The 72,089-nt window shown below is 42.8% G+C and overlaps 2 protein-coding genes and 1 pseudogene across 2 annotated transcripts; 2 read left to right on the top strand and 1 right to left on the bottom strand.

The window, feature by feature from the left end:
* Window positions 1–2,369: 2,369 nt before the first annotated feature.
* LOC100426874 (uncharacterized) lies at window positions 2,370–6,025 on the top strand (annotated as a pseudogene).
* A 5,767-nt stretch (window positions 6,026–11,792) lies between these two features.
* On the bottom strand, window positions 11,793–31,875 carry MPHOSPH10 (M-phase phosphoprotein 10). The gene is given in 11 exon segments (NM_001266435.1): window positions 11,793–12,027; window positions 12,446–12,676; window positions 13,772–13,879; window positions 17,053–17,163; window positions 20,256–20,393; window positions 21,759–21,826; window positions 22,990–23,131; window positions 27,095–27,266; window positions 28,054–28,211; window positions 28,565–29,246; window positions 31,659–31,875. Coding segments are annotated over 11 exon segments (2,049 nt in total). The 5' UTR covers window positions 31,748–31,875; the 3' UTR covers window positions 11,793–11,877.
* A 264-nt stretch (window positions 31,876–32,139) lies between these two features.
* Window positions 32,140–49,413, top strand: MCEE (methylmalonyl-CoA epimerase). The gene is made up of 3 exons (XM_001102303.5): window positions 32,140–32,239; window positions 37,740–38,077; window positions 48,220–49,413. The coding sequence occupies exons 1-3, from the start codon at window positions 32,200–32,202 to the stop codon at window positions 48,370–48,372; spliced, it is 531 nt and encodes a 176-aa protein (XP_001102303.1). The 5' UTR covers window positions 32,140–32,199; the 3' UTR covers window positions 48,373–49,413.
* Window positions 49,414–72,089: the final 22,676 nt, after the last annotated feature.

Genomic DNA, 72,089 nt, shown 5'->3' on the forward strand with positions numbered 1-72,089 from the left:
TTCCTATATGTATGTTATATCTCAATAAAAAGGTTTTTTTTATAAATCTGTTCACCAGGCCTTAGATGAGTGCTATAGTTACAAACCATCTAGGGATGATCTGGACTCCGGAATCTGCCTGTCTGGATTCTGCATTGCTTATTTTTCACAGCATGTGTCAGGAAGATACTCTTGATCTCCCTATTTAACAGATTAAAAACATGAGGCACAGAGAGGTTAAAGAACTTGTCCAGGGTCACACAGCTAGTAAGCTACGGATTGCAAGCCCAGGACCCCTGACGCTATGACTCACCTCTGCAGTCTCTCCTAATCCAGGCTTTACCTGATGCACTCAGCATAGTGCCCAGTAGATGGAAAAGCACTGACTACATGTTCTTTGCTGTCGTTGTTATTAAGGTGTCTCCATTGAAAAGGCTTCTGTCAAAGGAAACAAAAGGAAATCAGGCCCCACCGGGGCAGACTTAAAAATCATCATCTGCCCTTAAGTGGAGCATCCAGCAATGTTACCCCAACTCCCTTTGAGTATTCGGCTTTCCCAGCAAGATGCCCAGACCCTGGTACAGAGTGTGAGGCTGCTTCTCTCTCCCCTACAAGGTCATCCAGAGCAGGGATCTTGACTTCATCCATCCCTGAAGCACAAGGCCTGGCCCAGATCTGGGTCTCCGTGCTATGTGAACAAGTGAAAGGGGGAATTGGAACAGACTGGTTCTCAGGTCCCTTTCTGGCCCCTGAGGGTCTGGAGTCCTTGAAGCCCTGAGCTTCCTCTGCATGGCCTTTCATCTTGGAGCCCATTGCAGCCCATCACTTCCGCGGTGCTGTGCTGGTGCTGGAGATGGTGGGCGCTCTGGACAGCAGATGCTGAGGTATAGTCAGGCGTAGAAGAGGGTTTGGTAGGGAGGGGTAATTACTGTGAAAGATAAGAGGGGGAAGCAGCTGGATTGGCCAGGGGAAGACTTCAGACTGCTGTGCAGATCTAACAAAGTCTCAGCCAACCCAACAGGAAGCCTTGGAGTCCTGGGCTGGGCCGGCAGGCCCTAGGACTCTTGTTGTGCTCAGTAGTTGGTCTGGGGGCTGCCCAGGAGTAGTGTGGCCTCAACTCAAAAGCTGGGGTGAAGCCTGAAGATGCTAGCCACTGGAGGCAGGCCGCTAACTGCATGCTTTAGCTGGGAGATTTGAACATCTCCGCAGTGGTCACATCACTGAAGGGAAGAAAAACACCCAGCAGGTTTCCCACCAGCACCGCCAGCCTTTGCCTGGCCGCCAATAGACAGCCGGGGAGCCAGGTAAGGGAGCTATGGGGAATCAAATGCAGAGTAAGGAGGTCCTTCAGTGAGGAGACCATAAAGATTGGGAGGAATCAGGGCGGGCTTTTTGGAGATAAGTCCTGAAAGCACAGATGCTTCTGATCAGCAGGAAGGATGGAGGAGGTGATTCAGGACAAGGCAGAGTGGACACTTTAGACTTAAAGCCTGCATTTGAAACAGCTTAATGTCCTGTTTCCCTCAGAACTTTCAGATGGAAGTACACACCATTTGTTATGACTAATGCTTGAAGAAGCAACAGTCAGGGTTACACTGTAAAAGGATCTTGCAACTATTAAACACCTACTGAATTCCCATCTGTGGTTAATTTAAAGGAGACAGGAGAAAGGAGAAGGAAGGGGCAGTGTGCTGTCTGCAGAGGCTTTCATGTTCATTATCCTGTTTAAACCTCAGACTAACCCTACGGGAGGGAGAGTTACAATTATCACCCTCTTTTTATAGATGGAAAAATCAAGGCCCAGAAAGGTGAGGTGCCCACCACAGCTGCTAAGTGGCCAAACTGGGATTTGAACCCAAGTCAATCTGACCATAAGTTCTTGTGATTTCTCCCACCACAGCCAGCTAGTTTTTGTATTTTTGTTTTTAGCAGAGATGGGATTTCACCACGTTGGCCAGGCTGGTCTTGAACTCCTGACTTCAAGTGATCCTCCTGCCTCGGCCTCCCAAAGTGCTGGGATTACAGGTGTGAGCCACCGCGCCTGACCTTTATTTACTTTATATATCTCACCTATTACTGCTGCAGTTTGCAGAAGAGAGGAAGCCCTCAAACCTAACTTCTCCAAACCATCCCAAAGGGGACGTCTGCTCCACCTCAGCAATGTTACTGTTTTTAACCACCACATGCCAACATGTTAGATTATAGCAAAATGATGTGGAAGGGGCAATATGAAAGCAAGACTGAGAGTCCTGGAGAGAAGGCGGCAGAGCTGCAGTTTTAAGACGGTCACCCCCTCAGACCCTACCCTTCCTGCCTTGTTCCTCCCGTTGTCAGATTTGCCTGCTGGGACCTACACGGGGAATGAGATAGGGAGTTAGACTGAGAGGGAGATGGAGAAGCTGCCAGAGGCCCTTTTGGATCCAGAATTGAGGCAGCAGTTCCAGCCAGGTCCCGAGTTAGGGGCTGCCCCCCAACCCCCAAGGGAATGGCACTGATTCCAAAACGTGGCAAGAGCTCTCTGGCTGGGAGAGGGATGTGCTTGCTCCCTTGAATCACCTGAGCCCAGGCTGGAAGGCCCAAGGGAGAGCACACGGCCAGCCCACTCCAGCCCCATCCTCTCCCTTTAACCCTGAGCTATTCACTCTCCCAGACTCCACTCCCTTTTCCTAAGTGACCTCCCTGCAAAGTCGGTAGAGAGCAGCACTCCCTTGCGCCAGCTCACCCCACACTGTCCTTTCTTTCAGCAACGCCCATGGGTATGAACTTGAGATGATTCATTTTCCTAAAAGTCTCTTTGGGGTGCGGGAAGGCCTGGATGGCTCTGCAAGGTTTGGAGTGGGGGCTGCCTCTTCTCAGAGCCACTGCGAGAGCCGGTGTCACTCTCCATGGTGGGCGTCTGCAGGCTGGGGAGCAGCCATGGATGGCACCATCTTTGTAGGCAGCCCAGGTCATCCCCAGTGGTCTGGGAGGCTGGGGGGTGCACCAACTCCCACTCCTGACAGGGCCAAGGCTCCTTCCTCACCTAAGAGGTGACTTTCTTGAAGAATGGGGGCAGAGGAGCCGACAACCTGGGTGGTGTAGGCACCCGGGAGCAAATCTGCAGCTCAGTCTCAGAGAGAAGTCTCCTCTGACACAGCTGTTGCAGAAATGGGGAAACTGGGCCAAGAGGGAAGGGGGCTTGCCCAAATCACCAGCCCTGGAATGTTTTGCTCTTTCCGGGTGGATCTCCCAGGAAACACATTTTATGGCACCGCCGCCTCTGGTCACCCACCTTGAGGTGTGGTGGGCCTGGACAGTTACCTTGACTGAGGGCCAAGCTAGTGAAGCCGAACCTACCACTCAGGAAGCAGACCCAGCCCTTCTCCAGGCAGAGTTCAAATGTGAGGACTGCCTTCTTTGGGCTGCAGTTTCCCCGCCTGAATTCCAAGGGCCCTTCTAGCTCCTACACTCTGGGCCAGGCTTTTCCTCTGATACCCAGTCAGCCTAGAGGACCAGGGCTACATCTTCCTTGGACAGAGACCCACCACAGGGGTGGCGGGAGGTAGGGGTAGGGGTAGGCAAGGTTCCTGTAGGGAGATGAAGCTGTCATCAGAGATGGTGTCCACAGGCAGTGGGTGTATCATGGCTCTGCTACTAGTTGCTCGGTGGCCCTGTACCATTTCTTTCCCCATTCTGGACCTCAGTTTCCCCATCTGTTTTATGGAGATAATATGCCTGCCTACATATCCGGGGACTTGGGTGTGTGTAGGGGCCAGTTGCAGTGTTTCTTAGGTGCGGTCTTGGGGCAGCCTGTACCACCCTGTATAGATTTCTGGGCCCCACCCTAGGCTCACAGGATCAGAATCTCTGGGAATGAAGCCTGGGAATTTGCATTTACACAGGCATCTGGGTGATTCAGACACATGATTGAAGAAGCACTAGTATATTGTAAGCTCTTTATAAAAGGTAAATTCATAGCTGCTTTTTAATAAACATAAATCTCATCTTCCCTTCCTCAGTTAAGGACACACAACCCAGCTGAAAATCACTCTGCCTTTCCAGATGCAGAATCTTATCTTTCCAGTAAGATTCTGTTAACTGTTACTTTCTATAGTTTGTATTCCAAAACAGTGGGTATATCTTTCCATTTTTCAATATAAATGTTTAGGGTGGATATGCTTTTTCAAACGGGACACACACACCGTTTAGAATTCCAGCTCTGGCTTCCTCTCGAATTATTAGCCCTTTTCTGCCAGGGAGCAGTTTTTCCCAAGGAGGCTTGGAAGACAAGACCCTGGACAGAGGCAGGTGGGACACTCTGCTCACCAGAATCGCTGGATCATGACTGACCCCTAGTGGCGGCTTCTCTGCTTAACTGTCAGCCCATGGGCTGGGGTGTGACCCCCAACGGTGCTGCAGAAGCTTTCACCCATCCTGGGCCACCCCTGCCATCTGTGGGGGAAAGGCCTGTCCCTTGTCTTCTGAGCCCAGACGGCCTCACAGGCATTCTGAAGATTGGAAAGTCTAAGCATGTACTGGGGTGGGCTGGGCTTCCCCGCGCCCCTTTTTGGAGTGAGGCAGAGTGCATTCCAGCCCCTAGCATCCCTGCTGTTTATTCACACCCCTCACCCCCGCCCCCACATACACTCATGGGTACAAACACTGGCGCAGTCACGGGTACACACCGCCCCGGACAGCACCATTTCCAGTCTCCTTATGGGAAAGTTAACCAGGCAGTAAAGGCTCACAGGTCAGGGAAGACCTCTGTTGGGAAGAGGCTCCTAGACCCAGTTCTGCCTCTGACTTGCTGGGGGTCCTTGAGAAAGTTGCTTCCCCTCTTTGGTCTCAGTTTCCCCAGCTGAGAAATGGAGGGTTGGGCCAAAAGTTCTAAGGTTCTGGGAACCTTTAACTTAGAGCCTGTAACTGGTGGTCAAGTTGAGGGAGAGTCCCTCGGGGTCAGCTGAATGCCAGAGAGGCAGGACAGGCCCAAAGTTGGGCAACTTGAGCACACCAGGTGGGCTCGGAGCTGGAGCATGAGCCTCACAGCCCACAGAGCAGCCCTGGACTCGGGAGCCACCTCGCACCAGTCCGGTGGGACTTCAGAGATGTGGGATCCAGCCTCGCCTAGTATTGCAGGACTGGGGAATGGGAGCTGCAGATTCTGACGCCACAGCTGCCTTAGATACGCCACAAGGACTGGGGCAAGACACACCCCTCTCTATGAACTGAGCAGTCCGTCCAAATAGATACGCTAAAGAAGGGTTGTGGGAGGGATCCATCTCTAGCCTGAGGCTACAGACTGGCTTCCAGGGTACTCAAGCAGCTGCCTTGGGGGGAGGAGTCCCAGTTACGAGAAGCAGGGCTCAGAATCTAGGCCAAGCCTCCACAGGACCCCGCTCTGGAGAGCTCGGGGCCGTCTGGGGGAGGGTCAGCAGGCAGCAGGTGCACCAGGAGCATCTTTCAGAAGGCACCCATATTGCATCTGCTCCAATAGGCAGTGAGTTGGAAAGTGGATGGAATAGGCAGGGTGGCAGCTGCTCCCCAGGGCCAGGAGTCCAGTCCAGCACCCACCCGAGTCCACCTCAGGCCTGCTCAATTGGGTTGATCCGTGCTCTGGGCCCTCTGGCCCCACCCTCAGAGGGAGGGGTTTGGGGTGACCAGGTGAACTGGCCCTGGTGGAAGGCAGGCGGCCCCTCGCCAGCATCCCCACCCCCACCTCTCCAGCCCCCCTCACTCCCTGATCCTTCCACCTGCTCCCCTGCCCCAGCAGTTTCCTCTGCTCACTCTTATCCCTTTTCCTGCTCCCAGGCTCGCCTGCTCAGATGTCCTTGACTCTCCTCTGAGTCTCCCTCTTTCCAAGCCGCCTCCCCTCTACCTAATACATTCTCCCTGAAGACACCAGAGTACACAAGTCCCTGCAAATCCCTGCACCTCACCTTTACTCCCAGACATGGGAGGGAGATGACATGAAGACCCAAACGCCACTTGGCAAGAGATCTGGAGTATGCAGGGGGCAGATCTGAGGCTGTGGAAGCTCTGCGGGTTCCCGGCAGGAGGCTGCATTTAAGCTGGCTCTTGAATATGGCTCTGAGCTGAGACCTCTCCTTGAAGCTCCAGACCAGGAGCCAGCTGCCAGCCGGACCCCTTCACTTGGTGTCTCAGAGAAACCTTGCACTCCATAGGTCTAACTCTGAACCCGGAAAATCCCCCGATCTCAGCCCTGTTTCTTCTTAGGGAAAGCACCGTCTCAGACCCAGTTCTGCACCAAACCCACACTATGAGCACTCTGGATAAGCTAGGGCCAAGGGGGAAAGAGCTCTGAATGCCAAGCCAAAACATGTGAGTTTTAACTCCACCTTCAGCTCCGGGAGTTGTGGGTAGGGTAGGGGCTTAGTCCAGTTTGCTGCAGAAAGAGCTGTCTGGCACTGTATGGTGCATGGATGACAGGGGAAGAGTGCGGGTGGAGAGACCAGAAGGAGAGCAGGACTGGGGAGGTAGGGACATGGCTGTAGTGGTGGAGATGGGCAAATAGACAGGACTTGGTGGCTACTTGGATGAACCAAGGGATAGGTCAGGAAGAGATACCCAGTTTTGTACCAGATGTGTAGAGTGTGGGATGCCATTTATTGCTCAAGGGAAGAGGAGGAGGAAGAGGTATGGCGTGGGAGGAGAAAGCTGAGCTCTGTCTTGAATGTCATTTGAAGCTCCCAAGGAGAGACAGGCCTGCCAGGACCTTCATGAACTGCCTCAGCTGGCCCTCGGGGCACCTGTGGTCCCTGGCCCTTTCGACTCTCCCCTTTGTGGCTGTCAGCTGCAGTGGGGGCAGTTGCACAAGGGCACAGCAGGTCTGTGTGTTATCCCAGGGGACTACCACATGGCCAATGCTGAGGAGAAGCTGATGGATGACCTTCTGAACAAAACCTGTTATAGCTACCTGATCCACCCAGCCACCAGCAGAGGCCCTCACAGCTCATCTCCATCAAGATGGAGCTCTCCCTGGCCCAGTGTGTCTGCACGGTAAGTGCAGAGGGCAGCTGTGGTTCAGGCTGAGGTGAAGAGGCAGCTCATGCCCACACCCCAAGCAATCATTGGCCAGAGGAATGAAATTACTAGGGTTGACTTAGACTTACCATTACATGGCAGGGAGGCTGCAGAAGGGTCCATGAAGTTCATAGGTGTCCAGTATTTAATGAAGTCAAGGTTTTGTTCACAAAGAAGAAATGAGGGTGGGAGCGGGATGACCACTGGGTAGGCAGCCAATGGGCCTGTCAGCTGAGTGTCCAGCACAACCATAAGCTTCTCCTCATCCTCACAGGCCCACCTTATTCCCTCCCCCAACCCAACAGATGACCTTACATGCTCCCTACTTGTTGGGGGAAACAAGAACCAGACTGGGGGAACTGATGGGTACAGAGGCCCAGGTGTAGGGGCAGGACCAGAGGCAGTGCAGCGCCTACTGAGTCAGGCGGGTGAGGGTCTGGACGGTGGGCATAGCTGCTGCAGGCATGGAAAGGAGAAGATGGCGGCACTCCCAGGGACCATTGTTAGGCTCTCCATATGTGGACGTGTGCAGAGGTGGGGGTGCTGAGGAGGGAGGAGGTGCAGGGAATTTCTCTTCTCTCTACTGCCTCTGAGTTGGAGATGTCAGAGGAAACCGTGGCCCATTGTAAACTAACACAATGTCCCCACTCACAGGGTTAGAACTGTGCCCTTGGAAGCAGCTCTGAGTGGAGCATTCACGTGGGGAGAGGGCAGGACACTGTGTCCAGCCAGGGGAAGGAGGTCACCAAGGGGGCTGACCCTCTTCTGGCCAGGTGGCTGCCTTCTGACACACCAGCCTGTCTGTCTAGCATGGCTGGCCCACACACACCCAGCCTGTCAAACTTACAGCCCTCAGGAAGGCTTTGGCCAATTAACGAGTGGCGCTGTCTCCCAGGAGGAAGGGCGGCTAAAGGATGGGGAGGGCAGTAGAACCCTGTACGCTCTGCCCCCTCCCTCCACAGCTGGACTGGAAGAAATGGGGCTTTCAGACACGCTTGCCCAGGCTGGGGTCTGAGTGTCACTTTCCAGACAATGGCTTCTTGCTTAATGGGTGAGCCCAGTTGCTGCTGTGCAGCTGCCACCCTAGTGAGGGTGATTGAGCAGGAGGCTCCGCCGCACTTCCAGGCTCAGGCTGCCTGGCTAGATCTGCTCTGCGGAAACTGTAGGCTGATAGGGGCTACCAGGAGGAGGAGGGGATGCAGCCGCCAGCCCCCACCCATGCGAATCGTATTTCTAAAAGCTTAGGTATACAGTAAATATTAGGTCCTGGGCTGCTGGGCCAGGAAGGGGTATTGTCCTCTTATTTTTCAGGGTTTATTTATTTAATGAAGGAGGGTTATAGGTACAACCAGTTTAAAGATGGATGGAAATTTTTAGAGTGCAGGCTGGGATTTAGGGTAAGCCAAGCAGACTTGTCCAAGCAGCTCTTTTGGGGAGGCCAGAGTCCTGTACCAATGTCCTCAGGCACGTTCAGCAGCTGCTGGGGGAGTGCTGGACAGGATTAAAGCACAGGAGAACTTTCTGGATGATAGAAATGCTCTGTATCTTGAAAGGAGGTAGGTTACATGGGTAATGCATTTGTTAAAACTTATCAAAATGTACACTTCAAATCTGTGCATTTCACTGAATATAAATTATACCTCCAACTAAAAACATTTTTTGAAAGACAGATGGGCCAGGCGCGGTGGCACATGCCTGTAATCCCAGCACCTTGGGAGGCCGAGGTGGGCGGATCACAAGGTCAAGAGATTGAGACCATTCTGGCAAACATGGTGAAACCCCATCTCCACTAAAAATACAAAAAATTAGCTGGGTGTGGTGGCACGCGCCTGTAGTCCCAGCTACTCAGGAGGCTGAGGCAAGAGAATCGCTTGAACCCAGGAGGTGGAAGTCGCAGTGAGCCAAGATCACGCCACTGCACTCTAGCCTGGCCTGGCGACAGAGTGAGGCTCTGTCTCAAAAAAAAAAAAAAAAAAAAAAAAAAAAAAAGCCCTGAGGTGGAAGATTGCCTAGCGGGCTCTAAGAACAACAAGGAGACCCCAGAAGACTGGAGCAGAAACAAAGCGAGGGAGGCAGCAGAGCCAGATCACAGAGGGCAAGCGTTAGCAAATTTGTTCTGTGAAGGGCCAGATAGTAAATATTTGAGGTTTTGGGGGTCACGTGGCCTCCATCATAACTAGGGAACACTGCTATTGTAGTGTGAAAGCAGCCATAGACAATACGTAACATATGAGTGTGGTTGTGTTCCAATGAAACTTTATTTACAAAAACAGCTGGCTAACTTGCCATCCAGCTACTGTTTGCCAGCACCTGATGTAGGACCCTGCAGGTCATTGTACAGATTTGAGCATCGACTTTGAGTGAGATGGGAGGAGGGGAGAAAAAGATTTTGAGCATAAGCTCTGAAAGGACCCCTTTCCCTGTTGCATTAAGAGTAGATCACGGGGTCACTAGGGTGGAAGCAAGAGAGGGAGCGAGGAAAACAGAAGGCTGAGGCAGTAATCCAACGGGAGATGATGATGACATTTTGGGTCGGGGTGTTGGCATTGCCATTGATAAGAAATCGTTATATTCTGAATACATTTAGAAGACTGAGCCAGCAGGATTCACTCATGGTAAAGGTGGTAAGGTACAAGAGAAGAAGAGTCAAGGGAAACTCTGAGGCCTTTAGCCTAGCAACTGGCAGGATGGAGGGGAAAGAGTAAGAGTTCAGTTTTGGACATGTAAATGTGAGATACCACGTAGACATTCTTGTGGATGAAAACCCTTGAACTGATGTAATCAAGTCAGGTCAGACTGGAAATATAAATTTGGGAGTTGTTGGGGTTTAAATGGTATTAATACATGGGACCAAGGATTGACTGTAGATAGATAACTAAGAGGTCAAAAGACTAAGCATTTCATTAACAAAAGGCAGGGCAGTAAGAAGGAGCCTGCAAGGGAGACTGAGCTAGCGGAGTAGGAGGAAAAGAGACTTGGCAGCCAGAAAACCAAGTGAGTGATGTATGTCAAGGACTGAGGGGCATCAGATGCAGGCAGAGAAATGCCATGGGGCAGGGTCACCACAGAGAACACATTCCCAGGCAATGCCCAGCACAGCCATTGGGGCAGGGCTGCCCCTGAGACCCTGGACCTATAGAGCCACCAGTGTGCAATGCCAGGCCGGGAGAGCTGCATGCACAGGACTCCAACCAGTGAGAGTCAGGGCATGGGCTTCACCCAGTAAAGCTATGGGGGTGGAGCCACCTGGAGCCTTGGGGACCCAACCCTCACCCCAGTGTGGCTGGAAGGTGAGACATAAAGTCAAAGACTATCCTCAAGCCTCAAGATTAAATGTTGTTTCCCCTGGTGGGTTTTGGACTTACTTGGGACGAAGCTACTTCTTCTTTCCTATTTGTCCCTTTTAAATGGGAGTATCTATCCTATGCCCATTCCACCGTTGTATTCTGGAAGCATGTAATTTGTTTGACAGCTGGAGGGAAATTTGGCTCAGGATGAATCACACCTTGAGTTGGTCTTACCCACGTTTACAGGAGACTTTGGACTTAAAAGGAATGAACGTGTTAAGAACATGAATTTGAGAAACCAGGGGTGGAATGCTATGCTATGATCTGAATGTGTCCTTCAAAATTCACGTGCCGAAACTTAATGGCCAATGAGATATTAAAAAGTAGGACCTTTAGATGATTAAGTCTTGAAGGCGGAGCCCTCACGGATGGGATCAGCATCCTTATAAAAAGACTGATGGAGTGGTGGCTTTTTGTCCTTCCACCTTCTGCCAAGTGAGAACATAACAAGGTACCACCTTGAAGCAGAGCAGCTTTTACCACTCAATTTGCCAGCACCTTCATCTCAGATCTCCCAGCCTCCAGAACCGCAGGAAATGTTTCTGTTGTTTATAAATGACCCAGTCTCAGGTATTCTGTTACAGCAGCACAAATGGACAAAAGCCAGTGCTTAATTTAGCCCCATACAGCTTAGCTCTACCCTGCTGTAGCCATCTTCTGCAGTAACAGGAATGCAGACTGCAAACTTCCACGGGCTCTTCTTGACCACTGATTGACCCCTTGTAGATAAAAAATCAGAAGGGCTTTACCTGTTGCTTTGGTGGAATCTTAGTCCACATTCTCTACCCATCTGGACTAAGGCTTACTGCATTTCCATCAAATCAATATGAGAGCCTATTAGACAAAAGGCATTTTTCCCTGGATGGGGAGGTTGAAACAATGAGCACCTGGTGGTCACAGAACACTCTACAGACTACAGTTTACATTCCTGGCTGTATTGAGCTTCTATTGCTTCTAGATTCACTTCTCCATCATACCTGTCCTCTGCAGCTGACTGTGGATAGGGCTCTACAGCCTACATTAAACCTTTGTTCAGATGACATGAGATCATTTCCCAAAGGGGAAGGAAGTAAGGCACAGGCATGAAAATGCTACTGTTTTATGAAATGACAGGGCAATGGGAGAAGGAAATTAAGAGCCCAAAGAGTGAGGACTTCTGCTGTAGACAGCTGCTTGTGAGGGGGTTGGCTGGCTCTGTCCTCTTCTCAGCCTGCAGGCCAGTGCTTGCACACCAGCCCATATGGACAAGCTGGCCTGGCCCTCACACAGGCCTGGGCCATGGCAAGAGCACAGCAGGATCAGCTCAGGCAGTGCCTGAATAGGAAGGGCCTAGGGAGGAGCCAGGTGCTGCTTCACACCAATGGAAACCGGAAGGGCTTTGCAAATAGTCAGGAGTTTGTCTTTTCACACTATGGAACTCTCAAATATCTGTCACCAATGCAAAGAAAGGTTCTCAAGAATTGTATTATAAAACAGAACAATGACACAACATAAGCTTACACATTCATATTTACATTATATTCAAAATATATTACAGTTTTAATTTATGAACAGAAATATCCTGTCTTTTCTTCTTTTTCTTTTCTGCTTTCTTTGCATCATTGATTTGCATTTTTACTTGATCTTGTAATTTAGAAAAGAATGCTTGAGAGGACTTTAAGGCTTTGTCTTTACCTTCATCCTGCAATTAAAAACAACACATGCTTATGCTGTAAAATGTACTTATAAGTGAAAAAAGCCAAAAATAGTACATCACCATTACAACAACGTATACAACCATAAATATGAAAAAAAAGGACTAGAATTACAGAAAACTAAATCAGTTAGCATAGAGGTATTCCATACTGCTACAACAACGTTCTTATAATCTAAGAGAGAAAGGAGTGAAAGACAAACTGCTGCCAGTACCCAGGTTATTGTGAGGACCCTACATGAAAAACCCCAGAACATTAAAGGTTGCGATTCCAGCCGGTCAGCATCACGCGCCTCCATCCCGCAGGTGGGCTGTCGGCTGGCTCAGACATTCCAGTCACCCAGTGCTTGCTATCCACTTCCCCCACAAAGGTCCCCTTGAGCAATTTTCTTTCCCTTGTCCTTACCTTTATGAAGGAGGCTTTGCCAGTTTTGGTCAGCTGTTTTAACTTCTCCGAAGCTACTGCTTTGCTGTATTTCCCTGCTTGATCTACACTGCTCTTTTCAAGCAGTTTTCTCCGCTTCTCCTTTTCTTTTATTTTCATACGCTTTTGATATTTCTTTTTCCTTCGCTCTCGTTTCTTGTCTGTAGCTGTTTTTTCAGCAGCTGTTTTTATATCTCCAGCTTTATTTTTCTCCTATTAAAAAAATAACCACCAACATATTTGTTAATCAAGTTTAACAACTAGGAAACTGGAATGGAAGAAACTGCAGGGTAGCTAGGGAGCAGGCTGTGCGTCTGTGGCCAAGTGCACGAAGATGCAGAGCAATCCCCACCTACATTCCAGTGAGCACTGGTAACTCAGTTCTTTAAAACCTGAAATGCATTCTTTGACAGCACAGACTCTTATAGTGACGGTTCAGTTCCCAAACTAATTCACAAGAAGGCAACATGGAGAGTTGGGTTTTCAACCTATCAGCACAAGAGGAGCCAGCCCTCCACAGCATTTAGATTCCAATGGGCTTCAGGGACATGCCAGAGGCAGCCTCAGCTCTGAGCTGCTAATGACAGCAACTGGACTGAGAACAGAGGGCAGAGACCAAGGGACTGAGGAAGGGAAGGGAAACATCTCTCTAGTGAGGATCAATTTTATCTCTTTTCTCCTCAGCTGCCAGCCTATCCTGCCAGGGCTGTCACCAGCACTGAAGTGGCAGAGGCTCAGACAGAAGGGGTGAGTGTAGGTGTAGCAAATCAAGCGAGGAGGGACAAGGAAGGCCCTGCTGCTAAGCCAGCCAGGAAGATGAGCACCTGGCAGAAACCATTATTACTATGTGAGGCATGAGCTTCAGTGTTCACATGGCAGCGATCGTTGCATTTGATAACCAAATGCTCAATTCTAGATTCAGATTCCATTACTAATTAGCATTACACGAATAAAATAAGGGGGAAATGCTGATACTAAACTATTGCTAGTATATACGCAATGCAAGCAATTTGTTTTAAACTTAGTAGCACTGCTAGTATTTGGATTGGATTATAACAAGATATTGATACTAGCTATTTTAAAACTGCTCTTATGGTAACTCTCAAACTGTACCTCATAATAAAGCCACAATATAGGAGACTGGTATTTGAATATTGTAACATTACTAGTTTGCTTATACTTAGAAACTGCTGAGATACACTGGAATAAGAACTACAAATGCAAGACAAATGACATTAAATAAATGGAGTCCGGCTAAAATCAACTAACTTGTAACAGACATTTAAGGTTTCAATACTGGCTTCTTACCTTGATCTCCTCTGGGGCCAGGAGAGCTGCATCGCTAACACTCACTGGGGCTACTTCCTCCATAGTTATGGCTGGCAGATTTGACACAACTTTAATCTCTGGTACAGGCTAGAAAAGAGAGAATATATTCAATGGGAAGCCAGAAGGGACTCTCGCACAAAATGTGTGAACTGTGAACCTATTAACTTAAAGTATAATATATAAAATACTTTATGGAGATTATCTTTTTTTTCACTTGCTTGAAAGTCAGCAAACCTAATGGAGACTATTTAAAACGTTAGATATGGTAACAGCCAAAGTCCTAAGTGGACTGGCATGACGGCAGTGCTGAGGGGCGGCACTGCTTCAGGATCCCAGAGACCTGGGTATTTTAGGGTTTTCCGTCTCAAAACCATTCCAACAGCACATATTTCTACATTTTTCCATAACATTTCTGCCATCTTCAAACATCAGTTCTTCCATCTCTTCCTCTACTATTCCTATCTACCATGCATGTGGACATTCTCAAACAACCATTAATGCTGTTTGGTAAGATTTGCTGATTTCTATTATCTTGACTTTGCTTACAGAAAAAAACGCTAGCTCTAAGAAGTATATGGAAAAAGATGCAAGGAAAGACGTTTATGGGAACAAGAGTCAAAACCAGACGACTGATAAATTTCCTCATCTTTCAACTACTGAAAACATCTCCATAAACATAAATATGAAATAATACTGAACTATTTTGAAAAACTAAAACAGTATCAAAATAAATCAAAGCTATCAATTACAAAAAGGGGGAAAGGATGCAATGTTAATTGAAGGACCATCTGCTTCAGATTTTTGCCTTTTTTTGAAAGAACTACCCAAGAAATCCAGTAATTAAAACAGGTTTCATAATGATCCTGTGATTAAAATGGTGACTATGTACTGCAATGACATTAGTATTCTTTCTTCCTCATCACCATCCTGTCCATGGAGCTATTTGCTCAAGGAAACTTCACAAAGAACAAAAGCCATAAACATAATAGGATCCTGGATTCTAAGTGAGAGAAAAATGAGAGTGTGAAAGAAATCATTTCTTCTACTGGACCACCATTCAACTGTTACTAAAAACACTGTATTCCATTCTAGCATTTAAAGAGAAATACGGAGAAAAAGAAGACAGTCCAAAAAGCCACAAAAGGCTGGGCACAGTGGCTCACACCTGTAATCCCAGCACTTTGGGAGGCCGAGGCGGGCGGATCATTTGAGGTTAGGAGTTTGAGACCAGTCTGGCCAACATGGTGAAACCCCGCCTCTACTAAAAATACTAAGAAATTAGCTGGGCATGGTGGTGCATGCCTGTAGCCCCGGCTACTCGAGAGGCTGAGGCAGGAGAATTGCTTAAACTCAGGAGATAGAGGTTGCAGTGAGCCAAGATTGTGCACTCCAGCCTGGGCAATAGAGTGAGATTGTCTCAAAAAAAAAAAGAAAAAAAAGGAAAAAAAAAAAGCCACAAAAAATGATAGCTGTGATTGGTAAATGGAGTCTACAGAGATGGTGTGTGAAATACCAACCAGAACATGAAAAAAGTAGTATCAAAGAGAACCTACACTAGCAATTCTACATTTCTTATGGGAAAAAAGAAAGGCTTTTCATTTGGGGCACATAGACACAAATACATTCACTTCTCCTTCACTTCCCAATATTCCAAGGAATGTCTAACTGCTTCCCTGCATTAGATCCTAGCTAGTGCAAGGAACAGAGTGGAACAGTAGATGCATTTTGTGCTGCCTGAAGACAAGTAGAGAGCAATGAACAACTAGCGAATGCCTGCAAATGTGCAATGCAACTATGAGGAAAAGGAGCTGAGTGGTGAGACATGCAGCAAGGCGGGAAGGGCAGTCTACCCTAGGTAGGGAGCCAAGGAACATCTGCAAGGAGGGGAAGGCGTCTAGCCTGGGCAATAAGGAGCCAGCCTTGCCAAAAAGGAAGTGCAGCCTACTGGGCCAGGGGGAAGAGCACAGCGAGAAAGCGCAAGGGACTTGGCCTGCTGAAGGAATCAGAAGATCAGTGCGGGTGGGGGTAGCGAGCCAAGGGAGACCAAAGGGGTGGGAAGAGCCAGATTACACAGGTAAGGCCCAGAAAGGGCCCACATCCTTCACCTCAGTAAGACCTGCTGGACAAGAGGAGTTGAGAAATTCCACTCATCTCTTCACCTGTTTATTTCACACAACCCAGAGTAGGGACTTTGGGAATCTAAAGATGGCTCCTGCCATCAAAAACTTACTAGCATGTAATTACAACTGGATTAAAAGCATACATATACACCAAAAAAACAAACAAAACAGGTAAAAAGCTTATTGTCTGAGAAGACAAAATATCTGCACGGGGAAAAATCACCTAGCCATCAACTAATAAGAAAGGATCTTGGAGATTAGCTCTTCTGTACAGATGAAACGTGAAGTGATTGCCTGTATCATAAAGCCAGTTAGGAGCAGAACTCAACTCAGGTTCTGACTTCTAGACTAGTCCTTAATTCATGACATTCCATTTCAGACAACAACACAGGCACCAAAGGGCAACATGTGAACAAGTACCAAAGGATGGTACAAGCATGTTTTATGGGTTCACAGAAGCTGGTGAGTAGATGAGGCTCCAAGGAGTAGACAGGTAGAGCCAAGTCTGGGTGACAGACAGACAGGGGAGGAGCATTTGAGAGGGTTGGGCCTGGTGAGGGAACATCATGCAGCGGAGACAGCATGGGCCCAGAGTTAGTTCTCACCCTCCCACCTCCTAAACCTTGGTTTTCTCCCCTGAGAAATGGAAACTATAGTACCTGCCTCAGTGTTGTGTGCATTAAGTGTTAATGTATGTAAAGACACATACATATTATTAATGTATGTAATATGACACATAGCAGATACTCCATAAATGCTGGGTATAGATATCCATACGTCTCCAAACCCATTATACAATGAAAATGCAGTAAGACTGAGAGGGTAGAGAAGGGAGGAGCCCCTGTGGCTATGGCTGAGGGTCTTTTAAAGTGTGAGGTAAGTTAAAATAGTAAGAGGCAGTAGTAGTGGGATGCCTGACCATGCCAGCCCCAGCTGGCAGGGGCTCACTGAAGATCTGGGTAGAGCCAGAACTGTCATGGAACCAGAACTGAGCCTTCCTCATGGAGATCCTGCCTGGAATTTACAGGAAATTACTACAAGTTTGTATCCTGAAACAAAATAAAGAGCTAGTCTCACAAAGGATCAAAGCTATGAAGGTCACCCTGCTCTAGCTACACACTGAACTGTTAACACACTTACCGGTTTAGGGATAAAGTGGAAGTTTGAGAGGGCATCCAATTTTAAGAAGAGGGAATCCATCATCTTCTGAATTTCTACATGCTCTGGATTTTCTTCTTCTGCTGTTTTTTGCTTAGGAAATAAGTTCAACAATGTCAAACTAAGAGACTTGATATATATCACAGGACAAAACACTAAAGGTCAATGAGGGTATTCCCAACTTCTCATCACCAAAGCTTCAGCTACAAGGAAACATTCCAAAAGCAAAATTAAAAGCAGCAGTACCATGAGGGTTCCAGCACCTTCCAGAGATGTGATGTGCATTTTAGGAGCTACAGTAACCATTACCTCTAATATTCAGAACTTAAAAATTTAACAACCTTGGTATTTACTTCTGTCAAAAATTAAGCTATTCCTCCTAAGATAGCTACAGTTTTGTTTTGTTTTGTTTTTTTAAGGAAAATAGCAAGTGATAACAAGTGTTGGCAAGGATGAAGAAACTGGAACCTTTGTGCATTATTGATAGGTAGGAATGTAAAATCATGCGGTCACAGTGGCAACAAGCTTGGCAGGTCTTCAAAAAGCTACACAGAGAATTACCATCTGACCCAGCAATGCCACTCCTGGGTGTACAACCAAGAGAATTAAAAACAGATACTCAAACAAATACATGTACACGGCACTATTAACAGTCAACAGATGGAAACAGCCTGAATGTCCATCAGTGGATGAGCAGGTAAACTGTGGTACACACACATAATGGAATACTGTGCAACCATAAAAAAGAAATGAAGCACTGACAAATGCCAGTCTTGAAAACATGACACTCAATGAGTTGTCAGAAATGGAAGGCCACATATGGTATGGTTCCAAAATAGGCAAATCCACAGAGATAGAATGCAGACTGGGGTTTGTTGTGGCTGGGACAAGTGAGGAAAGGGTAGCAACTGCTTAATGCATATGGGGCTTTATTGTGGGCTGATAAAAATGTTTTAGAACGAGATACAGTTAGTAGTTACATAACACTGTCCTAAATGCTCCAAATTTGTTCACTTAAGTGGTTAATTTTATGTTATATAAATCTCACATCAATTAAAAAGAAAAAAAAAGGCCCAGCACGGTGGCTGGCTGGGCACAGTGGCTCATGTCTGTAATCTCAGCACTTTGGGAGGCTGAGGCGGGCAGATCATGAGGTCAGGAGATCGAGACCATCCTGGCCAACATAATGAAACCCCGTCTCTACTAAAATACAAAAAAATAGCCAGGCTTGGTGGTGTGCACCTGTAATCCCAGTTACTCAGGAGGCTGAGGCAGGGGAATCGCTTGGACCTGAGCGGCAGAGGTTGCAGTGAGCCTAGATCACGCCACTGTACTCCAGCCTGGTGACAGAGCAAGATTCTGTCTCGAAAAAAAAAAAAGAAAAAAGAAAAAAAAGAAGTGTTAATATAAACTTCATAAAATTATCCAAATATCCATTTGGATGATAGGGACTTTTTTTTCTTTTATTTACATGTAATGTGTTAAAGATTTATTCTGACAAATCACATTGAAAAAACTGACAGCAATGTTAATTTTATTGAAGAGAAAAAGTAAATTTCATGCTTCTCTCTCTGTCCCCTTTGGCCCCAAATGCTTATTCTAAATGCCTAAGAGGGCTTTTTGTTTTTTGTTATTAAGACCCCCCCCAAAAAAAAAAAAAAAACAACCAGCAGAACTAGGAAAAGACAGGCTCTTTGCCTCCTGATCCTGATGACAAAGACGCATCCAGGTCTGGTTCCAATGTCCATCATCAGCACCCACCTTCCAGCCATGGTCAGGCATCACGCTACTATCGCTTCTTACTATTGTAACTTACCTCACACTTTAAAAAATCCTAAACATGTCCTTTCACCTCATTCTAGGTAACAATAGCTGTAAAATCAAATATGTAGCTGTATATTTGCTATATAGCATTTTTCTGAGCCACTTTATATACACAACTGTAAGTAAAAGCTCCTACATGTGCTGTTTACCATCATTTCACTTCCAGAATTAGCCTAGCTACTAGAACTCCAAGTCCATCCTCAAAAACTTCTGAACTGGCTGTTGACTCCTAAGAGAGAAACGAAACTAACATTTAGAGCTAGCATAAACTATTGCATTACATATATAATTTTTAACTCTCGTGGTCACCAAATACTTTCTGTATCTACTGAATCTCCTCAAAGATTCAAATGAAACTGTACACATCCTCCTTCAGCTACCACCTTGGATTGCAAAGCAGCCAGGAAGAATTTTAATTCAAATCTTCTCAGTTCTTCAATTTCACAGTGGCATCAGGGCAATTTGCTGTTGCTAACTGAAGGGCATTCATTAACAAAAATCTGTTGGGAATCATAAATGGCTTTTGCAGGAAAAAAATGCCATCTGATCCCTAAGTACATATTAACCACATTCCCACTAAATCAAATGTGAAGGAATAATTCGATCATTATATCAGCATACAATATTCCTAGGAATATGACCTTGTCCTATTATTTAACCAGAGATTTCTTTTCTTTCTTTTTTTTTTTTTTTTGAGATGGAGTCTCGCTCTGTCGCCCAGGCTGGAGAGCAATGATGTGATCTCGGCTCACTGCAACCTCCACTTCCCTAGTTCAAGCAATTCTCCTGCCTCAGCTTCCCAAGTAACTGGGATTACAGGCACACGCCACCACACCTGTCTAATTTTTTCATATTTTTAGCAGAGACGGGGTTTCACCATGTTGGCCAGACAGGTCTCAAACTCCTGACCTCAAGCAATCCGCCCGCCTCAGCCTCCCAAAGTGCTGGGATTATAGGTATGTGTCGCTACACCCAGCCCAGAGATTTTAGTTAAGTGAAAGAAAAAATAGACCTAAAAATCAGAATGAATTTATAATCATGTAAAATATGTTAGTTACTTCAAAATATCAATGAGAAATGGTTTTAAAGTTGTAGCACCACCATAATAATTGCTGGAAAGCTAATAATTAGTTGTAAAAGTATCAGGTGACCAAAGCCTAATTGCAAAGCAACCCCCGCAACCCCTCACATAAAGCGGGAATATTAGAACCCTTCTATTCCTAGCATGCTCTGTCTTATACTTAAATGATGTAGCTGAAGAGCTCAAGATTTCCATTTCATGTTTTCAACAGTCACAAAAAGCCTAGATCTCTACTTCTATTTCTTTAATAATAACGGTTTTGCCTTACAGGCTTCCTCACCTGGTTGAGTTTGATGTACTCCTGTTCATAAATTTCAGCAAGGCTCAATTTACTCTTCTCATGGTCTAAGGTTAAACGCTTTTTATATTCATATGCATCCTCTTTAGGTTTTTCTTTACGTACTACATCATCCCAAGCCTGAAACATAAAGGGCAGGTAGAACATAACAAAACCTACAATTTATTTCTAGGTTCACTTAAGAATCTTCCTCTGGAATATTGTTATAATAAATATTATCAATATATTAATAAATTATCATTAATATATTAATAAATTATTATAAATATATCAGTTATATTTATTATTACTCATTATTCCAGAGTAAGCAAATTATAGCAAAAAGAAAATTTTCAACTTCTGAAATAACTATTCAAGTCACAAAGAATAAACATTTGGAAAGCAAAGGCGGCAGTACTCAAATATCTTTTTCTGTTTTTTGTTTTAAATGAGTCTTCCTTCCTCGTTACCAACTTTAATTCCACATTTCCCCAACACAGTTTGTTTAAAAGTCAAGCCTTGAGTTAGTTTATCACATTTCATTTCAAATTTTAAGATGTTCTGCACATGATACTCACCCTTCAAACTCTATTTTAGACCTACAAGTGTAGGCAAACATTATACACATGTTATAAAGCCATTTCTTACTATACATGCTATATATCTAAGATTTATTCTAAGTTTACAAAATCATATCAATTCTTTAACAAAAACCACTAGGTTTTTAACATTTGAAAAAAATACACCATTGAGAAGTGGTTTTAAATTGTAGTACTACCACAAATGTTAGGGTTTGAACGTCCCCTCCAAAATTCATTTTGAAACTTAATCCCTGATGTGGCAAAACTGAGATGTGGGGCCTTCTAGGACATGACTGGATCACCAGGGTTCTGCCCTCATGAATGGCAGTTGCATTTATGGATTAATGGGTTATCATTGGTGGGGGAATGGTGGCTCTTAAGAAGAGCAAGAGACACCTGAGCCAGCATCTTAGCATGCTCAGCCCTTTCACCATGTGATGCCCTGCACCACCTTGGGACTCTGCAGAATCCCCTCTGATAAGAAGGCTCCTCCAACTTGGACTCCTCGGCCTCCACAACTGTATTCTTTTTCTTTATAAGTCACCCAGTTTCAGATATTCTGTTATAAGCAACAGGAAAAAGACTAAGACATATATACTGAGTAATGTGCCACACCAGATACTGTGCCTAAGCCAAGGGTTCTGGGTGCAACCACCACAGGTCAGCCACCAGCTTCATTAAGCACCGCCCAAAAGGTCAGCAAGACTAATGGCTTCTGGCTCCTCTCAGGCACAATACTCGTCTTTCCTAGGTACTACTAAAGAGCAGCACCTCACACAACAAAAGCTGACTAGGTAGCCTAGATTTAAGGTTTGTGAACATTAAGTGAAAATAAAAAGCAATAGTCCCACTCTCAAAGTACTCTCACATTATTCCTAAAAATTTCAGTGACATTTCAATTAAGTTAAATTTAATTCTTACTGACCTGATCTCTTATCCTCTGTTTAATGATATCTTCCAGTTGAAGGGTGGTTTCCTCTGTAATCACAGGTGCTAAAGGAAATACAACATTTATTCATTAGGTAGATATCCACTAGACCACTGATTCTCACATTGCAGTCCTTGGACCCACAGCGTCAGCAACACGTGGGAACTTGTTAGAAATGCAAATTCCTGGGCCACCCCCATACCTCCTGAATCAGAAAGTGGGGAAGAGGGACAGCTATCTGTGCTTTAATAAGCCTTGTGATACTCCCTGAAGTTTGAAAACCACAAAACTAGGATACATATGGTAGTAAGTGCTAATACTTTATCCAAGGTACCCAAGGACTCTTCCCCTCTTTTCCATTCTCTCTTCCATTGAAATAAAATGAAAACTCATTTTGACTTAATGGGTACAAGAAAGAAGGCAATGAGATGACCACGGTTTCAGGTTGGAGTTCAAAATTTAATCAGTGGACCATGACAGGATGCAAGCCTTTGCAACAGATTACTGCAAAAAACTTGATTAAAAACTATATATTAGGTATCATCAGTGTACTGATGTTAAATTTTTGGGGTGGATTAATGGTATTGTGATTATATAGGACAATGTCCTAGTTCTTAGAAGATACCTGCAAAAGCACTTAAAAGTGAAGTGCCATGAGACTGGCAACTTACTTAAAAAAGGGGCACATATACATTCTTACATATGCTGAGGAGAGAAAGTAGATACGACAAAATGGTAACTGGTGAATCCAGTTGAATAGCATATAGATGTTCACTGTAATATTTTTTCAACTTTTCTGTGTTTATAAGTTGTTTTTTTCTTTTTTGACGGAGTGTTGCTCTATCGTCCAGGCTGGAGTACATCGGCGTGACCTTGACTCACTGCAACCTCCCCTTTCCAGGTTCAAGGGATTCTCCTGCCTCTGCCTCCCGAGTAGATGGATTACAGGCACCTGCCACCATACCCAGCTGATTTTTGTATTTGTAGTAGAGATGGGGTTTCACCATGTTGGCCACGCTGGTCTCAAACTCCTGACCTCAGGTGAGCTGTCTGCCTCAGTTTCCCAAAGTGCTGGGATTACAGGCGAGAGCTGCCGTGCCAAGCCATGTGTTTACAAATTTTTAAAATAAAAAGTTGAGGGAAAAGAAACATCACCCCAAATCTTTGTATGAAATGGAACCATGGAAAAAGCACAGACATGACCACTTTACAGAAGAGGGCACCATACCCATCCGGACAGCATGGTCAAAGTGCAGGGTCTCCTCCAAGAGGCTGTTCTCTGGCCTCTTCTGTGCTGTCACTTCCCCCTGAAGCTGCCACGGCTTTTTTTCTAACAACTCTTTTTCTAAAGATGCAATTTTTTCATTCATCTAAGACATAAAATAATTAGTATACATTTAGAAAATAAAATTACACTTATATTTGTGTAAAAGTAAAAAATACTTTAAAAAGTGGGAAAGCAAGAAATGTACTGTTCTACAATTCTGTTCTTGCCATCTTTTTATTTTGTCAATGACTTCCTATTTCTGCTGCCTATGGTGGGGTGAGCTGCAAACAATTTCTTTTCCTCACTGATTTAAAATGCCATGTTTATTTTATAATATACTAAACTCCCCAGAAGCATTTGGGTTTGTTTCTGGGCTCTATTTTATTCAAGTGATCTATCTATTCGCAAGTGAAGTAATTCTTTGATTAGAATATTAGTATCTGATGGAGTCTGACTCTTTTGACTCCAAACTCAAATTCTTATTCTAACTCCTTTTTTTATATTTTTTTGAGGCAGAGTCTCACTCTGTCGCCTAGGCTGGAGTGCAGTGGTGTTATCTCAGCTCACTGCAACCTCCGTCTCCTGAGCAATTCTCCTGCCTCAGCCTCCCGAGTAGCTGGGATTACAGGCGTGTGCCACCATGCCCAGCTAATTTTTGTATTTTTTAGTAGAGACGGAGTTTCACCAAGCGCTGGGATTATAGGCGTGAGCCACCACGCCGGGTCATTATCTCTAACTTCTAAAAGACAACAATGATGACCTCAGTGTATAAAATGCCAGCCTTGGCCGGGCGTGGTGGCTCAAGCCTGTAATCCCAGCACTTTGGGAGGCCGAGACGGGCGGATCACGAGGTCAGGAGATCAAGACCATCCTGGCTAACACGGTGAAACCCCGTCTCTACTAAAAAATACAAAAAACTAGCCGGGCGAGGTGGCGGGCGCCTGTAGTCCCAGCTACTCGGGAGGCTGAGGCAGGAGAATGGTGTAAACTCGGGCGGCAGAGCTTGCAGTGAGCTGAGATCCGGCCACTGCACTCCAGCTTGGGCGACAGAGCGAGACTCCGTCTTAAAAAAAAAAAAAAAAAAAAAAAAAAATGCCAGCCTTTTCAGCTATCTTACAGAATTCTCTTACTTTCCTAATATCAATTCAGTTTATCCATTCGGTTTCCTCTCCAAATACTAACGCATTCATTTTTCACTTCTAGTGGAATATAATTACATCTGCAGCATTCCTAATCTTTTTTTTTTTTTTTTGAGACAGTCTCACTTGGTTGCCTAGGCTGGAGAGCAGTTGCGTGATCTCAGCTCACTGCAACCTCCACCTCCCAGGCTCAAGCAATCCTCTCTCCTCAGACTCCCAAATAACTGGGACCACAGGCACGTGCAACCACGCCTGACTAATTTTCGTATTTTTGGTAGAGACGAGGTCTTACCATGTTGCCCAGGCTGGTCTCAAACTCCTGAGCTCAAGCAATCCTCCTACCTTGGTCTCCCAAAGTGCTGGGATTATAGGCATGAGCCACCACCCCTGGCAGTTTTCCTAATCTCTTATCCTTATCTTTTGTAGTTACGCTGGCTTATGAGTCTAAAAGAATGTTAATCAACAGTGGTAACTGTAATACTGGACATCTTGTCTCATTCCTAATCTTAAAGGGATGCTTCTAGAATTTCACCCATCATGCATGATGGCAGCTTTTGGCTTAGATATATTTGTATTCCACTAGGAGTGAAAAAAAAATTAGAAATGAATATTGAATTTTATCAAATGTTTTTCTGACATATGGAGGTGACCATGTTTTTTTCTCCTTAATGTCTTGCAGTCAGGAATCATACTAGATTTTCTAATACTGATTCAAGAGAACAAGGTTCATGCAGTTGTGTGGCATAATTCTTCCACCGTGCTGCAGGATTTTTGCAACCCCGTTCGTGAATGTGTGTGTGTGTGTGTGTGTGTGTGTGTGTGCGCGCGCGTGTGTGTTTTAATGCTACCTTTGTCAGGTTTGGGTTTTCATGTTCTAACAGTTTCAAAAAAAAAAAGTTTGAAAGTTCTACTTTATTCTTTATATGTGGAAACTGAAATAAATTATTTGTGATTTACTGAAACTTAACTTGAAGGTCTGATGTAATTTCACAATAAAACCAAACCTTTCTTTCTTTATGTGTTGGGGGAGGGCGGGAGGAGTAGGGTGGAAGGACACTAACTCATTGATATTTTATAATGGTGCTTTTTTTACCTTAGAATTTCTCTATCTTCTGGGGACAATCTGACAACCATGGATTTAATTCAGATTCTCAAATTTTAAAAACAATTCTTTTGATATTCTTGGTATCTTTTATTATCTGCCTATTCTCATTTTTTTTTTTTTTTTTACACAGTCTCTAGCTCTGTTGCCCAGGCTGGAGTGCTGTGGTGCAATCATATCTCGACTGCAGCCTTGAACTGCTGGACTCCAGAGATCCTCCCCCATCCGCCTCTCGAGTAGCAAATACCATAGGCGCACACTACCATGCCCAGCTGATTTTTTTAACTTTTAGTGGAGATGGGCTTTTGCCCCGTTGCCTAGGTTGGCCTCGAATTCCTGGGCTCTAAACAATCCTCCCTCCTCAGCCTCCCAAAGTGCAGGTGTGAGCCACTGTGCCTGGCCCTATTCTCATTTTTATTGTGATAAAAATTTTAAGATAAATAAATGATAGAGCCAAATTATTAGACCCAGACTACATCTACAAAAATTAAATGAAATTTCACTTGTCTGAAATCATGACACAAAGAAACAATTTTTACCAACTTTGAAGATATGTTTGCAATGGTATAAATTAAAATTCTGGCTATTCGGCACTCACAAAAATCTGTGGAGTACCTTAAAGACACAGGTGATGTCGGCCGGGCGCAGTGACTCACACCTGTAATCCCAGCACTTTGGGAGGCTGAGGCGGGTGGATCACCCGAGGTCAGGAGTTTCAGTCCAGCCTGGCCAACATGGTGAAACCCTGTCTCTACTAAAAATACAAAAAAATTAGCTGGGCGTGGTGTAATCCCAACTACTCAGGAAGCTGAGGCAGGAGAATTGTTTGAACCTGAAAGGTAGAGGTTGCAGTGAGCTAAGATCACGCCACTGCACTCCAGCCTGGGTGACAAGAGTGAAACTCCATCTCAAAAAAAAAGAAAAAAAAAAAAAAAAAAAAAAAAGGACATACACGGTATCCTCCAAAGCAGTCAAAACAGTTAAGAGGCTCACAGGACAGCTTTATCAGGAGAGACATGCTATATATATAAAGACATTAGGGACAAAGGAAAAAACAACTATCTTTAAAAATTTTTTTTATTTTTGAGTCAGAGTCGTACTCTGCCACCAAGGCTGGAATCCAGTGGCACCATCTCGGCTCACTGCAACCTCTGCCTCCTGGGTTCCTGCCTCAGCCTCCCGAGTAGCTGGGATTACAGGTGCCCGCCACCATGCCTATTTTTTTTTTTCTTAAGTAGAGATGAGGTTTTACCATGTTAGCTAGGCTGGTCTCGAACTCCTGAACTGAAGTGATCCACCTGCCTCAGCCTCCCAAAGTGCTGGGATTACAGGTGTGAGCCACTGCGCCCAGCAGAAGCAACTATTTTACTCACAGGCCCCAAACTGAAATGCAGGCACTGACTTTTGCTCATCAGATGCTTTCCATATGGGAAGATTTTTGGGTTTTTGTTTGTTTTAAGACAAGGTCTTGCTCTGCCACCCAGTCTAGAGAGCAGTGATGCAATCATAGCTCACCACAGCATCAACCTCCTAGGCTCAAGTGATCCTCCCGCCTCAGCCACCAGAGTAGTTGGACTACAGGTACACATCACCATGCCCAGATAATTTTTGTATTTTTGGTAGAGACAAGGTCTCACTATGTTGCCTAGGCTGGTTCTGAACTCCTGAGCTCAAGCGATCCTCTTGCTTCGGACTGCCAAAGTGCTAGGATTACAGGCGTGAGCCACTGCACCTGGCCAAGATATCTGTTTTCAAAGGATGGTTAATAGTTTTCAAAGGATGGTTAATGTCAAGTATATTAAAAATTCCATAAATTACTAATTACCTTTTCCTGCCTTTTTTCAAAAGAGGATTTAACTTCATCAGAATTTTTCTTTACATTTAAAACACCTGTATCTTCAGTTTCCTCGTCATCTGGTAAAGCAAAGGTCACTCTTTTCAAGCTTTCTTTATGTTGTTTATCGTCTTCATTTTCTTCAAGGTCATCATCTTCATCCCTACAATACCAAAACTCTTACAAAAAAAATATGCTACTTTCCATTAGAAAAACAAAAGGAAACAAATTTTCCCTTAATAAAGTTCTTCTTTTATATACCTAATGCAACCAAATACTCAGAACTTCCAAAATCATTCAGTTATTAAGGAACAAAAGGTATTATTTAGGTAAAATGCTATGTAAGAAACAGAACAGGGAGGCCGAGACGGGCAGATCACGAGGTCAGGAGATCGAGACCATCCTGGCCAACACAGTGAAACCCCGTCTCTACTAAAACTACAAAAAAATAAAAATTAGCCAGGCGTGATGGCGGGCATCTGTAGTCCCAAAGGGAGGCTGAGGCAGGAGAATGGCGTGAACCCGGGAGGCGGAGCTTGCAGTGAGTGGAGATTGCGCCACTGCACTCCAGCCTGGGTGACAGAGCAAGACTCCGTCTCAAAAAAAAAAAAAAGAAACAGAACAAAAAGTGTCCAACATATATAAAATAAATTATTCATCAATCTACAATACAAATCTCTTATCTCACAAAAATAACAGGATTTTATTGACACAAAACTAAATCAAAGTTCCTGGTAAGGAAGGTTTGATTGCTACTACCAGTGATATTTTTCTTCATTAAGTGATATCTAATGTCCCTTTACATTCAGAGACTTTCCTCTGGCTATCTTGAGAATATCTGATATTAGAGAATCCAACTTCTTAAGACAGACACATTTGATAACTACGAGTACACATACATGATTGGGCAATTCCAGCCTACAATATAAAGGATGGTTCAAAATACTCACGTTTCCGAAATATTTAGTTCTTCTGCTTCCTCTTCAGCAATTTCATCATCATCTTTGTTTGAATCCAGCTCATCATCATGAACACTTGTTGTGTCTTCATCACTTTCAACTGGATCAAAAAAATCTTTGTATTTCAGATTTCTGGAACTTTTACCTGACTAAAAAGATTTTTAAAACTATTAATTAGGAATAGAAAAATACATTAACACATGCACATAGATTTGTATGTATATATTACTTTCTGACTTAATAACACTATGAGCTAATAACTAATAACTAAACTAATAACTAAATAGTGATTAGATGAAAATGGCAACTAATAACACTACCACAAAACTGTAAGACCAACTGGAACATAAATTGAACGGAAGAAGATTCATTTGTAACTGATAAGATAGAGCACAATATTTCTTATCACTAAAACTTCTAACTACAATTAAATCTCCCCTAGAAAAAGAGAACGAAAGCTAATTTGAGGAGGAAAGTGTTCTCTCCTCTCTCAAAACTTTACCTTAAGTTTTTTACTTCCAAACAGTCCCCCTTCATCTTCATCAGAATCAATATCTTCAAAAAAATCAATATCTTCCTCCTCATCATCATTATCATCTTTTCCTTCCTCTTCTTTTTCTATGTTTTCTAAATAGGCCTCCATTTCGGAGAGTTTGAAGAATTTATCATCTACTACAGACTTTTCTCTAGGTTTTCCATGTCCTTTGTGTTGCACCTTGCTCTGCTGTTCCAATTTGCTGATATCAAAGTCAAGGTCAGAATCCTCATCACTGAAAACTGGGCTTTTCCTCAGACCAGATTTGCTCGAGTTTTTAGTTCTCTCACCCACTTCAGGATCATCATCACCCATGTCTGACACTTCTTCCTCCTCTTCTAAATCTTCTAGGTCCTCCTGGTCATCAGCCTCTATCTCTGAACCATCCTCTTCACGTTCCTGTTCTTCACTCTCTGGGAGAAGACTGATGTCTTCATCATTAATTGTTTCACTAACTGCATTCTGAAAGTATTGTAAAATTGGTTCATTTTGCAATTCCAGTTGTTGCCAAATCTGCTCATCATCAAAATTTTCTATCACAAGTTTTTGCAAGCGGCTTCCATGGATCCTACCATTCTCTAATATTTTATTAAAGTCATAAAGCACTTTTGTTAAAGAAGTGAACTTTGATGCCAATCCATCTTGAATCCTATTGGGAGGAATTGAGATTTAGAATCATAGGTAATAATTTCACAGCACTCTTAATAAAATTTAAAAACCCAACTCTTTTGTAAAATCAAATTTGAATGAAGTGTAAGTATAGATTCTGGCCCCCAACAACATATAAGCTGATGACCTACATTGATATATAAAACCTGTCAACCAAGTATCTGTGAATCAGCTGTATAGATTTTAGGCAGGAAAACCACTACAAATTTATTTGCTTGGAGATATGTAGTAAATTAGCCTTAAATCATCAATTCTGCTACATTATATACAACTCCATTCATTCACTTATTCATTCAATGATCAACATTTGCTTTGGCTACAGTGGTCAAGGAAAACCTCTCTTAGATGCCACATTTGAGGGGAAAGCTGTAGATAAGGAGATGGTCTTATAAAGATTGGGAAACATGTATTCCAGGCAGAAGAAATCCTCTAAGATGCAAATCCTCTAGAGGTGAGCTTGAGGAACAAAAAGGTAAGCACGGCTAAAGTGTGAAGGAGGCAGAAGGTGAAGCTGGAGAGACTGATGGGAGCCAAATTACGCGTGGCTCAGGAGTAAGAGTTTGTCATTTAAAGTGTAAAGAGAAAACATTTTAGGCCGGGCGCGGTGGCTCAAGCCTGTAATCCCAGCACTTTGGGAGGCCGAGACGGGTGGATCACAAGGTCAGAAGATCGAGACCATCCTGGCTAACCCAGTGAAACCCCGTCTCTACTAAAAAATACAAAAAACTAGCCCGGCGAGGTGGCGGGCGCCTGTAGTCCCAGCTACTCGGGAGGCTGAGGCAGGAGAATGGCGTGAACCCGGGAGGCGGAGCTTGCAGTGAGCTGAGATCCGGCCACTGCACTCCAGCCTGGGCGGCAGAGCGAGACTGTCTCAAAAAAAAAAAAAAAAAAAAAAGAGAAAACATTTTAAGTAGAGGGATGAAATGATGATTTACACGAAGGAAGAAGAAAGGGAGGAGGGAGGAGGAGGAAAAGTACGGTGATTAGAAGGTTGATTGATGCAGCATTCCAGGCAAAGGATAATGGTGATGTAAACTGGAGTTAGAGCAGTGAATATGCTTAGTTTGGAGGTAGAACTGACAGGACTGCTAAGGAATTAGATATAGAATAGAGAAAAACGAAGACAATAAAGTAGCAGCCTACTTTCATGTTTGAGAAACTGGAAAGACAGAAGTGCCATTTACTGAGATAGGGAAGGCTTGCGTGGTGGTGTCAGGCCTCTGAGCCCAAGCTCAGCCATTGTAACCCCTGCGACCTGCACATATACGTCCAGGTGGCCCGCAGGAGCCAAGAAGTCTGGGGCACCGGAAAAACCACCAAAGAAGTAAAACAGTCAGTTCCTGCCTTAACTGATTAACCAAGATTACAACATTCCTCCATTGTGACTTGTCCCTGCCCTACCTTAACTGATCAATGGACCTTGTGATATTCTTCTTCTAGAGAGTAAGTCTTATGATCTCCCCACCATGTACCTTGTGACCTCCTCCTCTGCTAACAACAGATAACCACCTTTTACTGTAATTTTCCATTACCTACCCAGCTCCTATAAAGCAACCTCTTCCCCATCACCGTTCGCTCTCTCTTCGGACTCAGCCCACTTGCACCCAAGTGAATAAACAGCCTTGTTGCTCACACAAAGCCTGTTTTAGTGGTCTCTTCACACGGACGTGCTTGACAGGTGAGCATGGGAAAAGGACTTCAGGGGATGGCAGAGTATGGGTGGGCAGAAACAATAATTCTATTAAGCAGAAACAACAGCTCTATTTTGGACGCAGTGAATTTGAGATGCTTGACAGTACCAAAATTTTAAAAATCGTTAAAAGTTGCACAGTGCGGATATCCCAGTTGTGTGTTACTGAATTCAAACTAAGCAAAATCTGTAGTTGCTGTGAGCCGAGGTTTGAAATATAAATGAGTAATAATTTCATAGATCGTATTTTAAATTCTTCAAGAAAATACATATAAAACGCTTGTGCTGGCAAGAGACATGAAAGTTCTAATTCTCAAGAAGCTTAGTTGTGGGGGGTGGACAGACAAGTGACAAGTTCGTACTTTCAATAAAGTATGCTAAGCACTGAGTGCTTTAGGAGCACACTGGAGGAAAGAGAAACCAACAGTTTGTGTGTAGAGGGATGCGGGTGTAAGAAGCCCAAGGGAAGCTTCTAGCCGTTAATAACTGAGGTTAGGGTGATTTCAGTAACACTCAATTGAGAGATCCATCTATATAAATGTTAACAATTTTTAAAATTTTGATAGCCTAGGAAAGTACAGACTCCGAAATTTAGGGAAAAGTGATTTATATTTCCCCTTACCTTACCCCAGCTCCACAATTTGCAACCCGCGTCCACGTGAGACCCCGGTCGCACCCCGAGCCCAGGATCTGCGCACTTACGTGAGGAAGCACTCGGGCCGACCCGTGGCTTTGCCGACTTCTGCCAGACACCGCTCCAGGGTCCGTCGACGCCAGACCCGCGGGGCCATGGCTGTCAGCAACTCCCGACACAATGCCGCATGCAAGGGAAGGGAGCCGCCCGGAAACCGCTCGGCAAACAGGCGCGTAGCGCAACGTGGATGTCAGAGCCGAAAGTTCCGCTGCGCACAGGTTCCGGACTCGCCCTCAGCCAGAGCCAATGGCAGCGCGAGCGCTTTCGCTTCTGCAGGGGCACGGAAATCTAAAATCGCCATGGTCGGTCCAAACACCTTTGAACTCTCTCGAAACTTCGTTTTGTATTTTTCAGGGGCCCACAAAGGGTGACCCGTCCTGGCTTTAAGTTTCTGTTTTAGCTAAAGTAGGCGTGTTGAAGCAGGAAAGCAGCGCCCTTCGCCGCGCCCCTAACCTGTCTGTCCCCGCCCCCTCTGCCTCCCGCCCCGTCCTCTGCTGCGCGTCTCTCACCGTCCTCTGCGGGTCTGGACGTGGCGGGTTGCTTTCCAAAATGGCGCGGGCGCTGAGGGCTGCCGCCGGGAATGCCATAGGTGAATACCGGGCACCGGCGAAAGTCGCCGTGGGGCGAGGGGTGTGGGAACGGAGGTCGGGGGCGGAGGAGGCCTCGGCGTGGCCAAAGCACCTTTATCTAATGCCCTCTCTCCCCCGGGGGCGCGTTCCACGGCCGCTGCTGGCACCTAGGCTGACGGTAACTTCCAGAAACGCCTCCGCGTAGTAGCGGGGATTGCCTTGTGCACGAGTCCCATTGCCATCCGGGAGCTGTGCGCCCTGGGCACTGCACCTTCCAGTATGTGGGCGGGAGAGGCGAGGGAACTTGCCCGGTGGGTCAGGCAGGGCAGGGACAGAAGTGAATAGAAGCGGGTTGGTAAGTTATTTTACTGCGCACCAATAAAGAGAATGGGGAGAAACCAGAAAGGAGAGCAAGTCCTGTAAAAACAACAACTGCTACTTCGGCCGAACTCCAAGCATGACCAGCTTTCTGTTGGGAACACTCAAAGGTCAGTGGTGTAAAGAATACAAAAGGAGGGATTTTTCCACGTGCACTAATGTGTTTATCATCGCGTACACAGATAAAAGCATGTGGATTTGGAAACTTCCTTGAGTTCTCTCCCCCTTCATTTTTTAAAAAATGTGTACATAGAATAAGTTATGACAGAAATAACTGTAATAATTGTCACGTTTTCTGACTCTCACTTTCTCCTCTTTTTATCCTTTTTTTTCTCTTCCTCCTTTTATGAGAGGGCAAGTTTTTCCCTTAATCTGAGATTCCCTGTTAGGAAGAAGGTGCCAAGTGGTAATGCCCCAGAGTTACTCTGGGACATTCGTGATAAATCCTTTTAGCACCAGAGCACATTCTTAACCGTAAGGCATACCCTCTTAGGTGATACACAAAATAGGAACGTAAAAATATAAATAAATGAATATTTGGGAAAAGGCATTTTTATGTGTACTTTTAGAACTGCACCCTTTAATGATTGACAGTTTGGGAAAAAGTATGATTTCCAACGGGTCATATACATACTGCAAGAACTCAATACAGATAAAGGTGAATGTTTGTTTTGTAACTTACATACACGTCTTGGCATAAAGGAAAAATGAAGATAGTGTATTCCAAAGATTGCCTTTGATTTGTCCTTTTAAGATACTTGAAACTTAATGGCTGCACTTTTGTGTGTGGTTGAATATACATAAAGTAAAATTTACCTTTTTTTTTTTTTTTTTTTTTTTGAGATAGGGTCTCACTCTGTCGCCCAGGCTGGAGTGCAGTGGCGTGATCTCAGCTCACTGCAAGTTCCGCCTCCCAGGTTCAAGCCATTCTCCTGCCTCAGCCTCCCGAGTAGTTGGGATTACAGGCGCCCGCCACCACGCCCGGCTAATTTTTTGTACCTTTAGTAGAGACAGGGTTTCACCATGTTGGCTAAGCTGGTTTCGAACTCCTGGCCTCAGGTGATCCGCCCACCTCAGCTTCCCAAAGTGCTGGGATTACAGGCGTGAGCCCGTGTCTACTAAAAATACAAAAATTAGTCGGGCGTGGTGGCGCACGCCTGTAATCCCAGCTGCTCGGGAGGCTGAGGCAGGACCCGGGAGGCGGAGGTTGCCGTGAGCCAAGATTGCGCCACTGCACTCCAGCCTGGGCAACAAGAGCAAAACTCCGTCTCAAAAAAAAAAAAAAAAAAAAGGTGCTTTTTAAGACTGAATAATATTCCATTGTGTGTGTATACCACATTTTGTTTATCCATTCATCTCTTGGTAGACGGTTGGGTTTTCCCCACCTTTTGGCTATTGTAATACAGCTATGAACGTGGGTATACCAATACCTCTGAATTCCCGCTTTTTTGGGGGTGTATATTCTCAAAAGTGGAATTGCTGGATTACATGGTAATTCTATGTTATGGCCCCTCTTTTAAGGAACATAAAACTTCGCAGGAAAACAAAAGCACAGAAAAATCAGATTGAACACGTAGAAAAGTTCTGAAAATGGAAATTGAACCTGTTAGGTGGGAGACAAGAATGACCAACTTACATGACTGCATAGGTTTACTTTTATTAATCATCTGTAAATGGGCTAACAAATGTAATCTGTTTAGTTACTGTAATGAATAAAAATAAAATTTGATCATAGTTTGAAACAAGTTGGAGATATATATATGGTGCTGTGAAATTAACTGGTCAAATGGTTAAGAGAAAACTTACCAGACTAACTTGAAGGCACTTCTAATGAATGACTTTCTAAATCTGTATGTTTCCTCAAACCAGATAGGTGAAAATTCAGACTTACGTTTGGCCAGGCGCGGTGACTCGCGCCTGTAATCCCAGCACTTTGGGAGGCTAAGGCAGGTGGATCGCCTGGGGTCAGGAGTTCAAGACCAGCCTGGCCAATATGGCAAAACCCCATCTCTACTAAAAATACAAAAATTAACCAGGTGTGGTGGCATGCTCATGTAATCTCAGCTACTCGAGAGGCTGAGGCAGGAGAATTGCTTGAACCTGGGAAGGAGAGGTTGCACTGAGCCGAGATTGTGCCATTGCACTCCAGCCTGGGCTACAGACCCAGACTTGTTTCAAAAAAAAAAAAAAAAAAAAAAGCTCATTACATGTTCTAAAATTAGATTATATGAAGTGAATTGTACACTTCAAATGGGTGAACTTAGTACTTTTTGTACAAATTTAACATCAAATGTCTTTAAATAATAAGTACTCTTAATGCATTTGACTATAGATCCTTGCAGCTAAACTTTTATGTATGCAAGGACAGTGTTTAAAAAGTGTAATCAGAAATAAGCGCAAAATCTGAACTGAAAGAAATGCAATGTTATTTTTAAGTCAGGACACTAAAAGTGATTAACAAGAACTGATATTGAAAGGAAGATTGGAATGAGAGTTAACATACACATCCGATTTTGATCTTTTACCTGTATACCAGCTTCCTGACGTATGTGAAAGTAGTTTCTTAAATCTGTATTCATCTTTACACGCATTTTTTATTAACACTTCTATTTTTAAATATCTTACGCATTTATTTGCATGTGGTTTTACATTGTAGTATATTCATGCAAAGCAACCTTTATTGGAAAAATCACAAATTAAACATTACAGAATTCAAAATAATGCAGTTCTGCTGCACTATTCTGAAATGGGAGGCAGAGAAACCTAAAACTAAAGAGCTGTGAATTCCTACGAATTAGAGGGCAACCTGAAATAAAAATAGCTTTAAAAAGTTAGCTTCAGTGTTGGTAATCATTTTCATAATTTATGCATATGTTAAAACATCACATTGTATACCTTAAAGATACACCATTTCTATTAGTCATGGGACCTCAAGCTGGAAAAAAGTTGCTACAATTACTTGTAGCAAGAGAAAATATAATAAGAATTCAATTCACAACAAATTTTCAGGAGCACATTTTTATTAAATATAAAGCTCTATCTCATTTTAACCTCTTTATTCATTGTTCTCTACCCAGTTTCCTTGGTCTACACAATTTCACCTTTGGATTTTTATTGTTGGGCCATTTTTTTTTTTTTTAGGTAAAATTTATATAACAAAACCCTTTAAAAATGTACAGTTTAGGCCGGGCGCAGTGGCTCATGCCTGTAATCCCAGGACTTTGGGAGGCCAAGGTGGGTGGATCACGAGGTCAGAAGTTTGAGACCGCCTGACCAAGATGGGGAAACCCCATCTCTACTAAAAATACAAAAATTAGCCGGGTGTTGTGGCACGCACCTGTAATCCCAGTTACTCAGGAGGCTGAGGCAGGAGAATCGCTTGAACCCGGGAGGTGGAGGTTGTCGTGAACTGAGATCACACCAATGCACTCTAGCCTGGGCGAGACAGCAAGACTTCGTCTCAAAAAAAGAAAAAACAGTACAGTTTAACAGCAATTATTACATTCACTGGGTTTGTGCAACTGTCACGTTTATCTATTTCAAAACGTTTTCACTGGCCTAGTGTGGTGGCTCACATCTGTAGTCCCAGCACTTTGGGAGGCCAAGGTGGGAGGATCGCTTGAGCCCAGGAGTTCAAGACCAGCCTGGGCAACATGGTGAAACCCCATCTCTACAAAACATACAAAAATTAGCCAGGCATGGTAGCTCTTGCCTATGGTTCCAGCTACTCAGGAGGCTGAGGTGGAAGGTATTCTTTTTTTGCAATTTAGTTTCAATTGTACATTTATGTATATGTGTACTGGGTTGTAATCCACTTGGATTTCATGGTAACAATGAAACTTACTAAGTTTCTAACTTGTAGGTTTGTTGTGAATATTAGACAGTTGGTGTAAAAAAATAAATGCAGTGCCAGACAGTAGGTGCACAGTAAATTCAGGCCATTCTTGTTGTTAATGACATACAATGACTCTTTGCTGAATGAATGGAATGCAGAGTTGTCTGTGGAAATCAAGAAACTATCTGATGAGGACACAGTGATAGTGAATTTTTAAAATGCTAAAAACTGGCCGGAATGGTGGCTCACGCCTATAATCCCAGCACTTTGGGAGACCAAGGTGGGTGGATCACCCGAGGTCAGGAATTTGAGACCAGCCTGACCAACATGGTGAAACCCGTCTCTACTAAAAATACAAAACTTAGGGTGGGCACAGTGGCTCACACCTCTAATCATGTCACTCTGGGAGGCCGAGGCAGGTGGATCACCTGAGGTCAGGAGTTCAAGACCAGCCTCGCCAACATGGCGAAACCCCATCTCTACTGAAAATACAAAATTAGCTGGGCATGTGGTAGGCGCCTGTAATTCCAGCTACTCAGGAGGCTGAGGCAGGAGAATCTCTTGAACCCAGGAGGCAGAGGTTGCAGTGAGCCCAGATCACGCCACTTCACTCCAGCCTGGGCAAAAGAGCAAGACTCCATCTCAAAAAAATATATAACACACACACACACACACACACACACACACACACATTAGCTGGGTATTGTGGCGGGCACCTGTAATCCCAGCTTCTTGGGAGGCTGAGGCCGGCAAATCACTTGAACCCAGGAGGTGGAGGTTGCAGTGAGCTGAGATCACACTGTTGCACTCCAGCACTTCAGGCTGGGCAACAGAGCATTAAAGAGTACTGTATGTATTCTTTTAATGTATGTTTATACCTTTAATGGACTTGTTACAAAATATAAGACAAAAAATTGGGTACAGGTAGAGAAATTGCTCGTTCTTATTAAATATGTTGTTTCATTGTGAAATGCAGAGAGAGAATAGCAAATAATTCTTAATATGCCACTATTCTTTAAGTGTTACCGGTAAATATGAATCATTATGAAAAAATGTTATTCTGTGTTTTAAATCTAACTACAGCTCAGAATTAGCTTTTTTATTCCAGTCAGTTATTTGAATGGGCAGAGCAGAGTAATTCTGGTGTAAGTTTTTCCATTTATCTCCTGGTTTCATTTCAATAATTGAAAAGAATAGATATATAAATAACGAATTTTTGCATGTGTTATTTGTTTAGTTTTTTAAATTCAATTTAGAAGTGTATTAATTCTCAAAAGAAGGATATCAATGGCTGTTCAATTTTTTAGGGCTTTTTTCCAGACTCCAAGCTCCCATTCCAACATTAAGAGCTTCTTCCACATCACAGCCCTTGGATCAAGTGGCAGGTTCTTTGTGGAACCTGGGTCGACTCAATCATGTAGCCATAGCAGTGCCAGATTTGGAAAAGGCTGCAGCATTTTATAAGAATATTCTCGGGGCCCAGGTAAGTGAAGCGGTCCCTCTTCCTGAACATGGAGTATCTGTTGTTTTTGTCAACCTGGGAAATACCAAGATGGAACTGCTTCATCCATTGGGACGTGACAGTCCAATTGCAGGTTTTCTGCAGAAAAACAAGGCTGGAGGAATGCATCACATCTGCATCGAGGTATTTTAATTATTTTAATGCCTGGTATTTTAAATCTGTCTTTTAAAATATGTCTTTTACTTTTTAAGACTAATTATGGTCACTGTCATTAGAAACTTTTGTAAGGTTCTTTATGGAGAATGATAATATTCATCCTCCTCAAAGATGGATCCTTACATACCTTTCTTTTCCCTTTAGAAAATTCTAACATATAATATTAATGTATTTTTTTGAAGTCTGGATTCAGTGACCACTGTAAGTGCCACCAAAGTTAGCCACAATATAGAATCTGCTTTAGAACTGATCATGTGTGACCTCCCATGTAACAGGAATACAGCTGTTTTCACTATCACAAGGCACTTAGGAGAAGCAAATGAAAAGACTTTATAAAGTAAAGCTTTCAATGTACATGCTAAGTATTCTTTATAACTCTTTTCTCTCCTTAAAATTCTAATAACTTCATTATTACAAAGTCAATACTTTTCAATTACTGACTGATTTTTAAGATCTTCTGAATTGCATCTGCCAACAATTTTTAAAGGAATGTGAAGAAATGTTAGACAAGAAAAGTCTCATTAGAGAACATTTCTATAGATGTTCATGTTCAGATAACTGCCTTTTAGAATATCAGCAATGACAATTATGCATCGATTTAATTTGCTAGGACAATTCTTTTGATAGAAAGAATGACATAATTGTTAAGCCAAATTTCTTTTTCTTTTCTTTCTTTCTTTTTTATTTTTGAGATGGAGTCTCACTCTGTCTCCCAGACTGGAGTGCAGTATGGTGTGATCTCGGCTCGCTGCAACCTCTGCCTCCTGAGTTCAAGTGATTCTCCTTCCTCAGCCTCCCAAGTAGCTGGGATTACAGGCATGCGCCACCATGCCCAGCTAATTTTGTATTTTTAGTAGAGATGAGGTTTCACCATGTTGGTCAGGCTGGTCGCAAACTCCTGACCTCAGGTGATTCACCTACCTCGGCCTCTCAAAGTGCTGGGATTACAGGCGTGAGCCACCTTGCCCGGCCTGTTAGGCCAAATTTCTAATACAGAGGAGAGGTAGTTTGATTCTAGAGTGAATTCAAGGATGTATTTAGTTCATTATTGCAAACATGTATGAAACCCTACAATGTGTATTCTGCCAAGTACTTGGAATTTAGCAGTGAATAAGATATGAGTCATGTCCATAGTGCGGAGGGGCAGAAATTTAAACACTCCAGTGCAATATACTATGATAAGTAGATTTGATATGTGTGACTTCGCAGTAGCACAGATGAAGGAGATTGATTGCTTCTGGCAAATTGAGTTGCTGGGAAGTCCTCATAGAGCGTGAGTTACAATGAATGTGAAGGAATTCCCCAGGTGAACAAAAGGAGAAAGTTATTCCAGGCAGAGGGAATTGCACGTGGAAAGGCACAGAGTTATCATAACAGCTAACACTTAGTGGCGGGGTGTGGTGGCTCATGCCTTGACATGGCTTGGCTGTGTCCCCACCCAAATCTCATCTTGAATTCCCACATGTTATGGGAGGGACCCGGTGGGAGGTAATTGAATCATGGGGGCAGGCCTTTCCCATGCTGTTCTTGTGATAGTGAATAAGTTTCACAAGATCTGACAGTTTTATAAGGGGGATTTCCCTGCCCAATCTCTCTCTTTGCCTGCCGCCATCCACGTAAGATGTGACTTGCTCCTCCTTGCCTTCTGCCATGAGTGTGAGGCCTCTCCAGCCATGTGGAACTGTAAATCATTAAACCTGTTTCTTTTGCAAATTGTCCAGTCTCGGGTATGGCTTTATCAGTAGCATGAAAATGGACTAATACACACCTGTAATCTTAGCACTTTGGGAGGCCAAGGTGGGCAGATTGCTTGAGCTTAGGAGTTTGAGACCAGCCTGGGCAAGATATCTCTACTAAAAATACAAAAAGTTACTCAGGTGTGGTGGTATGCACCTGTAGTCCCAGCTACTTGGGAGGCTGAGGTGGGAGCATCACTTGAGCCCAGGAAGTGCTGAGGTGGAGGTTGCAGTGAGCTGTGATCACGCCACTGCACTCCAGCCTGGATGACAGAGCGAGACCCTGTCTCAAAAAAAAGAACTAACATTTAGTGAGTCCTCTAGTAGTATGTCTACAAAGTAACTCAACACATATTATTTTCTTAAATTCTCATAGCTCCCCTGTGAGGGCCCTATTATCCCCATTTGACTGGAAAGGAAACTGAGACAGAGTAGTTAATTTGCCCACAGTCATATCAGTAGCAGGGAGTGAGGCTGGGACTGAAACCCAGATTGGTTCTGATTCCAGGGTCTGTACTCTTACCCATGTTGCCAGTTGCCTTCATTATATTAACTGAGTTTTAAATTCGTGGTAGGGAAGCTATAAGACCTTAAGCAAGGAACTAAACAAGGCCTAATATTAGCCTTTATTTTATTTTTAGGGAGTTACTTTTGGCTGCAGGTCTTTGTCAGTGGACCTGAGGGTCTGTCTAAGCCCTACCCCACCCCCCAGGGTGAGAAGCAGGACCTTTGAATCCACTTCCCTCTCTCCCACACTGCACTATTGGTATTCCATCAACAGAGTCCACGCCTTCAAAGGAGGCTGGCTATGTGATTTAGAAGTTCAGTTAAGTAAGGAATAGTGGAAGCTCAGTAATGTATGGCAGATTCAAAAGCAGAGATTGGAAGAATTACATGCAAATGTATTGAGTATAAAATGAAGGTAGGTAAGAGGAGAAGGTGTGAAAAGTGGTTAGTTAGGTGCTATTTTAGTATAACACCACCATCATCTTTCTCTGCCCTCCACAAAAAAATTAAGTGGCTTAATAAGATTTTACTTTTCTGTTTTCAGTCTAATATTAGCTATCCTATGCTGATGGGCAGCTCTGCATATGACACATGACTTACATATGACACGTAACACATGACTTACAAGGTTGCTCCAGGCATCACCATTTGCCAACCAGAGGGAAGGGAAGGTGGAGCAGGAATACCTGGCAAGGACCTTTAAGGAGATGCTCTAGGATCACTTCTGTCCTTATCCCATTGGCCCAAGGTTAGTTACATGACACACTTCTCTGCAAGGGAGGCTGGGGAATGTAGTCTCTAGCTAGGCAGTTGTGTGCCCTGCTGAAACTTGGGAGTTGCTATAATTAAAAGGAGGAAAAGGAGAAAGGTACTGGAGGCCATCAATGGATGCCACACTTGGTGATTTTTAAAAAGTGGTGTGTCACCTGGGCACGGTGGCTCACGCCTATTACAGCACTTTGGGAGGCCGAGGTGGGCGGATTGCCTGAGCTCAGGAGTTTGAGACCAGTCTGGGCAACACGGTGAAATCCCGTCTCTACTAAAATACAAAAACTAGCTGGACGTGGCGGCACACACCCGTAATCCCAGCTACACGGGAGGCTGAGGCAGGAGAATCGTTTGAACCTGGGAGGCGGAGGTTGCAGTGAGCCAAGATCATGCCACTTCACTCCAGCCTGGGCAACAGAGTGAGAGCTCTGTCTCAAAAAAAAAAAAAAAAAAATGTTGAACCACTCATCAGAGAATTGGCTTTCCCCTGTGTAATTATCACAGGGATACTTTTTGTCCTTTTTCACCAGGATCTTATAAAACCTCTGACTTAGCATGTATCTGTTTGCGCACGCTCCATAGCTTTTCGTTGACTCAAAGACTTGCTGAAATGTCCCTTTCTCATACGTGGATTACTATCTCACTAGTTAATCGGCATTTTTCTGTTGAGGTTGACTTGGTTTCTATTTTCTCTTGTGAGGTTTACCCATATTTCTTGTGTGTCTTTGCCTCTCACTAGAGGAAGTTTAGAGGGCATCTTGTTCCATTTATTCTCTTGCTCATGTATGGACTGAGTCACCCACTGTTTTCTGGCACAGCTTGTGTTTGTGGTCCAAACCTGCTGCCTGCGATGGCAAGAGGGGGGTCGCCTTGCCTGCCTTCTGCGTGCCTCTGCTTGAGGAGACAGAGCTGGCCATGCTTTCTCTAGAGAGTTTACCCAGACAGCACAGTGTGTCACAGTGAAAACTTTAAGGGCCACCAGAAATATTTACTTACTCAAATTTGTATTGAGTTTGTAAAAATATTTAAATGCTTCCCTGCTGGTTGGTAAACAGCTGCTGCTCTGTAACCCCTGAGTAACATTCCTTTTCCAAAAGGACCCTTTTCTGGGACCCTTCAGACACCCTTCTCCCTCTACAATTTTTTTTCCTTCAGAGAGAGGCTCTCACTCTGTCACCCATGCAGGAGTGCAGTGGTACGATCATAATGCACTGTAACCTGGAACTCCTGAACTACAGGCATCACCTCATGATGCCCAGCTAATTTTTTTTTTTTTTAAGAGACAAAGTCTTGATATATTGCCCAAGCTGGTCTCAAACTCTTGGCTCAAGCAATCCTTCTACCTCAGCCTTCCAAAGCTCTGGGATTACAGGCATGAACCACCATGCTCAGCCGCACAATTCTATCTGATTAGTATCTTTGTCTGTATTTTTCTGGTTGTTAAGTATTTTTGGTATCACTCTGTCCTTCACTGTAGAAGGTGCTGGGGATATGTGGCTGAACAAGTAGTCCCTGTCTACCCAGAGCTTGCCTGCTTGCTTCATTTATTCATACATGCTCCACATTTTCCAGAAAGGATTAAAGGTGACTGACTAAAAGACAGCCTACAAAATACAAAAGGATAAACAGAAGTAATAGTGCTAGTTGAAACTTAGTGCTAGTTGAAACAAAGAGGAAATATAAGGAATGATTAGCATACCTTACTAGTTTAGCCAAATACAGTCCACACCGCATAACAATGTTTCAGTCAGTGATGAGTCCACATGAGGTCCCATAAGGTTGTAACACTGTATTTTTACTGTACCTTTTCTGTGTTGAAATGTGTTTAGACACCATTGTGTTACACTTGCCTACAGTATTCAGTAACATGCTGTACAGGTTTGTAGCCAAGGAGCAATAGGCTGTACCCTATAGCCTAGATGTATAGTAGGCTCCACCATCCAGGTGTGGTGATGTTTGCACAACAATGAAATTGCCTAGTGATGTGTTTCTCAGAACTTGTACCCATCAAGTGACACATGACTGTATTTCTTTCTACTTACCAAAAACAAAAAGGGAAATAGTATTGTATGTCATATGTACATGACATACAATATGTCATAGTATCTGTGACTCCTCCCCATTCCTTCCCTTCCTGAAGACTTCAGGTAGGACAGAGCAGAAGAGTCATTTATGTTGATAGGGAGAACCAGACTGGCCTAAAGCAGGGTGTTTGGGCCTCCCAAAGTGCTGGGATTACAGGTGTGAGCCATCGCGCCCGGCCCAGGGTCCCAGCACCCTTAATACTTTAAGTTCTGGGATATATGTGCAGAACGTGCAGGTTTACTGCCAAACAAAGCATTAGGAGTTCTCTTATGAAATCGTTCAAACTTATGAGAAGCAGAAAAAAAATCATATCAGTACTCTCATCACCCAGGTTCAACAGTGTTCAAGCTCTTGCTACACATCATCTTTTTTCTTTTCCTTAGATTATTTTAAATGAACAGCATGTCATTTTACCCTTATTCAGTTTGAATCTCTAAGAAATACAAAAATAACCACGGTGACATTATCATCTTTATTTTCTGGCACTTCAGTCAAAATTAAAGGTAAATCTTTTGGAACCATCTATACACAGCTCATAAATTAAATTTCCCAGATTGATTTACAAATTTTTTTTATAGTTGATTTGTTCTAATCAGGATAAAAACAAGATCCAGTCATTATAAATGGTTGTTAATCTCTTCAGACTCTTTAAAAAAATTATGAACATCTTATTATAGTTTGATACATTTACCACAATTAGTGAACCAATACCGATTCATTGTTATTAGCTAAAGTCTGTACTTTATTCTTATTCCTTTAGTTCTTACCCAGTGTCCCTTTTCTATTCCAGGATCCCATCTAGGATTTCTCATCACATTTATTTTTATTTTTTTAATTTTATTTTAAGTTCCAGGATACATGTGTAGGACATCCTGGTTTGTTACATAGGTAAATGTATGCCATGGTGGTTTGCTGCACCTGCCAATGCATTACCTAGATATTAAGCCTTGTATGCATTTGCTATGTATCCTGATGCTCTCCCTTCCCCTACTCCTCCATCCCTAGCACATCACATTTAGTCATCATATCTGCTGAGGCTTCTCTTGCATGTGGCAGTTTCTCAAACTTTCCTTGGTTTTTTGTTTTGTTTTGTTTTCTAACCTTTTTCTAGGATCTCCTTTCCTTGTTTCTGATGACCTTGACACTTTTGAAGATTACTGGTCAGTTATTTTGTAAACTGTCCTTTAGTTGAGATTTGTGTGATATTTTTCTTAAGAGACTCATGTTACTGATTTTGGGGAGAAAGACCATAGAGGTAAAGTGCCATTCTCATCACATCATATCAAGGATTCATGCTATCAACATGACTTACTCCTGTTGATATTAATCTTGATCTCCCAGGTGAGGAGGTGTTGTCAGCTCTCTCCACTGGAAAGCTGTTCTTTTTTCCCCCTTCTCCATATTATCCTCTTTTGGAAGGAAGTCATTATGCAAGGCCCACACTTAAGGAATGGAGAGTTATATCAGTATGGACTTGTGGATATTTATTTTATGACTTGCATTACAATCTAATACTACTTTTTTTTTTCCCTCAGATTGTTCCAGCTTTGGCCATTAGGAGCTCTTTCAGTTGATTCATGTGTCCCTTTGACATACCCCCATCATTTTTGGTTTTGTGTTTGTTTTTTAAGCACTTCCTTTCTTTTTCTGGCACTCTAAGATGCTCCAAATTCATCTTCTATATAAGATGCTCCAAATTCGTCTTTACTCTTTGCCCTAGCCATGTAATTAGCCATTTTATCTAGGAGCCCTGGTTCCTACTATTGGAGAATGGTATTAGAAGCCAAGATCTAGGTTTGTGCTTATTGCTACTAGGGGGATCATTGTACTGAGCCAGCACGGCAAGGAGATATAGGTGTGTATACTGTGTATATACACATATCTATACACATTTCTATATATAACTATATTATAGAATTCATGAAATGTCATAAACTCCTGAGTGTATACTGATGTCTCCAGCTCTAATCCATTACCACATAGAACACACTGGCCTTTATCTTCTCATTCCAACAGTGAGAAACTTAGCTCCCACTATCAGCTATCCATCTACTTCATTGTCCAATTTCGGTATGATGTGTGGTAGTTGTATTCATCTTCTAGGGCTGCTATAATAAATGATCACGAACTTAGTGGCTTAAAACAGAAATTACTCTTTTCACAGTTCTAGAAACTAGAATTCCAAAATCAAGAGGTAAAAAATATGGAAGAGAAAGAAAACAAAATAGAGCATAAAACAGATGTAGGACATGGTCAAAAGTTCTAGCAGAGTATAGTTGAAGTCCCAGAAAAGAAAGAGAGAGAAAATAGAACAGAAGCAATAATTGAAAAAATAGTTGACAAGGACACTACTAATCTGGTGTAAAACAACCTATGGTTTCAAGAAAGTCAGCAACCCCAAGTAGGGCAAACAGAAAACCACACCAGACCGGGCAACAGTGATTCACGCCTGTAATCCCAGCACTGTGGGAAGCCAAGTCAGGCAGATCACTTGAGGTCTGGAGTTCAAGACCGACCTGGCCAACATGGTGAAACCCAGTCTCTACTAAAAATACAAAAATTAGCCAGGCATGGTGGCTCATGCCTATAATCCTAGCTACTCAGGGGGCTGAGGCAGGAGAATCACTTGAACCCAGGAGGCGGAGGCTGCAGTAAGCCAAGATTGTGCCATTGCACTCCAGCCTAGGTAACAGAGTGAGACTGTCTCAAAAAAAAAAAAAAAAAAAAAAAAAAGGCCAGGTGCAGTGACTCACGCTGGGAGGCCGAGGCAGGCAGATCACGAGGTCAAGAGATGGAGACCATCCTGGCCAACCAGTAGAAACTGGTCTCTACTAAAAATACAAAAATTAGCTGGGCATGGTGGCGTGCGCCTGTAGTCCCAGCTACTCTGGAGGTTGAGGCAGGAGAATTGCTTGAACCCTGGAGGCAGAGGTTGCAGTAAGCTGAGATCACACTACTACACTCCAGCCTGGCTGACAGAGTGAGACTCTGTCTCAAAAGAAAAAGAAAGCCACACCTAAGCACACCATAGTCAAACTGAAAATCATAGATGACGAGAAAATCTTAAAAGTAATCAAAGTAAAAAAGACATAGTATAGAATGACATGTAATGACACTTTTTACTTGCTGACAGAAAAAACCTGCCAATTTAGAATTCTGATTCTGGCCAAGTTGGTGTAAAAGAGATCAGTTTATCCTCCTCCCTGAAACAAACAAGCAACGTAGACAGAATACATGAAATAATGGATTTCTGGCATTGGACATCAGGCAGCACAGGAGTTGATTTCTGAGAGAGGGTAAACAAACAAGATGAGTCCTACAGTTACCCAGTTTACTGGCTATAGAGAGTTTCCAGACTGCAGTACAGGAAGGGGGAATCCACACAGAACTTAGTGGTCTCCCTGAGTTGAGATAGGAGTTGGAAGTCTGAGGAGGCCATGGTGCTAGAGTTCACAGCTCTCTCGTGGAGAGCTGCAGGAGAGCTGCACAGAGAGTGAACTCCAAAGATCTGTAGTACCTTTCATGTCTTCATCTGAGTATTGCACGCATGTTAGAAAGCTAGAAATAGAACCCCTTGAAAGCATTGGAGGGAATAATCCACACACAGAGGTGGGGATAGTTTTTTCTTACAAGTCATAGTAATTTCCGTAACATTGGGAAGAGTACTCAGAAGGACTTTGGCTTGGTAGTGAGGAAAATTAGTCCTAGACTAAAAACTGCTCCAATCCCACCTAACACAGCAGAAAAAAAAGCTTAATAATATTGATATGAATTTAAAAATAAAATTGACAATGTCTGACATCAGTGAGGACCAATTTTCCTCACTAAGTGGGTCGGGCTGCTCCTGCCACGAACTTCTAGGTCATGTTCTATTCTGAAAAAGATGAGAATTAACCAGCTACAGTGCAAAATGTCATGAAATGAGCCGTGTTCAGAATCTAGGCATGTGTGACTTTGATATACCTATGAGGTTTCAAAAAGAAATATCAGAAATATAAGTAGAATATGTGCCATATGAAGAAATCATAGCTTATTTATGTAACATTTAGTATCCTCATTAGCTGTTCGACTGGTTTTAGAATTCAGTATATAATCCTTGGCTCTTTGGAAATAAAATTGTATAAATGTTAATATTTATTAGATCTGAATGGTAGGTACATGGGTGTTATACTAGTCTCTGTGCTTCTGTGTTTTTTAAAATTAAACTAGTGATTTTAATTAAACTAGTGATTTATGACTGCCTAGGAATGTGGCCATTCATATCATACCTTTTCATGCATTTCTTAGGTTCCCAGTCTAAATGGGTGACTTCCCAAGATAGAGGCAGATCATTTCTCCGTCAAGTATAGAGAGACACATCCGCTCCTCCTAGAGTGTCCATAAGTATGAAGAAAATAGAAATAACTTAGAAGAGGCTGCAAAAACATTAAAGTTTGAAATTTTTTTTAGATGGGGAATAGCATTTTAATGGCAATTTATTAGTGATTTTCATGTATATCTTGATAATGTCAAAGGTATTTTGGCAGGGCAAGTTTTGGGGATCAGGGAAACCCTTGTATTTGCTAAGTACCTATTATGCCATAAACTGTACTGAGAGCTTTTTATCTGTTACCTCGTTTTAATATGTAGTCAATTTGTATGCTAGACCTCATTTGCGTGTTATAGATGAGGAACCCAGGGTTCTCAGGCAAAATCAGTGTCTTCAATCTCACTAATAGTACTGCCAGAATAAACTATTATAAAGTATATCATACATGATTCAGATTATAAGAAGAAACATTTACTAATGGTGAAAATTCTAAGCATTGTGGTTGCTTACCTAGAAAAATTTAGTAACTTCTTTTACTTCTCTGGAAATTTTAAGCTTTTTTTTTAATGTTGATTTAAGAATGGTCCTGCCCACAGGCAGAGGAGATAGACTGCCTGAGCTCTCAGTTTTTTTTGAATATTGTGATACTGTAAGTTGGTATTTTTATGGTCTCAAATGTGTTCAATGTATTTCCTTTTCTTAAGGTGGATAATATTAATGCAGCTGTGATGGATTTGAAAACAAAGAAGATCCGCAGTCTAAGTGAAGAGGTCAAAATAGGAGCACATGGAAAACCAGTGATTTTTCTCCATCCTAAAGACTGTGGTGGAGTTCTTGTGGAACTGGAACAAGCTTGATTTATATTTGCAGGCAACTAAATTAATTGACCTGAAAAAGCCTATCAAATACTATCAAAATGCATGACATTGAGTCCTTCACTGCTTCCAACATGTAAAAGTTCACAGTTAAAAACTGAATTACAGAAAGATTATATACATATATAAATCCATAAATATGTATATTTAATTAACAAACATTTGTTAATTTGAATTTGAAGAAAACCTTGATTACTAATTACTTAGGGAACATTATTAAAGTCATATAGAAATAGATTATTCCTTTTCTACAATGGGGTAATTGAATGTAATGTGTTAGCTATGTACAAGGATATGTGTGTGATGTTGGATGGATACACAAAGGAGTTATGAAAGTATATGACAATTTTGTGGCTCATATTTGGGGCAAAACTTTCTAAGAATGTTTCGAAATACTTTTTTAGAGCAAACTGTTTAAGATTAGGGAATTTTGATCTCAGAATTTTTGCTCTTCAAAAACAACTCATGGTCACAGGTTCCTCAGGGTCCAGGTGTCTTGGGTGCTAGGGCTAGATGTATAGGAAGTTTTGTGGAAAACCTGGTGCGTCATCCAGTGGGTGCGTAGGTGGCTGAATTATTTTTTAAATCAGTAGTAATTTGTAGAGTTAGGTATCACTTAGATGCTAGAACACCACCACAGGTCCTAGGGGAAATATACAAAATGAATAGAAATCCACTGCCAAGATGCTTACGGTTCAGTTGGGGATAGTACTACTTGAAATAAATGTAAACACTTACAAAACAACATCTGAATGAATTAAAAAGGAAGGGAAAGAGAATAGATCGCAGAGGATGGTCAGACTCAAGTATGTTAGAAACAAGTTTCAGATAAATTTCAAGGATCACAGATGGATGCATTGAATGCATAGTGGATGGAAAAATGGCTAACAAGTTCATGGATGAATGGATGTTGCATAAATGAGAAGATATATAGACACTGAACTTGTTATGGAAGACAAGTATAATATCCAATTATACTTGTCATTGAAAAGTTAAAGTAAAAATTACAACATTGATGTGGTTCTTAGTGTATGTAGAGGAAATATTTTAGACAATTACATCACAGGGTGGGGGCAGTAAAAGGGACTTAAATGGTGGTTAAATATCCACATTCCACTTCAAGTGGTAGATGTTGATACTAGTAGACTGCAATAAACTGCATGTGTGTATTGCAGTCTGTAACCACTGAAAAACTATATGAAGAGATACACTTAAAAATGTAGATAAATTAAAGTGGACTACTAAAGAATGCCCAAATAGGCCGGGCGCGGTGGCTCAAGCCTGTAATCCCAGCACTTTGGGAGGCCGAGGCGGGTGGATCACGAGGTCAGGAGATCGAGACCATCCTGGCTAACATGGTGAAACCCCGTCTCTACTAAAAATACAAAAAAAACTAGCCGGGCGTGGTGGCGGGCGCCTGTAGTCCCAGCTACTCGGAGGCTGAGGCAGGAGAATGGCGTGAACCTGGGAGGCGGAGCTTGCAGTGAGCCGAGATCGCGCCACTGCACTCCAGCCTGGGTGACACAGCGCAAGACTCCGTCTCAAAAAAAAAAAAAAAAAAAAAAAAAAAAAAAAAAAGAATGCCCAAATAACCCGCTTGAAGACAGGTAAGGGGAAACAGGAAAAAAAGCAAAACAATAAAATGACAGACCGATAACCTCACTTATCAGTAATTAGGTTCAATGTAAATGCTCTAAACACACCAAGATTGTGAGAGTGAATTTAAAAACCTGACCCAACCAAATGCTAAATACAAGAAACTCAAAATACCGGTAAATTAGCAATGATTTATCAGTAAAAATCAATAAACTAAGAGTAAAAGGATAGAAATAGATACACCTTGCAAACGCTAATTCAGAGAAAGCTGGAGTGGATGAATTACTATCAGACAAGGTAAACTTTAGGACAAAAGAAAATTGCCAGGGACAAAGAAGTACATTACATAATGATGAAGAGGTCCGATCACAAAAAGACCGCAGGTGTGCATTAACCAAATAACACAGCTGCAAAGTATACGATCTAAGAATTGATAGAACTAAAAGGAAAATATAGACCAATTTACAGTTTACAGTTGGGGACTTCAACACCCCTTGTTTAGTAATGGATAAACCCACTAGACAAAAAGCAAGTACGTGGGAGAACTGAACAGTCCCATCAGCCAATATGTAATACACATTTTTTGAGCATTTATGGGACATTCACCAAGATAGACCATATCTTGGGTTATGAAACTAACACATTTAAAATAATTGAAACATAAAATATGTGACCATAAATGAATCAAACTAGAAATCAGTAACAACAGAAAAATCTCACCAAACCTGTAAGTTGTCAAAGAAGTAGCCTCAAGAGAAGTAAAATACATCCTGAGCTGAATGAACTTTGGAAATAAAACAATCATTTTTTATAAAATTTATTTATTGCTTTAATCCATAAATCAATAATAAAATTTTGCTTTCATAAGAAGAATGAAATGTGATCACAAGAAATGCAAAACAGTATGTTTGGTAGATGCTAGTGTTAGCACCCATCCATCATTTCTTCTTTAATAGAATTCTGACTTGGTTAGATTCCCATCCTTATCATCTCCCACACAGGTAAAATTCTCAGAGCCCCAGGGTTAGACTGAAATTACATCACCCTTGCCAGTGATGGGTTTAATGATGTGGTTCATAACTACATATGGTTATGTAATTCATATGTAGACTAAAAGCATGAAGAAAGGTTTTCTAGAGACATCTGGAAATGTTCTTTCCCACATCTAGATGAGAACTATAAGTCAGCCTCTCTCCCACCAGAGTTGAAGAAGGAAAACAGGTAATTTGGTTGCTACCAGCAACTATCCAACAACTATGGGACAAACAAAAACACAAAAACCTTAGGATAATGTTGATTCTGGTTGGCAGAGTAGAGAGACAGAAAAAAAAACTTTTCAATGACACTTTTTAAAAAATTAATTCATTGGCTGGGATTGGTGGCTCACTCCTGTAATCTCAGCACTTTGGAAGGCCATGGCAAGTGGATTCCCTGAGCTTAGGAGTTGAAGACCAGCTTGGGCAATATGGCTAAACCTTGCCTCTACAAAAAATAGAAAAATTAGCTGGGCATGGTGGTATGCACCTGTAGTCTCAGCTACTCAGGAGGCTGAGGTGGGAGGATCACTTGAGCCTGGGAGGTCAAGGCTGCAGTGAGCTGTGATTGTGCCACTCCAGCCTGGGTGACAGGGTGAAACCCTTTCTCAAAAACAAAAATCATTTATTGAATAACAAGTTTAATTTATCAGTGGGCTTTTTAAAATTAAGAAACTTCACTAATAAAAAATTTTAAAGATAAATAACAATTATCCAGAATGTTTACATAATTTTAAAAGCTTGATATGGATTATTTGAACATTAAAAACAATAGGCCGGGCATGGTGGCTCACACCTGTAATCCCAGCACTTTGGGAAGCCGGGGTGGGGTAATCCCAGCACTTTGGGAAGCCGAGGTGGGTGGATCACCTGAGGTCAGGAGTTCGAGCCCAGTCTGGCCCATATAGGGAAACCCCAACTCTACTAAAAATAGAACAAATTAGCCGGGCATGGTGGTGGGTGCCTGTAATCGCAGCTACTCGGGAGGCTGAGGCAGGATAATTGCTTGAACCTGGGAGGTGGAGGTTGCAGTGAGCCAAGATCGCGCCACTGCATTCCAGCCCAGGCAACAGAGCAAGAAACCGTCTCAAAAAATAATAATTCTTGTTATTTATATACTTCAATCAGTGCCTTAGCCATGTCTGTTTGTAACACCTTATTGCATTTTCCTGAAAATTTTATTTTTTTCAGTATAGTCATTTAATTTTTTTAAATAAAATTGTGTACAGTTTTCTTCAAATTACACTTTATAGTTTGCATATTGGAAATTGTTGATATATCTAATTGACTCTTCTCTATAGACAATATATTCTCCCTCCCCCATCCCTCTTTTTTTGAGATGAGATTTTGCTCTATCACCCAGGCTGGAGTACAGTGGCGTGATCATAGCTCACTGCAGCCTCAAACTCCTAGGCTGAAGCAATCCTCCCACCTCAGCCTCCCAAATAGCTGGGACTATAGTTGTGCACCACCACACCCAGCTAATTTTTAAATTTTTTGTAGAGATAGTGTCTTGTTATGTTGCTCAGGTTGGTCTCAAACTTCTGGCCTCAAGCAATCCTCCCACCTTCCAAAGGGCTGGGATTATGGGTTTGAGCCAGCATGCCAGGCCTGTTTCTTCCTTAAATGTTTGGTAGAATTCACCAATGAACCCATCTGAGCCTGGTGGTTTCTGTTTTGGAAGGTTGCTAATTATTGATTCAATTTCCTTAGTAGATAGAAGCCTATTCAAGTGGCCTTACTTCTTTTGTGAGTTTTGGTGGATTGTGATTTTCAAAAATTGGTCCATTTTATCTAGGTTATCAAATTTGTGGGCATAGACTTGTTCATAGTATTCCTTTACTATGCTCATGGGACTGTAGTGATAGCCCTTTTTATATATCTGGTAATTTATGTTGTCTCTCTTACTTCCTTTTTTTAATTTTTGTGTCTCTCTTTTTCTTAGCCTAAATAGAGGCTTATAAATTTTGCTAATCTTTTCAAAGAATCAGCTGAAAACTGATTATTGATTTCTTGTTTTTACTTTCATTGATTTCTGTTCTGATTTTTATTATTTATTTCCTTCTGCTTGCTTTGTGTTTAATTTGCTCTATTTCTAGTTTTCTAAGTAGAAGCTTAGACTATTAATTATTTTAGATTTTTTCTTCTTCTTTTTTTTTTTTTTTTTTGAGACAGGGTCTCACACCAGTTGCCCCCAGGCTGGAGTGCAGTGGCATGATCTCAGCTCACTGCAGCCTTGACCTTTCGAGCTCAGGTGATTCTCCCTCCTCAGCCTCCCGAGTAGCTGGAACTACAGGCATGCACTACCACACCTGGCTAATTTTTTGTATTTTTAATGGAGACAGGGTCTCCCCCATGTTGCCCAAGCTGATCTTGAACTGGACTCAAGCAATCTGCCTGCTGTGGCCCCCCAGAGTGCTGGGATTACAAGTGTGAGCCACTGCTCCTGGCCTAGATTTTTGTTTTCTAATATATCCATGCAATACTATAAATTTCCCTCTAATCTCACTGCTTTTGGTGTTCCCGCAAGTTTTGATAAGTTGCATACTCATTTAGTTCAGAATATTTTTTTCATATCTCTTGAAATGTCTTCTTTTACCCATGTGTTATTTAGAAGTGTCTTGTTTAATCTTCAAGTATTTGGGGATTTTGTAGTTCCATTTTTGTTTTTTATTTCTAGTTTAACTCCACTGTGGTCTGAGTGCATGCATGATATATAATTTCTATTCTTTTAAACTTGTTAAGGTGTATTTTGTGGCCTAGAATGTGGTCTGTTTGATGTATGCTCCATATAAGCTTAAGAAGAATGTGTATTCTGTAATTGGATGAAGTAGTCTATAGATGTCAATTATATCCAGTTGATTGATGGTATTGTGGAGTTCAGCTGTGTCATGCTGATTTTCTGCCTGTGGGGTCTATTTCTTTTTTTCTTTTTTTTTTTTTTAAGATGGAGTCTTGCTCTCTCACCCAGGCTGGATGCAATGGTGTGATCTTGGTGCACTGCAAGCTCCACCTCCCTGGTTCAAGCAATTCTCCTGCCTCAGCCTCCCCAGTAGCTGGGATTGCAGGTGCCTGCCACCATGCCTGGGTAATTTTTGTATTTTTAGTGGAGATGGGTTTCACCATGTTGGCCAGGCTGGTCTCAAACTCCTGACCTTGGGTAATCTGTCCACCTTGGCTTCCCAAAGTGCTGGGAATACAGGCGTGAGCCACCGTGCCCGGGCTCTGTCTGTTTCTGACAGGGATATTGAAGTCTCTAACTGTAATAGTGGATTCATCTATTTCTTATTGATGTTGTATTAGCTTTTGCCTCGCATATTTTGATGCTCTGTTATTAGCCACATACACTTTAAGGATTTGTTGTGTATTCTTGGAGAATTGACCCCTTTTATCATTCTGTGAAGATCCTCTTTATCCCTAGTAATTTTACGTGCTTGCTGTCTGTTCTGTCTGAAATTAATATAGCTATTCCAGCTTTCTTTTGATTAGTGTTAGCATGGTATATTTTCTCAATCCTTTTAATTTATAGTTGTCTTTATATTTAAAGACATACAAATGGCCAACTGGTTTATGTCTCATAGACAACATATAGTTGGGTCTTATTTTTTGATCCCCTCTGACTTAAAATCTCTTTTAACTGGTATATTTAAGCCATTAAAATTTAAAATGATTACTAACAAGGTTGGATTAACATCTACTATATTTGTTATTGTTTTCTATTTATTTCTCTTGGATTTTTTTTTTTTTTCTTTTCTGAGACAGGGTCTTGCTCTGTCACCCAGGCTGGAGTGCAATGGCACACTCGTGGCTCACTGTAGCCTTGAACTCCTGGGCTCAAGGGGTCCTCCTGTTTCGGCCTGCCAAATTGCTGGGATTACAGGTGTAAACCATCACACTGGGCCTTGTTTTTGTTTTTGTCTTCCACAATTTTTTTGCCATTTGTGATTTTAATTGAACACTTTATATGATTCCATTTTTTTTTTCTTTTTAAAAGTGACTGCCCTAGAGTTAGTAACATACATTTATAACATATTCAAGTCTACTTTCTTTCTCTTCTGGTTCTTCTGCTTTATTGAGTATAATTGACAAAAAAATTGTTGATATATTCAAGGTGTACAGTGTGATGTTTTGATATAGGTATGTATTGTGAAATGACTGCCACAGTCCAGCTAACATATCCATTATGTCACATGGTTACCTGTGTGTGTGTGTGTGTGTGATGAGAATACTTAAGAACTACTCTCTCAGCAAATTTCATGTACATAGTACATTATAACCTATAGTCACCATGCTGTACATTAGGTCCCAGAACTTATTCATCAACTGGAAATTGGTACCGTTTGACCAACATCTTTCCATTTCCCCCATTCTTAGCCCCGGTGACCAGCTTTCTATTCTCTGTTTCTATACTTCAGGTCCACTTTCAATTAATGCTATACAATTCACAGGTATTGTAGTAATAACAAAATGTTTCTAATTTCTCCCTCTGTCCCTTGTATCATTGGTGTCATTTTACTCATATGTTAACTATAATCCTCAAATTGTTGCTATTATTATTTTGAACAAATTGTTGTCTGCTAGATCAATTAAAAATAAGAAAAATTCACTTATCTTATTCCTTCTTTGATGCTCTTCTTTTTATGTAGATCTGAGTTTCTAGCCTAAGAATTTCCTTTAATATTTCTTGCAAGGCAGGCCTAGTGATCACAAATTCCCTCAATTTTCAATATGTCTGAGAAAGTCTTTTTTTCCCCTTCACTTTTGAAGGCTATAAGATTCCGTGCATGTGTGTGTGTGTGTGTGTGTGTGTGTGTGTGTGTGTGTTCTCTCATCACTAAATATTTAAATCCACTCTCCTCTTGTTGGCATGGTTTCTAAGAAGTTGGATTTAATTTTTATATTTGCTCCTACATAGGTAAGGTATTTTCCCCTTTGCCTTCTTTCCAGATTTTTGTCATTATCTTTGATTTTCTGAAGTTTGAATATGATGTGCCTAGGTGCAGGTTTTGAGGGGGCTTTGGGTTGTTTTGTTTGTTTTGTGAGGAGTGGTTTTTTACATTTATCCTATCTGGGCTTCCTAGATTTGTGGTTTGGTGTATAGCATGAATTTGGGGAAGTTCCAGTCATTGCTTCAAATATTGCTTCTGTTTCTTTCTCTCTCCTCTTTTTGGTATTCCCATTATGGGATGGTTATACCTTTTGTAGCTATCCCATAGTTCTTGAATATTCTGGTCCTTTTTTTTCAGCCTTTTTTTCTCTTTACTCTTCAGTTTTGAAGTTTCTTTTCTTTTTTTTTTTGCTTTCATCGTTGTATCTTTGTTATATGTGTATCTTAATTTTTTAATTGAGAAAAATTGTATATATTTATGGTGTGCAACCTGATGTTCTGACATATGTATACATTTTGAAACTTTTTTTTTTTTTCTGAGACAGCGTCTCCCTCTGTCACCCAGGCTGGAGTACAAGTGGTACAATCTCAGCTCACTGCAGCTTCCACCTCCTGGGCTCAAGTAATCCTTCCATTTCAGCCTGCCGAGTAACTGGGACTACAAGCACATGGCACCACACTTGGCTAGTTTTTTTAAGTTTTCTGTAGAGATGAAGCCTCACTATATTGCCTTTTTTAAAGTGAATCAAGCTAGTTAACATATTTATCACCTTACATACTTAGCATTTTTTGTGAGAACATTTAAAATCTCTCGACTATTTTCAGTTATACATGATTAACTATGGCCACCATGCTGTACAACAGATCCCCAAAATTTACTCCTCCTATCTAACTGAAACTTCATACTTTTAGACCAACATCTCCCTCTTGCCCCCACCTTGTTCAGTCCCTGGTATTCTACTCTCTGCTTCTATGGGTTCAACCTTTCTAGAGTCCTTGTATAAGTGAGAGCATGCAGAATTTTTCTTTCTTTGCCTGGCTTATCTCAGTATAACATCCTCCAGATTCATCCATGTTGTCACAAATGACAGGATTTCCTTCTTTTTTTAAGGCTGAGCAGTATCCCACTGTGTGTGTGTGTGTGTGTATGTGTGTGTGTGTAACATTATCTTTATCCATTCATGCATTGATGGACACTTAGGTTGATTCTGTGTCTTGGCTATTATGAATGATGCTTCAACAAATATGGGAGTGCAGATATCTCTTGGACATACTGATTTCATTTCCTTTGGAAATATACCCAAGTGTATATACTCAAGTGAAATTGCTGGATCATATGTGCCATGGTTTAGATATGATTTGTTTGACCCTGCCAAGTCTCATGTTGAAATTTGATCCCCAGTGTTGGAGGTGGGACCTGGTGGGAGGTGTTTGAGTCATTGGATCCCTAAGGAATGACTTGGTGCTATTCTCAAGGTAATGTATGAGTTCTCACTCTATTAGTTACCATGAGAACTGATTGTTAAAAAGAGCCTAGTGCCTGTCTCCTCTCTCTTGCTTTCTCTCTGACCATGTGATCTCTGCACATGCCTGCTCCCATTTGCTTTCCACCATAAGTGGAAGCAGTTTGATGTAGATGCCAGTACTGTGTCTTGTACAACCTACAGAACTCTGAGACAAAAAACTTATTTCCTATGTAAATTATCCAGCCTCAGCCGAGTGCAGTGGCTCACACCTGTAATAGTACTCTGGGAGGCTGAGGCAAGAGGATTGCTTGAGGCCGGGAGATAAAGACCAGCTTGCACAACTTAGCGAGACTGCTGTCTCTACAAAAAATAAAATAATAATTGACCCAACCTCAAGTATTCCTTTGTAGCAACACAAATGGACTAAGACAACATGGTGGTTCTATTTTTTAATTTTTTGAGGAACTTCTATACTGTTTGCCATAATGACTGTACTAATTTACATTCTCACCAAAAGTGTACAAGGAGTTTTCTTTTCTCCACATCCTCACCAAACTATCTTTTGTCTTTTCAAGAGTAGCCTTTTTGAAACAGAGTCTCACTCTGTTGCCCAGGCTGGTGTGCAGTGGCATGACCTTGGCTCACTGCAACCTCTGCCTCCCGGGTTCAAGTGATTTTCCTGCCTCAGCCCCCCAAGTAGCTAGAATTACAAGTATGTACCACCACACCTGACTAATTTTTGCATTTTAGTAGAGATGAGGTTTCACTATGTTGCCCAGGCTGGTCTCGAACTCCAGCCATCTCGGCCTCCTGAAGTGCTGGAATCACAGATGTGAGCCACTGGGCCTGGCTATTTTTTTTTTTTTTTTTTTTTAAGACAGAATCTCAATCTGTCACCCAGGCTGGAGCGATTACTCAGCTCACTGCCACCTCCACCTCCCGGGTTTAATCAATTCTCTTGCTTCAGTAGCTGGGACCAAGTAGCCGGGATTACAGGCATGCACCACCATGCCTGGTTAATTGTATTTTTAGTAGAGATGGGTTTTCACCATGTTGGCCAGGCTAGTCTCAAACTCCTCATCTCAAGTGATCTGCCCACCTCAGCCTCCCAAAGTGCTGGGATTACAGGTGTGAACCACCACACCGAGTCAATAGTAACTGGACTCACGGAAGGGGTGCCCATCTACTTGGCCCACTAAGCTCAACCACTTGTGGGAGGGAGAACACGAGGGAGTGAGTGCAGGCTCTGACTGGCTGCTCCAGGCACTGACACATGAGCATGCTCCACGCAGGGCCTGCAGCCAGACCAGGTGTGTTGCCTCGAGGGGAACATGGTGGCACCCAGGTGAGGGTGCCCACAACCCTGAAGTCCCAAGGAAGTGTTACAATGCTCCTTTAGTTCTGCTGTCCGCGGACGGTGGTGTGTTAGCAGCTCAGTTGGCCCCTTGCCTTGTCGTGTGGGGCGGCTGCCCTCCACTGACAAGTGCAAAGGGCTGACGTGACAGCCTTTCTGGGGACCTGCATTCCATGGGTCCTGAGCATTTTTCCAGATTCCAAGAAGAATGAGATCATGAAGATGAAGGACGGTGAAGGCAGAGAATTTTATTGAGTGATGAAAACTGCTCTCAATAGAGAGGGGAACTGGAGAGGAGATGGGAAGGGCAGGTCGTCTTCCCTGGAGTTAGGTCATCTCTTCCCCAAAGTCAGGCCATCTCCTCCTGTTCTGACTGAGTCTGGGGTCTTTATAGGCACAGGGTGGGGAGTGGATGCTGATTGGTTTGTGTGTATGCAAGAAAGGTTAAAGCAAGGCCTCCACTCAAAGGTGGGCATGACAGTGTAGTAAACCAATTAGAAAAGGATAGATGTATGTAAAATAGGTGAAGGGTGGGGCCCAATCAGAGGAAAGCATGCCAAACAGGAAGATGATTTCTCAATCCGTTCCGAGGATTTAAACTGTCTTCAGCTTGGAGGTGGGGTTTCAACAGAGATCCACCCCCATCTGCCTTGGAATTTGGCTGCCTGCTGTCACTATCACCTTGAGCTCATCAAAGGCATTCTTCATTTCTGTTTACAGCAGTTTTGATTGTGTGTTAGGCTGTTTTTGCATTACTATAAAGAATACCTCAGACTGAGTAATTTATAAGGAAAAGAGATTGAATTGGCTGATAGTTCTGTAGCCTTTACAGGAAGTGTGATGCTGGCCTCTGCTTGGCTTCTGGTGGGGGCCTCAGGAAACTTTTACACATGGCCGAAGATGAAGTTGGAGCAGAAATGTCACATGGTGAGAGCAGGAGCAAGAGAACAAGGAGGGACACACATTTAAACAATGAGATCTCTCGTGAACTCAGTCATCACCAAGAGGATGGTGCTAAGCCATTCATGAGGCATTCACCCCTATGATCCATATACCTCCCACCACGCCCCACCTCCAACAACTTGGGGTCACATTTCAACTTGAGATTTGGAAGACACAAATACCCAAACCATAGCAGATCTCTAGCATTTCTTTTTCATTCTTTCTTAGAATTTATATATCTCTGCTTACATTATCTGTTGTTGCAGTTTGTCCACTTTTTTCATTAGAGCCCTTAGTATATTAATCATAGTTGTTGTAAATTCCCAGTTTGATCATTCCAACATCCTTTGCATGTCTGAGTCTGGTTCTATGCTTGCTCTGTCTCTTCAAACAGTGTTTTTTGCCTTTTAGTGTGCATTGTAATTTTTTATTGAAAGTTGGACATGATGGGCTGGGTGAAAAGGAACTCTGGTAAATAGGTCTTTATTACTAATGTGTTTGTATGTGCTTGATGGGTAATAGTCCTATGATTAAGTCTGTCTTGTAGTGACCCCGTGTGCCTAAGCTGTAAATTTTGAAGTGCCTGTCAGTTTTTCCTCACCTTAGGTGGGATGGGGGGCTGAAATTGGGTATCCCTTCCTCTAGGTTAGTTAGACCTTGATAAAACACCAATAGGTTAGGCTCTGGTAAACTAGTTTATCTTGAGGACAGGCCTTTTAAGAAAGAACAGAATACCGGTCGCGGTGGCTCACACCTGTAATCCCAGCACTTTGGGAGGCCGAGGCAGGAGGATCATGGGGTCAGGAGCTCGAGACCAGCCTGGCCAACATGGTGAAACCCCGTCTCTACTAAAAATACAAAAATTAGCTGGGTGTGGTGGTGCACGCCTGTAGTCCCAGCTACTCAGGAGGCTGAGGGAGGAGAATCACTTGAACTTGAGAGGTGGAGGTTACAGTGAGCCGAGATCATGCCACCACACTCCAGCCTGGGCAACAGAGCGAGACTCTGTCTCAAAAAAAAAAAAAAAGAACGAAACGCTCTGGTATATTTTTTTAAAATGGTTACTTCCCACCCTTTCTGCTGGAAGCCAGAGGGGATTTTTCTGCTATGCACTGAGAGAACCTGGTAGAGGTCCCAGAGGAAAAAGTCACAAAAGAGCACTGGGGGTGGGAGCTATGACTGAGTCGTTGGAGTTTTTAACTCATAGAGTTGTCCACACAGAACCTTAAATGATTTGTCAATTACAGGGCAGGTTTCCTGTAACTGATAATTACAGGGCAAGCTTGGTTCCCACAAAACTTTCTGCTTGTGAGTTTCCTCCCCAGTAAGTTGTGGTTCTCTGTGTCCACCTGTCTGTTTCTCTGTCTGGGGGCAACAGTTTGCCCTGTGACCTCACTTCTCTGACAGATCTGAGAACAGTTGTTGATTTTTCAGTTTGTCTAGCTTTTGACGTACTAGGATGGAGTGGCATCTTTGAAGTCCTTTACATGTCAGATCAGGATTTCAATGGCATTTTAATCTGCTGGATTATTCAGTCCTGAAATCACCCTCTCTGAACTGCTTTTTATATGGGCTAATTTCTTTATTTTTTGAAGTCAGTTTGAGTTAAGGTTTTAGTAACTTGAAACTGAAAGCATTCCAATAAAGTACAGTTGACCATAAAAATGAGACAAGGCCGGGCGCGGTGGCTCACGCCTGTAATCCCAGCACTTTGGGAGGCCGAGACGGGCGGATCACGAGGTCAGGAGATCGAGACCATCCTGGCTAACACGGTGAAACCCCGTCTCTGCTAAAAAAATACAAAAAACTAGCCAGGCAAGGTGGCGGGCGCCTATAGTCCTAGCTACTCGGGAGGCTGAGGCAGGAGAATGGCGTGAACCCGGGAGGCGGAGCTTGCAGTGAGCTGAGATTCGGCCACTGCACTCCAGCCTGGGTGACAGAGCGAGACTCCGTCTCAAAAAAAAAAAAAAAAAAGAGAGAAAAACCCTCACAATTACATGAAGAAACTCTAATTAGTATCAAATACAGAACAAAAGACCAAGTACTTGTGGCTGACTAACTCAACAGTGTACCATTGAGAAAAAAAAGTTAGGAAACTCTTGGAGTTTATTCAAATAGGTTTAAAAATACCATATAATTTAGCTGGGTGTGGTGGCGCATGCCTGTAATCCCAGCTACTCAGGAGGCTGAGGCAGGAGAATTGCTTGAACCTGGGAGGTAGAGGTTGCAGTGAGCCAAGATTGTGCCACTGCAGTCCAGCCTGGGCGACAGAGCCAGACTTCATCTCAAAAAAAATGTAAAGAATAATAATAATAAATAATTATATATTATCTTTTAAACTTTCTTTTAAAAAGTTAATTGCAGTGGTTTAGTTAGCATTGCAAGAATGTTTTTGGGTGTGAGCTGTTTTGTTCATCATTTCCTTGCCCCTAATCAATGCTCAGTAAATTTCTGTCAATTTTAATTAATTTTGTTGGTTTAACCTCTTTACAAAGCAGTTGATAAAATGCAAATGTGTGGTTTCTTAGTCTTGATGTTTACTTAAAGCAAGTAAAGCCAACTAAATCATTTCTTTGACCTGCCTGGGCATCATATTACTGTAGCAGGTGCACATCTTTATTGTTGTAAATTAAGATGATGACACTAATCTTAGTGTGTTAAGGTTGCTGCATTCAGACCGAATAATGCCCCCTCTCCTCATAAAGCAAATACTTGTAAGCAATTCCACTTGACACTGGCTTGATGACCATCTGAACCTTTCACATTTTACGTAGGGGAATACATAAAGGCATCTGGTTTTTAAAATGATTTTTTCTTTTTTGAGACCAAGTCTCACTCTGTCGCCCAGGCTGGAGTGCAGTGGCATGATTTCTGCTCACTGCAAGGTCCGCCTCTCGGGTTTACGCCATTCTCCTGCCTCAGCCTCCCAAGTAGCTGGGACTACAGGTGCGCCCGCCACCACGCCCACCTAATTATTTTGTATTTTTAGTAGAGATGGGGTTTCACTGTGTTAGCCAGGATGGTCTTGATTTCCTGACCTCGTGATCCGCCCGCCTAGGCCTCCCAAAGTGCTGGGATTACAGGCGTAGGCCACCGTGTCCGGCCTTAAAATGATTTTTTAAAAGAGTTTCAAAATATCTTGTTCCAGAATTACCAAAACAATTTCCATATCTTCCTTGCACTTCTGTGTTAAAACTTCCGAGAAAGCCAGCCAGATTAAAGATTCATAACAACCAGAAATCAGGGATGAATTAAGATGAGCCAGGAGCAGTGGCACATGGGGAAGCACAAGCTACACACGGTGTTCACAATGGATATAAACTGACACAGGTTGGTTTTGCTAAATCTGGATACACATGTATTCAAGTTTTCTGATGTTTGGCATTTTCACCACCAAAAATCCAAAGAAACTATGGTGAAGCATGAGAAGAGATTTAAAGACATGCTAAAATGGCTCTTTGGAGGAATAACTGGACTTGAATTTCAAAACCCAATTCAATTTGTCTTAGCATTTCTGCTACTATAACCATGTCTTTAACCTGAGGTCAGTAAGCACTTGCTCCTCTCACTGTTGAGAATGGGAAGTGGGGGGATGTCTGGAGTTGACCCCCTTTCCACTGGCTCCCTTGGTGTTGGTAAAGGAAGGAGACCCCTCAAGGTGTCAGGGGACCCAGGCAGCTCCACGCCACTGGGCAGATGAGCAGACAAGTAGAGGCTGTCCTCGGAACTGAGGGGAAGTTGTCCTGGAGTCGGCTCTTCCTTGCCCTTGTTTGCCTGAGTGTTGTCTCTGCTCTGTGAAGCGTAGGTGTTGTAACAGGTAAAAGCTTAACTGTCAGTTCCTGCTGTCAGACTCTTCACTCCTGGACGGGATTCTTGCCCCTTATGTGTCCCATGTCTTGTCTATCTTCTTTCTTCTCTGGGTCCCCTGCCTTGATAGATGATCCTCACCTCATCCTAAAGATGATTTTCATGTTCACAAAGTTCCATCCCCTAACTTATGCTAAACATTTTAACTACACAGCTCCACGACATTAGGTCTTAATATTAACCCCATTTTACAAATGAGGAAACAGCTGGAGTAAAAGCCCACTTCTGCCTGATGTCCTCCAACCATGCTACTTCCACTATTTCTGCCTTCAGGGAAGAAACAAATGTCTGAGGACGTCTTTATACCTATTTAAAGGCCAGAATCTGGACCTGCTCATCTCTAGATAGTTAATCTAAAATTGCAGTTCCTTGCTGTTTATATTGATGATGGGCCCAGGGTGGATGCAGGTACTCCTGCAACAAACAAACAAGTAGGTACTTCTTGTTCCTAGAAGAGAACAAGACCAGAGTGACATTTTATTTTATTTTATTTTATTTTATTTTATTTTATTTTATTTTTCAAGACAGAGTTTCACTCTTGTTGCCCAGGGTGGAATGCAATGGCATGATCTCAGCTCACCACAACCACTGCCTCCCGGGTTCAAGTGATTCTCCTGCCTCAGTCTCCCAAAGAGCTGGGATTACAGGCACACACCACCATGCCTGGCTAATTTTTGTATTTTTAATAGAGACGGGGTTTCATCATGTTGGCCAGGCTGGTCTTGAACTCCTGGCCTCAGGTGATTCGCCTTCCTCGGCCTCCCAAAGTGCTGGGGTTACAGGTATGAACCACCGTGTCCAGCCACTAGTTTTCGTATTTTTAGTAGAGACGGGGTTTCCCCATGTTGGCCAAGCTGGTCTCAAACTCCTGACCTCAAGTTATCCGCCCACCATGGCCTCCAGAAGTAACATTTTAATGAAAGAGATCTAGTCTTGAAAAGTATGCTTGGAGTCTGGGGTAAGAGAGTAAACTTTTTTTCCTCTATCTCTGCCAAAATGTATTCCAAGTTACCTGTCTCAGAAATGTTGAAGCAGCTATAAAATTATCAAAATGAACTGAGAGCTTTATGAATTTGTATGTCCTCTTCAGTCAGATAACTATATTCAGCTGGAAGTTACAGAAACAACAGGTTTCTGTGTCTCAAGGTGACCTATAAATGTGACACAGATTACCAGCACTATAGGTGTGCTAGTATAGATCACATGGCTCTGCTGAGTTTTAAGCCAGAATAGCTGTTAGTGCTGTGCCTTTCACCCACTGGACACATATTTTATTTTAAAATGCATATTGTATTCAGAAAGCTACCTCTCAGTTTTAATTCAAACTTTAGTTATTTAAAAGTCAAATTTATTCTATATTTTTATAAACAACAATAAATAGTTTTTGTAAGGGAAGACGGCTGCCATGTTTTTGCTGAGAGAGGTTCCAAGAAGTGCCTCCTAAGAACCTGGAGATGAGGAAAGTATGATCGCCCTCTGCCGGGTACACATGGAACATCTACAAAGAATGGAAGTGATTGGCGATCTTTTTCAGGGAATAAACCAAGAGATTGTTTTCAAATGTTTGACTAAGTCGTTATCCCCAAACTCCTGTTAAGGTGATGAGAATAGAGGCTGAGGCTCAAAGTGGAAGACAGGAATGTAGACATAATTTACCAAGTAAAAATTTGATCTTTTGGAACAAGACTAAAGGGACATAATAAGGTCAATCCACTGGGAGCCAGAAGAGAGATGCCCAGAGAGCTGGAGGTTGGCAGAACTTTTCTAACCACCATCTCTGAGCACACCATCCCATGTGTGTGACCTGGGCCCTGGGGGTTTTTGTATTCCTGTTGTTGGGCCTGATATTAACTCCCTTTGTTGTCACTCCATCTTCATCAAACATGTCAGTGCCAGGATTCGAGGTCTACTTGACAGATATATCTTTCATTACAAATTTGTGATGTGAAATTCTGGTTTATATATCTGTCTCTAATGAGTTGGGTTAATCTACCCTGCAAGACAGGATCAGTCAGGCTATGCCCAAATCTGTCTTTTGAGCTAGCAGACTGAGAGACAGACCGAAGTAATGTCGCTTCCAAGACTCTTGGCAGTTGAAGTGCTGGTCTTCTCAGTCAGTACTCATTTCTTCAACATAGCTTAATATGAACTGCAGCAGAAGACAATGGAAAATGCAGTTCAACATTTCACTCTCTTTTGGCTCTGAATGCATTTTATACAACATTTCCTCATTTGAGGGCAACACTATATATGTGTGTACATTACAAAGATACATACAATGCAACAATTAAATAGATTTTAGATGTCACAGTAAATAGAAATTTAGGGTATGATGGTAAAGTAACATACTTTATCAGTGCCTATGCAGTTTCCAAAGGGCAGCCAAACGTTTGTCTCTGATCTTAGTAGCGAGACACAGGAGCACAATCAGTTCCAAATTTAATGGAATTAAATTGTTGTCTAAGACAAGCCAACTCTACCCAATAGAGCCGAGAGAGTATTTTCCTCAGGTTCCCATAGAGAAGACACTTTGAGCTTATAGAAAATGTTCTCAACAGCTGCGTGCAGAGGCAGGAGAATCGCTTGAACCCAGGAGGTGGAGGTTGCAGTGAGCCAAGATTGTGTCACTGCACTCTGGCCTGGGCAACAGAGCGAGACTGTCTCAAAAAAAAAAAAAAGTTCTCCACAGCACCCCTATGATAAATAAGGAACACATTTCAAATAGTGCTTTCTTTCTTGAAATGTCTCTCTGTGCAGACTAATGGCATACTATGCAGTCCAGTAAAAAGCAATTCTATGAGGCATCAAGACTCCCCAATCCACATGAAATAAAATGAGAAATGTCATTGTGCAGGATTTCAGGGGCTACTCCTGCGGGAGAGAAGCTGTCAGAGTGGAAGACCAGGCCCTGCCTCTCAGGGGCGCCCTGAGGGACAGAAGTCGGGAGCAGAGTGCAGGGACTGCTGAGCTGGAGAACAAGAGAGGAACACTGTGTGAGGGAGTCACAACGAGGGGCCCAATGACAGAGACGCTGGAGTAACTGCTGTGCAAACTTTGGGGAGCAGACGGACTAAGGACTATTTTAGGAAGTTAAGGTGTGTGTAGTGTAAACAATAGCCTGGCCATACCTTCAAGACAACCGGGCAACATAGCATGGTGGTTTGGAGCAGTGGCTTCACAGTTATAGACTTGCACACCTCATAAAATTACTAGGAAAAAATTGTGTGCCTCCTTTCTCATTGTAACAAATGTGACAAGAAATTGTTTTATCACAAGTTCAAATAATTATGAAGTATATAATTTCTGGGGTACTGTAAACACTGACATTTTAAAACAAAACTGTCTCATCAGTCTTTTTACATGTATACTGGAATATGAATACAATAGTGATTTGAAACCCTCCATTATCTACTTACAAATTACCATAGGCCCATCTCTACTAAAAATACAAAAATTAGCCAGGTGTGGTGGTGGGCACCTGTAATCCCAGCTACTTAGAAGGCCGAGGCACAAGAATCACTTGAGCCTGGGAAGTGGAGGTTGCAGTGAACCAAGATCATGCCACTGCACTCCAGCCTGGGCAACAGAGTAAGACACTGTCTCAAAAATAAATAAATAAATAATAACATAAAATACTATAAACAAGCTCTTCATTAAGGATCAGAAATTGTACCTTGTGCATTTTACCTATAGAAACTTACTTCCATTCCAACTCTCCCACATAAATTTACAAATGTTATATATTTTTTATGCTTGAAAGTCTTATTTTGATCATCCAGTTAACCAACAGAATATGACACTGGTGATGAGATATTACTGCTGAGATGCGGTTGCATAGAGACTCTGGCTTCTGTCTTGCGGATGCTCTTCCACTCCCCCGCTTGCTGGCTCGCTCTAGCCAGCTGACATGTTGTGGATTGCCCCATGGAGAGGTGTGTGTGGCCAAGAACTGAGGGAGGTTTCCAGCCAACAGTGAGGAACTCAGGCCTTCGGTCCAATTGGCTGGGAAGAACTGAATCCTGCCAACAACCTCATGAGCTTAGAAGTACATTCTCTCCCAGGCCAGGTGCGGTGGCTCATGCCTGTAATCCCAGCACTTTGGGAGGATAAGGCAGGCGGATCACGAGGTCAGGAGATCGAGACCATCCTGGCTAACATGGTGAAACTCCGTCTCTATTAAAAATACAAAAGAGTTAGCCAGGCGTGGTGGCAGGCGCCTGTAGTCCCACCTACTTGGGAGGCTGAGGCAGGAGAATGGCGTGAACCCGGGAGGCGGAGCTTGTAGTGAGCCGAGATCGCCCTACTGCATTCCAACCTGGGTGACAGAGTGTGACTCAGTCTCAAAAAAAAAAAAAAGAAGGAGAAGAAGTACATTCTCTCTCAGTTGAGCCTTCAGCTGACACGTTGACTGCACACCTTGAGGTCACATTCAGATTCCAGACTCACAGAAACTTCGCAATAACTGTGTGATAATGTGTCTGATGAGTGGTTTGTCAATTGTATTGTCTCAAAGTACGAGACTTTGATTTCATTGATTCTCTCTCTTGTTTTTCTGTTTTCTATTTTACTGACTTTCACTCTGATCTTCATTATTTCCTTCCCTCATCTTACCTTGGCTTTAATTTGCTCTTCTTTTTCTGTTCCTCCCTCCCTCCCTCCTGCCCTCCCTTCCTTCCTTCCCTCCATCCTTCCTTCCTTTATTTTTCCTTCCTTCCTTCCTTCCTTCCTTCCTTCCTTCCTTCCTTCCTTCTTTCCCTCCTTCCTTCCTTCCTTTGTTTCCTTTCTTTCTTTCTTTTTTTTTTTTTTTTTTTGGACAGAGTCTCACTCTGTCACCCTGGCTGGAGTGCAGTGCAGTGGTGGGATCTCTGCTCACTGAAACTTCCACCTTCTGGGTTCAAGCGATTCTCATGCCTCAGCCTCCTGAGTAGCTGGGACTACAGGGTGACACCATGCCTGGCTAAGTTTGTATTTTTAGTACAGACAGGATTTCACCATGTTGGCCTGGCTGGTCTCAGACTCCTGACCTCAAGTGATCCACCTGCCTTGGCCTCCCAAAGTGCTGGGATTATAGGCCTGAGCCACTGTGCCCAGCCCTGCTTTTCTTTTTCTAGTTTTTTAAGGTGGAAGTTGAAGTAATTGATTTGAGACCTTTCTTCTTTTCTTTTATAGGCACCCAGCATTGTAAATTTTGCTCTAAGTACTGCTTTAGTTGGATCCTACAATGGAAAATTATAAACTGTCTAGAAACAAAGAAAGGTTAGACATTCCATGCCAAAATCTATGGAACACAGAGAATGCTTAATGTGCAATACAATAAATATTATAAACCTAAACATCTTAGTAATTAAAGATGCTCAAAAATAAGGTTCATGCCCATCTCTAGGAACAGACAATGCAAAAATATAGATTAATAGGAATGAGAAAGAAGACATAATAAAAATCCAGGGAGGATTGTAAACTAATTGTACAAACTGGCCAGGCATGGTGGTTTATGCCTATAATCCCAGCACTTTGGGAGGCCAAGGCAGGTGCATTGCTTGAGCTCAGGAGTTTGAGGCCAGCCTGGGCAACATGGTGAAACTCTGTCTCTACAAAAAACAGAAAAATTAGTCGGGCATGGTGGTGCACACCTGTAGTCCCAGCTTGGGAGTCAAGGTGGGAGGATCACTTGTGCCCAGGAGGCCGAGGCTGCAATGAGCTGTGATCGTGCCACTGCAGGTCAAGGCTGCAGTGAGCCGTGATTACCCCACTGCACTCCAGCCTGGGTGACAAAGTGAGACTGTGTCTCAAATAAAATGAAGTAAAATAAAATAATTGTACAATAGTACATGTTTCTCCACAGCATATTTGAAACTCCAAAAGAAATAGATTATTTCCTAGCACAGTATGAATTACCAAAGTTATCTGAAGAAGTTGAAAACATGAATAGATCAATTTCAACAGAAGAGACTGAAATTGTGATTAAAATTCTGCCATTGAAAAGTCCCCAGGAACAGTTATGGAATGTAAAATTCTGTTGTGTATGTAAAATTCAGTTATAGAATAGTAAGTCCATAACTGAATTTTATCTAGGCTTTAAGGAACAGATAATTCATATGGTATTTAAACAATTCCAGGAAAATAGAAAGGGGTTCAAAGCTCTCCCAGTTCATTTTATGCTGCCCTAGAACTTCAATTCAGAACCTGACAAAAACATTTTTAAATGCATACATCCTAAATTTAAAAATAGCAAATAAATGTGTATGCATAGGAAAAAAAGGAAAAATAAAATTTAAAAACATAGCAAATAAAATTCAGGAATGTATCAGGAAAAATCAGATACTCTATATAATCTATTACATTCAGCATGAATTGGGGTTATATACAAATTCCCCATTAAGAGACATCTCCACAGCACACTGCAAGATGGAATTGTTAAAATACTAATCTGATTGTTGAGGACTGTCATTCATTTGTCTTTTGTTTGCTTTTGAGAGGAGTGCAATGGCACGATCTCGGCTCACTGCAACCTCCGCCTCCCAGGTTCAAGCAATTCTCCCTGCCTCAGCCTCCTGAGTAGCTGGGATGACAGGCACCCGCCACCACGCCCAGCTGATTTTTATATTTTTAGTAGAGACGGGGTTTCACCATGTTGGCCAGGCTGGTCTTGAACACCTGACCTCAAATGATCTGTCCACATGGGCCTAGTGCTGGGATTCCAGACTTGAGCCACCGCGCCTGGTCCTTTGTTTTATCGTTTTATCACTCTAGAAACTGGAAGCCCAAAATGTTTTTTACTGTTACTAGTTGTCTGGTCCTACTTTTGTGTGAAGTATCGAAAATATTTGTCCCAAGATTAGAGAACAGACAAATGGTTTGACTCTCTAACTTCATTTGCAACATGTGCATTCACTGTGCAAAGACAGCCCTCCTCCACACTCTGCTTCTGAGCTGTTTGGGGACCACGCATGCTTCCATGTGAATTGAATCATCAGGGGACCAAACCCTTGTTATTCACTTAATGAACACTGATGTTTCCTTATCATCTGCTTTTCTGTCTTGGACTTTTTGCTCCCGATTTCCTTTCTACAAACATAGTGTTTTTATGACCATATGAAATGAAACTGGATTTTTAATCTAATAAGTTGCTTAATTTTAAAAATTAGCTGCTTATGTAAGCATTCTCTTTCCCAAATATATGGCCCTCTAGTTTCCATGCCCTCTCAGACCTGGCATCAGGCACTCTTTTTCAGATTCTCTTGCTAAAAAGCTAATAAACTTTGACATGTGCTCAACAACAGTTTGTCTAAGAAAGTTTGTTTGTAACAAAAGATGTGCTAAAGTGGGTCAAAATAATTAGACCACAGCTTGCTTCACTGTGCCCCATGATTCAAAGCCTTTATGTCATAAATTTTGCCCACTGTCTTAGTTCATTCAGACTGCTGTAACAAAATACCATAAACTGAGTACCTTATAAAAAAACAGAAATTTATTTCTCATAGTCCTGGTCCCAACTCTCAGCCTGAGACTGCAAATGACAATTTCTTTTTGTCTTTCAGGTTTAAATTTTTTTTTTTAAATATTTTATTGGCCGGGCGCGGTGGCTCACGCCTGTAATTCCAGCACTTTGGGAGGCCAAGGCAGGCAGATCACCTGAGGTCAGGAGTTCGAGACCAGCCTGGCCAACATGGCAAAACCCCATCTCTACTAAAAATACAAAAATCAGCCAGACGTGGTGGCAAGCGCCTATAACCCAGCTAATTGTGAGGCTGAGGCGAGAGAATCGCTTGAACCTGGAAGGTGATGGTTGCAGTGAGCCGAGATTGCGCCACTGCACTCCAGCCTGGGTGACAGAGCGAGACTCTGTCTCAAAAATATATATATATATTTTATTAAAGTTTGTATGCATGTAATTTAAATAAAACACTTCTGAAGACTTTTAATGGAAAAAAGGCAATCTTGGAGTACCACTGCCTACTCCCCGCTTCTCCCATTCTGCCCTCACCAGACACAATCTCTGTAAAATATTTTAACTGCTTTTTTAAGTATTAATATTTACCTTCGGCTGAGCACGCTGGCTCACACCTGTAATTCCAGCACTTTGGGAGGCCGAGGCAGGTGGATCCCAAGATCAGGAGTTTGAGTCCAGCCTGACTAGTGTGGTGAAACCCTTTCTCTACTAAAAATACAAAAACAAAAAAGTTAGCCAGGTGTGGTGGCACGTGCCTGTAATCCCAGCTACTCAGGAGGCTGAGGCAGGAGAATTGCTTGAACCCAGGAGGCGGGGGTTACAGTGAGCCTAGATCATGCCACTGTACTCCAGCCTGGGTGACAGAGTAAGATTCTGTCTCAAAAAAAAAAAAAAAAGAAAAGAAAAGAAAAGAGAAAAAAATTACCTTCATATCACTAAATAAAATGCTTCTATTACTATTTCTTGATTTTTTTGGTTTCTTGTATTTTCCATTGACTCCCCTCTATGGAAGATAACATTTGTCTCTCTTTCAATATCTTCCTATCTCCTGGTGTGTTATCTCTCACACACTCACCCCATTCCCTTCTTCACATCTTCCAAA

Source organism: Macaca mulatta, chromosome 13 (assembly GCF_049350105.2).
Source record: "Macaca mulatta isolate MMU2019108-1 chromosome 13, T2T-MMU8v2.0, whole genome shotgun sequence".
In the NCBI taxonomy this organism is placed as follows: domain Eukaryota; kingdom Metazoa; phylum Chordata; class Mammalia; order Primates; family Cercopithecidae; genus Macaca; species Macaca mulatta.

Excerpts from the sequence above, each read along its gene's own strand:
- MCEE (XM_001102303.5), top strand. The coding sequence starts at position 32,200 with ATGGCGCGGGCGCTGAGGGCTGCCGCCGGGAATGCCATAG. Across the intron at positions 32,240-37,739 it reads TGCCGCCGGGAATGCCATAG|GGCTTTTTTCCAGACTCCAA; the intron begins GTGAATACCGGG and ends TCAATTTTTTAG. Across the intron at positions 38,078-48,219 it reads TGCATCACATCTGCATCGAG|GTGGATAATATTAATGCAGC; the intron begins GTATTTTAATTA and ends CCTTTTCTTAAG.